At 32.6% G+C, this 72,089-nt stretch overlaps 2 protein-coding genes across 2 annotated transcripts; both read right to left on the bottom strand.

Annotated features, from left to right (window-relative positions):
• Window positions 1-22,229: 22,229 nt before the first annotated feature.
• LOC144858726 (uncharacterized) lies at window positions 22,230-67,682 on the bottom strand. Its single transcript, XM_078714824.1, has 22 exons — window positions 67,584-67,682; window positions 66,646-66,747; window positions 65,639-65,723; window positions 65,255-65,411; window positions 64,810-64,913; window positions 64,294-64,461; window positions 63,971-64,123; window positions 30,277-30,447; window positions 29,948-30,100; window positions 29,287-29,460; window positions 28,698-28,903; window positions 28,242-28,331; window positions 27,930-28,124; window positions 27,421-27,666; window positions 26,589-26,783; window positions 26,260-26,421; window positions 25,848-26,150; window positions 25,215-25,295; window positions 24,912-25,119; window positions 24,654-24,689; window positions 23,173-24,452; window positions 22,230-23,070 (listed from the first exon to the last, which is right to left on the bottom strand). The coding sequence occupies exons 1-21, from the start codon at window positions 67,656-67,658 to the stop codon at window positions 23,923-23,925; spliced, it is 3,594 nt and encodes a 1,197-aa protein (XP_078570950.1). The 5' UTR covers window positions 67,659-67,682; the 3' UTR covers window positions 22,230-23,070; window positions 23,173-23,922.
• Window positions 34,615-49,999, bottom strand: LOC144834529 (uncharacterized). Its single transcript, XM_078689365.1, has 6 exons — window positions 49,869-49,999; window positions 41,192-41,290; window positions 40,940-41,036; window positions 36,241-36,345; window positions 35,704-35,811; window positions 34,615-34,761 (listed from the first exon to the last, which is right to left on the bottom strand). Exons 2-6 carry the CDS (start codon window positions 41,197-41,199, stop codon window positions 34,615-34,617), a joined length of 465 nt encoding a protein of 154 aa, XP_078545491.1. The 5' UTR covers window positions 41,200-41,290; window positions 49,869-49,999.
• Window positions 67,683-72,089: the final 4,407 nt, after the last annotated feature.

Here is a 72,089-nt window from a genome sequence, read left to right as displayed (position 1 = left end):
GAAAACTTTCCCTTGCAATTTCATGCAGGTCCTTGACATTTTCAGTCCATCCAGAGATGAAATCAAAGCTTCTTCGCTTAGCCTGATGTAAACAGGAATCAGAAGCATCCTTAAATGAACTAATTATGTCATCATACAACTTAGAGATGGCATCCCGATGTATCTCACAGTCACATCCCTGTGTATTACAAGCAAAAGCATTTAAGTCAAAGACAACATCACTTAAAAGAGCCTCGGTACGCTTATGATATTTCTCAACTGAAACACCATTAACATTATCCCACTTGACATTTACAAAAGAACTACCGGTACTATCACCACAGGTAGCATCTTCACTGATATCGATGACGTATTCAAAACTGATTGGGAAGTGGTCTGAGCCAACATAATCCAGAATAACTAGCATGTGGCTCAACTTATTATATACACTGGATGAACAAAGAATGTGGTCCAACCATGCAGTAGATCCATATGAATCACTAACATTATGTAAACGTGTTAGAATCCATGAATAAACTTCAGCAACATGAATAACATTTTCATCACAAAAACCCAACAGCTCATGTCCGAAAGATATTTGAGGGTCCGCATTAAAGTCTCCAACAATGAAAGAATTGCTGGTACTGTATTCAGACATGAGACAATATATTTTACCCAAATAACTCAAGTAATCATCAATATTCTCACAATTATTATCACCACACGGAAGGTAGGTATTTTTTCAGCACCGGAACCAAGCTCAATTGCTCTTAGTCTCTTGTCTTCACAGTTAAAACGCCTCACTATACTTTGAAAAGCTTTTCTATACAGGATGGCGACACCACAGTATGGACGGCTAATGGGCAATTTAGTGCTATCATCAGCTGATGTAGCATAGCAATTCAAATCTGGATGTACATCCCTTAATTCAGATAGATTTTCATGAAGCAACCAGTGCTCCTGTATGCAAACAATATCGTGTGTGTCACATAGATCATGTAACTCCTTCTTCCTTGACTTGTATGATTTGCAGTTGAATGATACAATTTTTATTCTAGTTTCCTCCATTATGCTTTAATTTATTCTCAAAAAACCTTCTAACGTAAGAGCCAACAGGCTATAGGTTTCAGTAGCAAACATGATTTTACACTATTGTCATTTTTAACAATCACCTCAAACTTTACAGGTAAGTTTGTTCACACTAGAGTTATATCATGAATGTCCTTAAGGGAAGACTTAATGTCATTAGCAGAAGTATTCGCTTCAAGATTTCCAACATAAACATGAATTGGTGGGGGAGGCCTGGCCTTGATGCTAAGACCAGAATCTGTTCCCCGTTTAGTCTTGTTATTGGACATTTTCTTCTTCTTTACAGAAATCCATTCTTCTTCATCACTCTTTAGTGTGCCTGAAATTAAAGCATTAGGCACAGAAGCAGAGGCAACAACGGCATTAGTAGGCCTAATAGGAGGCCTTTGCTTATAATATATTTCTTGTTTTTTCTTAACCACTTCATTACTTCATGATTTGATTTCTTTACGAACTTACATACAATTCCTTTAGCAGATTTAATTGAATCAGCATCAAAACTCTCCATACCAAAACAGCTGATCCTTCGTCATGGCCACCAAGTTGTTGACAATGAAGTATAGCAGTTCATTAATAATGAAGACACGTGTATGCCCATCTGGTTAAGGCATGACTTAAGCAGGCTTAAATTTAACTCTTCACTGGATTAATATAACGACTACCTTACACTAATACGCTGGTAATGATTGCGGTAAACAAAATAGTTAAAGATGTATTGTCCCTTTAACTAATTCCAAAAAAAAAAGATTTCAAAAAAAGTGGGTCATTTTGAAGTATCATAATTGAATGAATGAAGTACAACGTTTCTTCTAAATTCCAGTGTTTTACATTTTATTTACTGTAGGGTTCCTACACAGTTAAAGATGTATTGTCCCTTGAAACACAAAAAATGAAGGTCAAAATATTCTAAATTTAAATTGGCCATATCAAAGTAATATTAAAGTTGTTCACTTTAAGTCGAAAGTTCGAGCCAAAAACAACAAGTTTACGTAATTAACAGGTAAATTAATTTGATTACATTTCGTCTGGAAAATCGTCGCGAGCGAAAGTAAACAGAAAGATTTCAAACCACGAGTATGCATTATGCTTGATGCTAATTAGGATTGTTTACAAGTCATCACGATTGAGAAGGTGTTTTCACACAGATCGCGAGGAAATGTTATGATTATGCATACAGAGTAGACAAACAAGCCCTTTGCATTATGAAAACTTTGACTGGAAGTTAAAGTTATTTTTTGAACAAAAAAACGTCTGTATTTCAGTTAAATGATTTTTTTTTTCGACAAATTTTTGGTAAAAAAAAACTATTATGATACTTCAAAATGACCCACTTTTTTTCGTAATCTTTTTTTTTTTTTTTTTGGGACAAGGGGCAATACATCTTTAAAGTTGACCTCTTATTTTAAAGGAATTTCACAAAAATGTTGTAACTTTAAAATAAGAAGACAACTTTTTTATATTATTTATTTAAAATGTATTTCTGTTATACGTGATTTGAACAATTTTAAATTGTGAGGATTTTCTTACGCAAATTATTTTCTTTAACAAAATTAATTAACAGAAAAATAATGTAGATGAAGTAGGCATATGAATATGGTATAATCCTTAAGCGAAGGTACATGTTATGCGTGATTTAAGATAGCGCAAAGATTTCGTTGCGTATTTGAATTTGCGCAATTTTAATAACATTTTATTCTTTTACCTGCATTTTTTATAAATGTATACGGATTTCAATGAGCTTTGGTTTTATCAAATGCTGAAAATACCATGCGCAATTTGAATATTGATTCAATTTGCATAAATTGTTCAAATCGCGCATAACAGAAATACATTAATAAAATAATATAAAATTAACTCAGTTCATTATGTTTTGTAAATTTCGTTTAAAATAAGAGGACAAGTATAAGGGACTTAAATTACAACGTTATGGAAGTTACCATCTCTAGAAAGCACCGACCGGACATTCGGATTGTGGGGTTTTTTTTTCAAAAATATTATTTCAGCCTGCATTACAATATATGTAATGCTATATCTTGAAAAATTGTTAGGAAACCCCGTGACTATTTATAATTAGATTATCATTTTTAATAAACGAATTTGGTTGAACAAAAATGATTTGCACATTTGTAGAATTTCATTTGCACATTTAACGTCAAAACTGATCGTTTTTACATTTAACGGCGGGATGTTTGCACATTAGTGGATTATACATTTTTACAGATTTGCACATCTGAAGGTGCCATGTTTGAACAAATGTGGTTGGTTGCACATTTGAAGGCAACATGTTTGCACAAATGTGGTTGTTTGCACAAATGTGACTTTTTGCACATTTCACGGCTCAACAGCCTGGCAGTGCCAGACACTAGTATTAAATACGGACGGTAGTGATATTATTATTCACGAAAAGCGTGGCACAAGCTTCGACATGACAGCAAACTTATAAGTTTGGATGTTAGAATATGTCCAATTATTTCCAATTGATCGAAACGTGTATTTATTAATACACACATGATCGGTTATTTGATACGAATGTTATATTTGTGAAGGTACTATCCCGAATTCATTAAGTGTCAAGACAAGAAATCGGTGAGCACGATGTTGCAATAAGTAGAATTCGTTTCTTCTTTGACTTAATTTAATTCAATATTTGGATTCAATTCTTTCGATATGTCATTCCCAGAGTGACATTTCTATTTGATTACATATCAACATCGTGCCTGTATCTGTCACTATACATGTGGACGATATGTATCTAGCTTACAACATTTATTTTCAAAGTTGTGAGTACATCTGTGGGCACTTATAATAATTATTTTTAATTTCGTAAACATTTCAAAATATTTAGGGCAGCCTAAAAATTGGGCGATGATGTAGGCCTAATGTAACCCAGTTTTTAATATGTTGCTAATCTATAGTAGATATGTTATGTTAACTGTTTATTGTAATTCATCATTACATTTGTCAAAACAATAATTATAAATCATAAATTTAAAATTGTCGGTAACTAAATTATATAACCAACCGTACCAATTGCTATTTTTAATGGACTACATTAATTACAATCAATTGTATGTATTTTTAGAAACAATTTAATAATTATAATTTAACTCTAAACTATAACGAACATCCTGTGGGATAATTTAAAGGTCATCTACTGTAAAATTGAATATATTGTGATTTATTTATAATTATAAAATTGTTTATAAAATATATTGATTTAGTGTTTTGAGAAATGTTTTCGTTTAACGGATCTGCTTACGAAAGGTAAGATACGAAAGCATTTCAAATTACACGGTCCGCTAGGGGACAGTTTAGGCTTACCAATCTATAAGAAACTGTAATCTTTATTTTACTGTCCGTTATCTGTTTATGATAAGTTTCACCAATTAGGCCTACTTGTACTGTAAGTAATACAATATTTTGCTCTATTTTCAATTAGTAGGCATATTAAACATTACGTCCAAAACAGGTGGAAATGCATTTAGTAATGTCCCAGTATATTTGATAAACATTTAAATTACGTTTATTCATTCTTTCAAAACGTAATATATAATGTATTGATGTGTTCGTCGTCTACGCATCCTGTCTTTCTCTGCTTACAAAGGAATGCAAAACAAAATCGCTAGCGTATTCCTAATTTAGGTCAACATTATTTACAGGACTTGTTATCGTACATTTACAATGGAGTCTGTAATCTTACAGTCTTTTCTCATGATTATGTGTTTACGGTAATGCAGATTTTCAATAAAATAAATACTTACAATTTATCTTATAAGTAAATATGATTATTCCTTATTTTAAATCTTTTATTTCTCCCGTGTTGCCGTGTATGTGTACGACTTGCACAATATCAATAACATTGTTTGTGACTATCGGTACAGAATACCGAGTATATTTGTTCGCTCAAAAACATAAAGGAGACTGGAAATGGCATGCTGAATAAATACCACAGGTAATAGATCTGAATAACAATATTAAGTACCGAACTATATTAGTTGTACTCAATGTATTGTTGATATTAAAAAGAAGTTTATCGAAGCAGAAAGAGGTAGGTCTACTATGAGACGAATAGCTAGAATTCCATTAGAACAGCCTTTGATTTTTTAATTCTTACTCAATTTCCTGATAGAGAGTACGTTATTATTAGCATTGGTAATAGAGTGCTTGGTTCATTTATTTTAATGGAGAAAATGATGCAAAGGTAACATTTAAAACAAGTTTAATAATATTATGAGTAGGCCTGATTTAAAGAACCTTTAGAATAATCATATTATATTGTTACTTTAAACAGTAAACGAACTTTGCGAATAAGAAAATTTGTATACGGAAATATGTTTGAGAATAATAATTTAACAAAAAATTAGAATGTATATAAAAATAAGAAATCAAGAATAAAGTACGACCTTAAGAGTATTTAAATGGTTAATAAAACACTTTTACAATTGAATCAATAGATTGTGATCCATGCTAACTAAGGTATATGTATCCAATCATGTACACATGTATGGAACGCCTCCTCTGCCTTCAGTTCACATTTATCATGCAGTACACACCAATCGTCATGCATTCTATTTTGTCGATAGGTGGCGGTATAAATTACGCAATATTTGACTGCATGGCGATTGGTGTGTACTGCATGACCATTGGTGTGTACTGCATGACGATTGGTGTGTGCTGCATGAAAATTGGTGTGTACTGCATGACGATTGGTGTGTACTGCATGATGTTTGGTATGTACTGCATGACGATTGGTGTGTACTGCATGATGTTTGGTGTGTACTGCATGACGATTGGTGTGTACTGCATGACCATTGGTGTGTACTGCATGACGATTGGTGTGTAATGCATGACGATTGGTGTGTACTGCATGATAAATGTGAACTGAAGGCAGAGGAGGCGTTCCATACACATGTACCTCTCATTTAAAAAGAGAAAAACATGTTTTACTAACATTTGTTCTTGATCTAAAGAACAAGTTAATAGGTCTAGTAACAAAATGTGTTCATGGCCTTTAAACTTTAACTGTTCTTTATGCCCTAAAACACTCAGGAATGTGATCAATTACATATGGGTCGTAACTGCATTGCATTAGAAAATTGAAATCTCAGTGAATCGAAACACACTATTACTGTGGAATATATTAATTTTAACTCAATGGGTTTACCAAATGACTAAGCTGATATTGTAAAGACCAAATATATACAGGAAAAGAAACACAACTGTTTTTATAGGTATATTGTTAAATAAGCACCGTTAAATTAAATGATTGATAAATTTTCTAAGAACATCTATGAAAAACAAAACAATTACTGTGTGTCGGGCGTTAACGTACTATAATCGATTATCATACGTTTTATGTGTCAAGTGGTTAAAATAAGAAATTGACATTTAGTTTAGGTTCAAGTTTAATTTTCATTTTCAAGTAAAAAGCAATTGTTCTTCAAAATGATTCTTCATTTGTGTGAAAAGCATACCATATATTTTAAATATAATATAATAATAAATAGATATGTGTATATTTATTGAACATAATTTCCAGACAAATTTTAGTTAGGCCTGCATTGTTTTAAAAATGCTAACGTTTAATGAATAGTTGGCCATAAACCTACTAAGTGTGAGTTATGGTAAAGTTAATCAATTGCAATAACTGTACACTGTAGTCACGAGTCAGAGAAAAGATGTTAGATGGAAATGGTCCGTCAAATGGTTAAAGTTATTCTGCTCTACAATGTATACATGTAGGAATTTACTAGTATTCATATGTCTCATTTTTAAACGTGTGTTGAAGTACAATTTCTTCTACAACCAGTAGACACAGATGCAGTGGAAGACGAAGAAGGATTTTTCTTTTGCATTGTTCGGGATCTTTTAGATGACCAGGAATTAAAATGGTTTCAATTATATGCACGATTAAGTAACAACAAAATCAGGTATTGGTAGATTAGAACATATATACTGTTGATTTTAATGAAGATATTGTAGTCAGGTCACTTAGCACTTTTGTTTGCACTTTGTGACAACATCCTAAGCTTTGCAGAAACTGTCTTTGGGACCTAACTAACAATTCTTAAAGGGGAGCCCAAACATTTGAACAACTAATAACGTCATTTTGACCACGCCCCTTCATGATGTGATTAAATATGTTTAGCTTTATTTTTCATCTTCATGAATCCCATTGTGAACTATTTCACTACCACCAGGAGTAGAGATGGGAAATTAATTAACCAATCAAAATTTATAAGACAAAAACAATTATGAACCACTCAAACCTAAAAGCAAAAACAAACAATTAACAGAACAAGTCTGGAAATACACCAGATTAATAGGCATACTTAATTAGTTACTCCATTTATCATAATTTAGTATTCGCATATTAAATCCCTATTTCAACCAACATTGTTATGATAAATAGTGCATAACATAATTATAACGTAATATATCAGTGTACACTGTTACTATAATAAACACACTATTTGCAGGCGTGACATAACAATAAGGCACTAATGCCTTATTACAAATAATAAGCCCACATGCAATACGTCAATCCTCTTCGTAACGATAATTTTGATTAATTCAAAACTTTAATACAATTTATCAAATTATTAATTAATAATTTGTTTTCTCTTTTTTATATTAAACAATTCCTAAACATTCGAAGCACATGATTAAAACTATATTTTAATGGTTTATAATCTTTTAATTTTACTGTTTTTACTAGTTTATATACAGTGTATTTTATAAACTGATTTGAATTAATTAAATGGGCTAATGGATTTATAAAGGTTGCTATAATTTAAATTCGAATACTAACATTTTTATCATTCTTGTAACAATCAAACTATATGTTTCAGCCTATTATTAAATATACTACGTAAACTTTTATGTACAGTATCAAGTGTAATGTCATTGGATATTGGTACCGTCAGTATACAGCATAATATTATTAACTGTGGGTACAATAATTTTAACTAAAATGTTTCATGTTAAAAATAAATCCGTTAAGTAATTGAAATTGGGTAATAAAGTCACACAATACTATTATTTTGCACACTAACTAACACTTGCATTGGTCTTCGGTTGTACCCCGTTATCGATTGTTTGTCGCCTCAAATAGTACCACGTGTTACATTTTGTGTTGCTCGTACTTACTGTTGAATTTCGTTAACATTAACATTATTAAGCCTCTTATCGAGCACCTTTTCTTAGTTTTATAGCATTGACATACGTCCGTTAAATATGATAGTAACGTAGAATATTAATACAGAGATTAACAATTGTGATATTAATTATGAATTCTTAATAATAAGTATTACGAATTCATATAACAATGACATTTCGATGCATATTAATGGAAATAATGGACATAATGATGTTTTTTTATTAAACAAATAAATAAAATAAAAACATTATTAACAAATTCACAGGTAAATTTGTATGATAGCAAAAACATTATGTATAATTGGTACTGTAGGCCTACAATCGGTAAAAATAATTGTTCTCTTCTGTGTATCACCTATTGTTTATAGAAGATGTATTTTAAAACAAATATTACACTTAAAATAATATAAAAAGATACACCTAAACGTAAAAATAATGTTGTATTTGTTATTAAAATATTTTAAAAATAATAGGCTACAATACACCGGCGTGAAGTTGGTTACTTATTCCTTATTCGATATTCAGTTTTTTTTGTGAAGTTGGATCCTTTTTCGACATTCACATTCACATGTATGGGGCGCAATATGTGTAATATTTTAATTAAATGATTTTATACTTACGGCTTAGATTAACTAGGGCTATGATTTATAGGGCTATAATTACGTTATAAACGGCATGGACCGGGATGACGATACATGGGTTGGGGCTAGTAGGGTCCAGTCATTTCAGAAAAATACCACTTGCCCCGGTCCATGCCGTCTAGCTGTCATTTTACGCCATTTTAAAACGTTACTACAATTTAACGTTTTTATAAAAAAATGCAATATAACCGGATGATATATAGGGCTATAATTACGTTATAAACGGCATTGACCGGGATGACGATACATGGGTTGGGGCGAGTAAGGGTCCAGTCATTACAGAAACATGCCACTTGTCCCGGTCCATGCCGTCTAGCTGTCATTTTACGCCATTTTAAAACGTTACTACAATTTAACGTTTTTATAAAAAAATGCAATATAACCGGATGATATATAGGGCTATAATTACGTTATAAACGGCATTGACCGGGATGACGATACATGGGTTGGGGCGAGTAAGGGTCCAGTCATTACAGAAACATGCCACTTGTCCCGGTCCATGCCGTCTAGCTGCCATTTTACGCCATTTTAAAACGTTACTACAATTTAAGTTTTTTTTTTTATAAAAAATGTAATTAACCGCATTATATATAGGGCTATAATTACGTTATAAACGGCATGGACCGGGATGACGATACATAGGTTGGGGCGAGTAGGGTCTAGTCATTTCAGAAAAATACCACTTGCCCCGGTCCATGCCGTCTAGCTGCCATTTTACGACATTTTAAAACGTTACTACAATTTAACGTTTTTATAAAAAATGCAATATAACCGGATGATATATAGGGCTATAATTACGTTATAAACGGCATGGACCGGGATGACGATACATGGGTTGGGGCGAGCAGGGTCTAGTCATTTTAGAAAAATACCACTTGCCCCGGTCCATGCCGTCTAGCTGCCATTTTACGCCATTTTAAAAGGTTACTACAATTTAACGTTTTTATAAAAAAATGCAATATAACCGCATTATTTATAGGGCTATAATTACGTTATAAACGGCATGAACCGGGGATGACGATACATGGGTTGGGGCAAGTAGGGTCCAGTCATTTCAGAAAAATACCACTTGCGCCGGTCCATGCCGTCTAGCTGTCATTTTACGCCATTTTAAAACGTTACTACAATTAAACGTTTTTTAAAATAAAAAATGCAATATAACCGGATGATATATAGGGCTATAATTACGTTATAAACGGCATGGACCGGGATGACGATACATGGGTTGGGGCGAGTAGGGTCCAGTCATTTCAGAAAAATACCACTTGCCCCGGTCCATGCCGTCTAGCTGTCATTTTACGCCATTTTAAAACGTTACTACAATTTAACGTTTTTATAAAAAATGCAATATAACCGGATGATATATAGGGCTATAATTACGTTATAAACGGCATGGACCGGGATGACGATACATGGGTTGGGGCGAGCAGGGTCTAGTCATTTTAGAAAAAATACCACTTGCCCCGGTCCATGCCGTCTAGCTGCCATTTTACAAGGTTACTACAATTTAACGTTTTTATAAAAAAATGCAATATAACCGGATGATATATAGGGCTATAATTACGTTATAAACGGCATGGACCGGGATGACGATGCATGGGTTGGGGCGAGTAGGGTCTAGTCATTACAGAAACATACCACTTGCCCCGGTCCATGCCGTCTAGCTGCTTTTTTACGCCATTTTAAAACGTTACTACAATTTAACGTTTCTATAAAAAATGCAATATAACCGGATGATATGTAGGGCTATAATTACGTTATAAACGGCATGGACCGGGATGACGATACATGGGTTGGGGCGAGCAGGGTCTAGTCATTTCAGAAAAATACCACTTGCCCCGGTCCATGCCGTTTAGCCGCCATTTTACGCCATTTTAAAACGTCACTACAATTTAAGTTTATTTTATAAGAAATGCAAAATAACCGGATGATATATAGGGCTATAATTACGTTATAAACGGCATGGACCGGGATGATGATACATGGGTTGGGGCGAGCAGGGTCTAGTCATTTCAGAAAAATACCACTTGCCCCGGTCCATGCCGTCTAGCTGCCATTTTACGACATTTTAAAACGTTACTATAATTTAACATTTTTCTAAAAAATGCAATATAACCGGATGATATATAGGGCTATAATTACGTTATAAACGGCATGGACCGGGATGAAGATACATGGGTTGGGGCGAGTAGGGTCCAGTCATTACAGAAACATACCACTTGCCCCGGTCCATGCCGTCTAGCTGCCATTTTACGCCATTTTAAAACGTTACTACAATTTAACGTTTTTATAAAAAATGCAATATAACCGGATGATATATAGGGCTATAATTACGTTATAAACGGCATGGACCGGGATGACGATACATGGGTTGGGGCGAGCAGGGTCCAGTGATTTCAGAAAAATACCACTTGCCCCGGTCCATGCCGTCTAGCTGTCATTTTACGCCATTTTAAAAGGTTACTACAATTTAACGTTTTTATAAAAAAATGCAATATAACCGGATGATATAAAGGGCTATAATTACGTTATAAACGGCATGGACCGGGATGACGATGCATGGGTTGGGGCGAGTATGGTCTAGTCATTACAGAATCATACCACTTGCCCCGGTCCATGCCGTCTAGCTGCTTTTTTACGCCATTTTAAAACGTTACTACAATTTAACGTTTTTATAAAAAATGCAATATAACCGGATGATATGTACGGCTATAATTACGTTATAAACGGCATGGACCGGGATGACGATACATGGGTTGGGGCGAGCAGGGTCTAGTCATTTCAGAAAAATACCACTTGCCCCGGTCCATGCCGTTTAGCCGTCATTTTACGCCATTTTAAAACGTCATTACAATTTAAGTTTATTTTATAAGAAATGCAAAATAACCGGATGATATTTAGGGCTATAATTACGTTATAAACGGCATGGACCGGGATGACGATACATGGGTTGGGGCGAGCAGGGTCTAGTCATTTCAGAAAAATACCACTTGCCCCGGTCCATGCCGTCTAGCTGCCATTTTACGACATTTTAAAACGTTACTATAATTTAACGTTTTTATAAAAAATGCAATATAACCGGATGATATATAGGGCTATAATTACGTTATAAACGGCATGGACCGGGATGAAGATACATGGGTTGGGGCGAGTAGGGTCCAGTCATTACAGAAACATACCACTTGCCCCGGTCCATGCCGTCTAGCTGCCATTTTACGCCATTTTAAAACGTTACTACAATTTAAGTTTTTATTTAATAAAAAATGTAATATAACCGCATTATTTATAGGGCTATAATTACGTTATAAACGGCATGGACCGGGATGACGATACATGAGTTGGGGCAAGTAGGGTCCAGTCATTTCAGAAAAATACCACTTGCCCCGGTCCATGCCGTCTAGCTGTCATTTTACGCCATTTTAAAACGTTACTACAATTAAACGTTTTTTAAAATAAAAAATGCAATATAACAGGATGATATAAAGGGCTACAATTACGTTATAAACGGCATGGACCGGGATGACGATACATGGGTTGGGGCGAGTAGGGTCTAGTCATTTCAGAAAAATACAATTTGCCCCGGTCCATGCCGTCTAGCTGCCATTTTACGCCATTTTAAAACGTTACTACAATTTAACGTTTTTATAAAAAATGCAATATAACCGGATGATATATAGGGCTATAATTACGTTATAAACGGCATGGACCGGGATAACGATACATGGGTTGGGGCGAGTAGGGTCCAGTCATTACAGAAACATACCACTTGCCCCGGTCCATGCCGTCTAGCTGTCATTTTACGCCATTTTAAAACGTTACTACAATTTAATTTTTTTTAAAATAAAAAATGTAATATAACCGCATTATTTTTATAGGGCTATAATTACGTTATAAACGGCATGGACCGGGATAACGATACATGGGTTGGGGCGAGTAGGGTCCAGTCATTTCAGGAAAATATCACTTGACCCGGTCCATGCCGTCTAGCTGTCATTTTACGCCATTTTAAAACGTTGCTACAATTTAACGTTTTTATAAAAAATGCAATATAACCGGATGATATATAGGGCTATAATTACGTTATAAACGGCATGGACCGGGATGACGATACATGGGTTGGGGCTAGTATGGTCCATTTGTTTCAGAAAAATACCACTTGCCCCGGTCCATGCCGTCTAGCTGTCATTTTACGCCATTTTAAAACGTTGCTACAATTTAAGTTTTTTTTTATAAAAAATGCAATATAACCGAATGATTTATAGGGCTATAATTACGTTATAAACGGCATGAACCGGGATGACGATACATGGGTTGGGGCTAGTATGGTCCATTTGTTTCAGAAAAATACCACTTGCCCGGCCCCGGTCCATGCCGTCTAGCTGTCATTTTACGCCATTTTAAAACGTTACTACAATTTAACGTTTTTAAAAATAAAAAATGCATAATAAACGCATGATATAATAGGGCTATAATTACGTTATAAACGGCATGGACCGGGATGACGATACATGGGTTGGGGCTATTAGGGTTCAGTCGTTTCAGAAAAATACCACTTGCCCCGGTCCATGCCGTCTAGCTGTCATTTTACGCCATTTTAAAATGTTACTACAATTTAACGTTTTTTAAAATAAAAAATGCAATATAACAGGATGATATATAGGGCTATAATTACGTTATAAACGGCATGGACCGGGATGACGATACATGGGTTGGGGCGAGTAGGGTCCAGTCATTTCAGAAAAATACCACTTGCCCCGGTCCATGCCGTCTAGCTGTCATTTTACGCCATTTTAAAACGTTACTACAATTTAACGTTTTTTTTAAATAAAAAATGCAATATAACCGAATGATTTATAGGTCTATAATTACGTTATAAACGGCATGGACCGGGATGACGATACATGGGTTGGGGCTAGTATGGTCCAGTTGTTTCAGAAAAATACCACTTGCTCCGGTCCATGCCGTCTAGCTATCATTTTACGCCATTTTAAAACGTTACTACAATTTAAGTTTTTTTTTATAAAAAATGCAATATAACCGAATGATTTATAAGGCTATAATTACGTTATAGCCTTATAACGTAATTATAGCCCTATATATCATCCGGATATATTGCATTTTTTATAAAATAAACTTAAATTGTAGTGACGTTTTAAAATGGCGTAAAATGGCGGCTAAACGGCATGGACCGGGGCAAGTGGTATTTTTCTGAAATGACTAGACCCTGCTCGCCCCAACCCATGTATCGTCATCCCGGTCCATGCCGTTTATAACGTAATTATAGCCCTACATATCATCCGGTTATATTGCATTTTTTATAAAAACGTTAAATTGTAGTAACGTTTTAAAATGGCGTAAAAAGGCAGCTAGACGGCATGGACCGGGGCAAGTGGTATGTTTCTGTAATAAATAGACCCTACTCGCCCCAACCAATGCATCCCGGTCCATGCCGTTTATAACGTAATTATAGCCCTATATATCATCCGGTTATATTGCATTTTTTATAAAAACGTTAAATTGTAGTAACCTTTTAAAATGGCGTAAAATGGCAGCTAGACGGCATTGACCGGGACAAGTGGTATTTTTCTGTAATGACTAGACCCTACTCGCCCCAACCCATGCATCGTCATCCCGGTCCATGCCGTTTATAACGTAATTATAGCCCTATATATCATCCGGTTATATTGCATTTTTTTATAAAAACGTTAAATTGTAGTAACCTTTTAAAATGGCGTAAAATGGCAGCTAGACGGCATGGACCGGGGCAAGTGGTATTTTTCTAAAATGACTAGACCCTGCTCGCCCCAACCCATGTATCGTCATCCCGGTCCATGCCGTTTATAACGTAATTATAGCCCTATATATCATCCGGTTATATTGCATTTTTTATAGAAACGTTAAATTGTAGTAACGTTTTAAAATGGCGTAAAATGACAGCTAGACGGCATGGACCGGGGCAAGTGGTATTTTTCTGAAATGACTGGACCCTACTCGCCCCAACCCATGTATCGTCATCCCGGTCCATGCCGTTTATAACGTAATTATAGCCCTATATATCATCCGGATATATTGCATTTTTTATAAAATAAACTTAAATTGTAGTGACGTTTTAAATGGCGTAAAATGGCGGCTAAACGGCATGGACCGGGGCAAGTGGTATTTTTCTGAAATGACTAGACCCTGCTCGCCCCAACCCATGTATCGTCATCCCGGTCCATGCCGTTTATAACGTAATTATAGCCCTACATATCATCCGGTTATATTGCAATTTTTATAAAAACGTTAAATTGTAGTAACGTTTTAAAATGGCGTAAAAAGGCAGCTAGACGGCAAGGACCGGGGCAAGTGGTATGTTTCTGTAATGACTAGACCCTACTTGCCCCAACCCATGCATCGTCATCCCGGTCCATGCCGTTTATAACGTAATTATAGCCCTATATATCATCCGGTTATATTGCATTTTTTATAAAAACGTTAAATTGTAGTAACCTTTTAAAATGGCGTAAAATGGCAGCTAGACGGCATTGACCGGGACAAGTGGTATTTTTCTGTAATGACTAGACCCTACTCGCCCCAACCCATGCATCGTCATCCCGGTCCATGCCGTTTATAACGTAATTATAGCCCTGTATATCATCCGGTTATATTGCATTTTTTTATAAAAACGTTAAATTGTAGTAACCTTTTAAAATGGCGTAAAATGGCAGCTAGACGGCATGGACCGGGGCAAGTGGTATTTTTCTAAAATGACTAGACCCTGCTCGCCCCAACCCATGTATCGTTATCCCGGTCCATGCCGTTTATAACGTAATTATAGCCCTATATATCATCCGGTTATATTGCATTTTTTATAAAAACGTTAAATTGTAGTAACGTTTTAAAATGGCGTAAAATGACAGCTAGACGGCATGGACCGGGGCAAGTGGTATTTTTCTGAAATGACTTGACCCTACTCGCCCCAACCCATGTATCGTCATCCCGGTCCATGCCGTTTATAACGTAATTATAGCCCTATAAATAATGCGGTTATATTACATTTTTTTTTTTTTTTTAACTTAAATTGTAGTAACGTTTTAAAATGGCGTAAAATGGCAGCTAGACGGCATGGACCGGGGCAAGTGGTATGTTTCTGTAATGACTGGACCCTACTCGCCCCAACCCATGTATCGTTATCCCGGTCCATGCCGTTTATAACGTAATTATAGCCCTATAAATAATGCGGTTATATTACATTTTTTATAAAAAAAAACTTAAATTGTAGTAACGTTTTAAAATGGCGTAAAATGGCAGCTAGACGGCATGGACCGGGGCAAGTGGTATGTTTCTGTAATGACTGGACCCTACTCGCCCCAACCCATGTATCGTCATCCCGGTCCATGCCGTTTATAACGTAATTATAGCCCTATATATCATCCGGTTATATTGCATTTTTTTATAAAAACGTTAAATTGTAGTAACGTTTTAAAATGGCGTAACATGACAGCTAGACGGCATGGACCGGGGCAAGTGGTATTTTTCTGAAATGACTAGACCCTGCTCGCCCCAACCCATGTATCGTCATCCCGGTCCATGCCGTTTATAACGTAATTATAGCCCTATCTATCATCCGGTTATATTGCATTTTTTATCAAAACGTTAAATTGTAGTAACGTTTTAAAATGGCGTAAAATGACAGCTAGACGGCATGGACCGGGGCAAGTGGTATTTTTCTGAAATGACTGGACCCTACTCGCCCCAACCCATGTATCGTCATCCCGGTCCATGCCATTTATAACGTTATTATAGCCCTATATATCATCCGGTTATATTGCATTTTTTGTTTTAAAAAACGTTTAATTGTAGTAACGTTTTAAAATGGCAGCTAGACGGCATGGACCGGGGCAAGTGGTATGTTTCTGTAATGACTGGACCCTACTCGCCCCAACCCATGTATCGTCATCCCGGTCCATGCCGTTTATAACGTAATTATAGCCCTATATATCATCCGGTTATATTGTATTTTTTATAAAAACGTTAAATTATAGTAACGTTTTAAAATGTCGTAAAATGGCAGCTAGACGGCATGGACCCGGTCCATGTCGTTTATAACGTAATTATAGCCCTATAAATCATACGTTTACATTGCATTTTTATGAAAACATTAAATTGTAGTAACGCTTTAAAATGGCGTAAAATGACAGCTAGACGGCATGGACCGAGGTAAGAGGTATTTTTCTGAAATGACTGGACCCTACTCGCCCCAACCCATGTATCGTCATCCCGGTCCATGCCGTTTATAACGTAATTATAGCCCTATATATCATCCGGTTATATTGCATTTTTTTTAAAACTTAAATTGTAGTAACGTTTTAAAATGGCGTAAAATGGCAGCTAGACGGCATGGACCGGGGCAAGTGGTATGTTTCTGTAATGACTGGACCCTACTCGCCCCAACCCATGTATCGTTATCCCGGTCCATGCCGTTTATAACGTAATTATAGCCCTATAAATAATGCGGTTATATTACATTTTTTATAAAAAAAAACTTAAATTGTAGTAACGTTTTAAAATGGCGTAAAATGGCAGCTAGACGGCATGGACCGGGGCAAGTGGTATGTTTCTGTAATGACTGGACCCTACTCGCCCCAACCCATGTATCGTCATCCCGGTCCATGCCGTTTATAACGTAATTATAGCCCTATATATCATCCGGTTATATTGCATTTTTTTATAAAAACGTTAAATTGTAGTAACGTTTTAAAATGGCGTAACATGACAGCTAGACGGCATGGACCGGGGCAAGTGGTATTTTTCTGAAATGACTAGACCCTGCTCGCCCCAACCCATGTATCGTCATCCCGGTCCATGCCGTTTATAACGTAATTATAGCCCTATCTATCATCCGGTTATATTGCATTTTTTATCAAAACGTTAAATTGTAGTAACGTTTTAAAATGGCGTAAAATGACAGCTAGACGGCATGGACCGGGGCAAGTGGTATTTTTCTGAAATGACTGGACCCTACTCGCCCCAACCCATGTATCGTCATCCCGGTCCATGCCATTTATAACGTTATTATAGCCCTATATATCATCCGGTTATATTGCATTTTTTGTTTTAAAAAACGTTTAATTGTAGTAACGTTTTAAAATGGCAGCTAGACGGCATGGACCGGGGCAAGTGGTCTGTTTCTGTAATGACTGGACCCTACTCGCCCCAACCCATGTATCGTCATCCCGGTCCATGCCGTTTATAACGTAATTATAGCCCTATATATCATCCGGTTATATTGTATTTTTTATAAAAACGTTAAATTATAGTAACGTTTTAAAATGTCGTAAAATGGCAGCTAGACGGCATGGACCCGGTCCATGTCGTTTATAACGTAATTATAGCCCTATAAATCATACGTTTACATTGCATTTTTTATGAAAACATTAAATTGTAGTAACGCTTTAAAATGGCGTAAAATGACAGCTAGACGGCATGGACCGAGGTAAGAGGTATTTTTCTGAAATGACTGGACCCTACTCGCCCCAACCCATGTATCGTCATCCCGGTCCATGCCGTTTATAACGTAATTATAGCCCTATATATCATCCGGTTATATTGCATTTTTTATAAAAACGTTAAATTGTAGTAAGGTTTTAAAATGGCGTAAAATGACAGCTAGACGGCATGGACCGGGGCAAGTGGTATTTTTCTGAAATGACTGGACCCTACTCGCCCCAACCCATGTATCGTCATCCCGGTCCATGCCATTTATAACGTTATTATAGCCCTATATATCATCCGGTTATATTGCATTTTTTATTTTAAAAAACGTTTAATTGTAGTAACGTTTTAAAATGGCGTAAAATGGCAGCTAGACGGCATGGACCGGGGCAAGTGGTATGTTTCTGTAATGACTGGACCCTACTCGCCCCAACCCATGTATCGTCATCCCGGTCCATGCCGTTTATAACGTAATTATAGCCCTATATATCATCCGGTTATATTGTATTTTTTATAAAAACGTTAAATTATAGTAACGTTTTAAAATGTCGTAAAATGGCAGCTAGACGGCATGGACCCGGTCCATGTCGTTTATAACGTAATTATAGCCCTATAAATCATACGTTTACATTGCATTTTTTATGAAAACATTAAATTGTAGTAACGCTTTAAAATGGCGTAAAATGACAGCTAGACGGCATGGACCGGGGTAAGAGGTATTTTTCTGAAATGACTGGACCCTACTCGCCCCAACCCATGTATCGTCATCCCGGTCCATGCCGTTTATAACGTAATTATAGCCCTATATATCATCCGGTTATATTGCATTTTTTATAAAAACGTTAAATTGTAGTAAGGTTTTAAAATGGCGTGAAATGCCAGCTAGACGGCATGGACCGGGTCAAGTGGTATTTTTCTGAAACTACTAGACCCTACTAGCCCCAACCCATGTATCGTAATCCCGGTCCATGCCGTTTATAACGTAATTATAGCCCTATAAATCATTCGGTTATATTGCATTTTTTATTTTTAAAAATTAAATTGTAGTACCGGTAACGTTTTAAAATGGCGTAAAATGACAGCTAGACGGCATGGACCGGGGCAAGTTCTATTTTTCTGAAATGACTGGACCCTACTCGCCCCAACCCATGTATCGTCATCCCGGTCCATGCCGTTTATAACGTAATTATAGCCCTATATATCATCCTGTTGTATTGCATTTTGTATTTTAAAAAACGTTAAATTGTAGTAACGTTTTAAAATGGCGTGAAATGGCAGCTAGACGGCATGGACCGGGTCAAGTGGTATTTTTCTGAAACTACTGGGCCATACTAGCCCCAACCCATGTATCGTCATCCCGGTCCATGCCGTTTATAACGTAATTATAGCCCTATATATCATCCGGTTATATTGTATTTTTTATAAAAACGTTAAATTATAGTAACGTTTTAAAATGTCGTAAAATGGCAGCTAGACGGCATGGACCCAGTCCATGTCGTTTATAACGTAATTATAGCCCTATAAATCATACGTTTACATTGCATTTTTTATGAAAACATTAAATTGTAGTAACGCTTTAAAATGGCGTAAAATGACAGCTAGACGGCATGGACCGGGGTAAGAGGTATTTTTCTGAAATGACTGGACCCTACTCGCCCCAACCCATGTATCGTCATCCCGGTCCATGCCGTTTATAACGTAATTATAGCCCTATATATCATCCGGTTATATTGCATTTTTTATAAAAACGTTAAATTGTAGTAAGGTTTTAAAATGGCGTAAAATGACAGCTAGACGGCATGGACCGGGGCAAGTGGTATTTTTCTGAAATGACTGGACCCTACTCGCCCCAACCCATGTATCGTCATCCCGGTCCATGCCATTTATAACGTTATTATAGCCCTATATATCATCCGGTTATATTGCATTTTTTATTTTAAAAAACGTTTAATTGTAGTAACGTTTTAAAATGGCGTAAAATGGCAGCTAGACGGCATGGACCGGGGCAAGTTCTATTTTTCTGAAATGACTGGACCCTACTCGCCCCAACCCATGTATCGTCATCCCGGTCCATGCCGTTTATAACGTAATTATAGCCCTATATATCATCCTGTTATATTGCATTTTGTAATTTAAAAAACGTTAACTTGTAGTAACGTTTTAAAATGGCGTGAAATGGCAGCTAGACGGCATGGACCGGGTCAAGTGGTATTTTTCTGAAACTACTGGACCCTACTAGCCCCAACCCATGTATCGTCATCCCGGTCCATGCCGTTTATAACGTAATTTAAACGGCATGGACCGGGGCAAGTGGTATTTTTCTGAAATGACAGGACCCTACTCGTCCCAACCCATGTATCGTCATCCCGGTCCATGCCGTTTATAACGTAAATATTGCCCTATATATCATCCTGTTATATTGCATTTTTTATTTTAAAAAACGTTAAATTGTAGTAACGTTTTAAAATGGCGTAAAATGACAGCTAGACGGCATGGACCGGGGCAAGTGGTATTTTTCTGAAACGACTGGATCCTACTAGCCCCAAACCATGTATCGTCATCCTGGTCCATGCCGTTTATAACGTAATCATAGCCCTATAAATCATTCGGTTATATTGCATTTTTTATAAAAAAAATTGTTAAATTGTAGTAACGTTTTAAAATGGCGTAAAATGATAGCTAGACGGCATGGACCGGGGCAAGTGGTATTTTTCTGAAATGACTGGACCCTACTCGCCCCAACCCATGTATCGTCATCCCGGTCCATGCCGTTTATAACGTAATTATAGCCCTATATATCATCCGGCGGGTTATATTACATTTTTCATTTAAAAAAAACTTAAATTGTAGTAACGTTTTAAAATGGCGTAAAATGGCAGCTAGACGGCATGGACCGGGGCAAGTGGTATTTTTCTGAAACGACAGGACCCTACTAGCCCCAACCCATGTATCGTCATCCCGGTCCATGCCGTTTATAACGTAATTATAGCCCTATAAATCATACGGTTATATTGCATTTTTTATTTTAAAAAACGTTAAATTGTAGTAAGGTTTTAAAATGGCGTAAAATGACAGCTAGACGGCATGGACCGGGGCAAGTGGTATTTTTTTGAAATGACTGGACCCTACTAGCCCCAACCCATGTATCGTCATCCCGGTCCATGCCGTTTATAACGAAGTTATAGCCCTATAAATCATAGCCCTAGTTAATCTAAGCCGTAAGTATAAAATCATTTTATTAAAATATTACACATATTGCGCCCCATACATGTGAATGTGAATGTCGAATAAGGATCCAACTTCACAAAAAAAATTGAATATCGAATAAGGAATAAGTAACCAACTTCACGCCGGTCTACAATACACCAAGGTGAAAAGAATGAGGACAAGAGAGCTCGATATCATCATGTGCATTTTTCTTTTTAAAATTACGGTCTGTTAACAATTTTGAATTACATTTCAAAGAAGATTCAATTACTCATACATCTTTTACCATTGATTCATTAATGTACGTACTGTCAGTAAGGCTGAGCTGTAATTAATTTCAGTCGCCATTGTTAAACCTTCCCATCATCTTTCGTCTTTTATTTCAAGCACTAGATGGCGCACTACGACTAATTTGAGTCGTTATAATAAAGTAGGCGTGGCTTACTTATTCATCCACGTCCAAATATCTTCTGAACGATTCAGCCCGCAAGAGGGCTCTATATAAATTTGATATACCATTATGTACTTCATTCAAAATGTATTTTTTTGTCGCGTAGCGTCATTTTGTCGAATTTTTAAAACCGTTTGATATTATTTAACGGATATTATTGCATCATATTCAATAAGCTGGTGATAGCGTCGACAAAGAGGTTAAGCAAACAAAGTGAATACAGTATCATATAATACAACATTCTTACATTGTATTTATTACCATAAGTTCCATTCTATATAGGATTTCAGAAATAATCGATAACTGACATATCTTACTATTATGTTATGTGATATAATAATATGTGTAATTTAATAAATAATACAATTAATTGATTACAATGATAACTAGAAGAAAACATTTTGTCTCAATCCGTATTAATAAACAATCAATAAGTGTGAAACCAAACCTGTTCAATCAGTTCATTGCTAAATAAGCAAAACCAGTTTATATCTTTACCCATTCCATGTTTGAATCAATTATTGTGACCGTTATAATTTGCAGATAGTATATTGACGCTTTTTAAATTATCAAATAAATAATTACATCACACTTTATGTGGCAGATTTATTTTCAAATCTAACATTATGCACATTTTTCGACAACATTGAATTACAATAAGAAGGTGATGCACTGTCTAAATCTTCATTTAAAAAAAAAGAAATAATTTATATATAAGCTATCCTCAGTTTCTTGTTAATGTTCATGATTTAACAAGATTTAACTATTTTATTACAATAAATCTAGTCTTATAAACATTACACTATGTTAACATGATATTAATTATATAGTGAATAATAATAGGATTATGATTAATTTACCGTACCGAATACCGTAGGCCTATTCTACAAAAATAACTGTATCAAGTTTACAGTTAGCATGTGTAAAACAAAAATGTGCATTTTAAACAACACATAGAAAAGCGCATCCAAAAACATTGCAAGAAATACCACCAACTGATAAGGAAATGTTTGTTTCAGAAATATAAAGTGAAGTGTTTAAATCATAAGAAAATGAAATGGTATCAGACTTCTTTTAACTAAGACGAAAATAAAATATTATCAGAATTCTTTTAACTAAGAACATGAATAGTATCAGACCTCATTTAATGAAGAAAGTGAAATGTTATCAGACCTCTTTTAATTAAGATTTTGTATATACATTATTAGTTAGGCCTTTACGCATTCTTAAAAATTGCTTTTCCGCTGACATACAGTATACGAATTTTAAATACCATACCGATACTACCCCGTATGCCTGTATCTCATCAAACTTTGCCACAATTGAATGAATACTAAGTTCAATATTAAAGGGAATAGTGTGTCATAATAATTTCCACCTATAAACAACAGTATTCATCTGAATCTCGCCAAACTTACCACAATTATCAATGACCTAAGGGTACTTTCAAATGGAAGGACCAAACTGCTATTAACTATGTAGTGTAATTATAAAGAAAACTCTTTTCTTTTAGTTGGATATTTTTATGTAAAAAAATAATACTGTAGGCGGAGTATACACTCTCGGAGTACCCTCTAGTTTGCTTTACAATCAGCCCCGAAATGTTAGTCGAAAGTTATCGAAAAATATTTCCTTGCCTTTTATAACTGTTTTTTTTTTGTATTTGGCGGAAATTAAAATCAATTAATTTAACATTTACTGGCTTCAAAGATTATTAAACGTTATGCGTCAACAAATGTGATGTACCCATATATGGACGTGATGATGTGATATAACTACAATATCTGGGCATATCACACCTTTTTTGGTCAAAATACTGTGATAGTGCAGACAGAGCTTTATATTGTTTACATTTAAAGATTGGAACACAAACACTTGATCGATTTACCGACATTGAGTTTGGTAATATACTCGGCATCAATGCTAAGCATTATATTCTAACTTTTCAGCAGGAACAGTCATGTTATTCTCCTTTAAAAATGCAATAAATGATTGCAATTTATCTTCCCTTAGAATCCCCCTTTGTTCAAGATCTAATATCACAGTCCATTGGTTGTTACTTTGTTTTTTTAGAACACTTTTCAAACGGATGAGATCTCTTGTATTTTCTTCCGAAAGTGCGTCACCAAACTGAATTAGGTGTTGTCGATATGTTGAGAAGGATGTGATACATTGGTTGGTTTTATCAAATGTCTCCTTTAACAGTTTGTTGACCTCCAAAACACCATTGGTACTAGTGACATTAATTGCGTCAATAAGAACTTTCACGTTGGTAGTGGTAACATTGCCAGATCGTTTCAATAGGTTGAAGAAAGCTATGCAGTCAGCATTCTGAAGATCATTGTAAGGTGTTATCAGATCTTTGCATAACACCTTCAGTTTATCAAGTGAGCCATGTTCATCATACCAGCTCGATACGTTTACCACCATTTTTTCAAACTCTTCGGATGATCCTGTAAAAAAGAAAACCGAAAACAATTACATTCAGATTTTCAAGTTAAAAATTGTAATAATCATATTGCGCAATATGATGAATACTATCAATTGAATACATGCATTATTTGGTACACAGTGTATATCGTTTGAACACCATGGACATAAACACATTCAATTCACTAGTATCATTCATTGTGGTGCGTTGGTATATTAGTTACCTTGATAAATTGGTGATGGCTCCACACTACTTCTGCCTGGAAATGAAATGATAATAAATGATGTTATATTTTAATATCTTCAAAAGTTGTGTAGATATACTTATTATCATTACATAAATATTCACGTACATTTGTCACTGAAAGATATCATTGTTATTTATTTGTAGGTTAAATATGTATATAAGTAATATAGTTAGTTGTCATAAAATACATATTTATTTTGTCATTAAACACAATATGATGAATGTGTAATCCCACCTTCCAAAAATAAGCGCTTTAAGCGATCAGTTTTCATGGACTTCTCACCACATGGAACAGTGCTGTTGTCTTCTTTTAAACACTCTTCCAGATCGTGTAAATGAATGTGCTCTGGATAACAGGCGATACACAACACACGTAGGTTATAACCGATTCCTTCATTAGTTTTCAGCACAGTCTTTAGTTGAAGCTGTAAATAGCTTAGTATCTAAAACAAAAAATACATAATAAATAAACTTGAATGAAACGTTTCTTATAACTGCATTCAGATAAGCTATTACATTACAATCTTAGAATCTTTACCTCAATGCATAAGCTCGGTTTTAGTTCAAATATTTCCTCTGTGTTATTTTCGTCAACTTTAGTTCGACGGGATATTTCAAGCTGTTAAAAAAGATGTATTGATTTGTTGAATTATTTAACATATTCTATCTCACACTGCTTACGTCTACGTATATTCATTACTGTACATTTATTTGGTGAATATAATGTATCATTTAATTTTTAGAATCTTTCAGAGAATTACAAATATCCGTTGGGCAACCTAGATACCAAAACATTAAAAACTGTAAAACAAAATAGCCTCTATATTAATTTAAATTATATTATTATAAAATTATTTGTTGTTTTATTGTCTAAGTTACATTTATTCTAAGAATCTTAAATGAATACATATTATTAGAATACATAAATTATGTGGTAATCACAGCTAGTATTATTATCCATCTGTGTAGTCATGATTAGACGTACTTAGCTTTCACCACTGCTATAACTGATTGAATGTTTAGGAGACCAAATTTCTACATGCAGAAAATGATCGGAAATAATTGATAATTTGATATTTGTTTAAAATCTTTCTAAAGACATGCTAGCTAATCAACAGAAATAATAAATATTCAAATTATGGTAAATAATGAGTTAAATAAATGTTCGTACCTTCAACGCATGCTTGTTTTTATTTTGATGGTCGATTTTCACGGGACCTAAACGAACCTCATGATCTCCAAAGTCAAAATCACTACGATTTTGAAATACAACTGGGTCCCGTCTTCTACCTTTAAGCTCCACCAGGTTCAGAAATGCAACAACCAATGTATTGTACACAGAATCAGGAAGGAAGTCCGTAGGTGTAAGATAAAGTGATACCTTCTGTTTCTTGTCCATTTCAACTTTAAGGCTTTCATCCTTAATTTTCATCCGACATGGAACCAGGAACATCCGGTTATCTTCGCTTTCATGCTAATGTAAAATAAGTATTTGTAGTGTTATGAACAATATAATATGTAACATCGAACTATATTACTAAAATTATCTCAGATTTTGTTAAGAGCAAATTTGTTCAACTTACTTCTAATTTCTCATAGAGCAAACCAAATGTTTTCATCACTTCAGTAAAAATATCAAAACGATTTGGATCTTCTTCTAATTCTCTTTTCCATAAATGCCGTAGCAATTTTTCCTCAAGTATCCCTTCCTTGTTAAGCTTTTTCCAAAGATTTCTTAATTGTTTCTGTTTCCAAATAATAAATACAAAAACTAATTTGTAAACATATTCATACAACCACAATAAATGTTGACAACAAACAACTAACTAAAAGTAATCAGTGTTGTATCCACATGTCAATATTTTAAATCCGTTTTGTGACAATTATTTTGCTGCTAACCTTATCTACTTACCACTTCAATAGTTGGTTCAACTACTGTGATCACTTTTGTCACCATTTCAATCATCATGTAAAGATTTGTTATCACTGTGTTTCTTAATTTCTTGTTAGTACTTGAATACATGATAACTCCAATGTCATTCAGGTACGTTATGGCAGTGGATAGCCCATCTTTTGAAATTCCACATTCAGTGCCAATTGTAGATGTCTAATGCAAATTAATAACAAAATAGAGTGTACTGAATTTGATGATTAAATATTGTTATTTTCCTTAAAAATAATTGTAAACAAATTGTTGAATAAAACATATTTTGATCTAGCATTCTTCACTTTGACTAGACATTTTAGAAAGCGCATTGTCGGGAAGGCCTATCTCTGGTTAAATGTAACTGTTTCTTGCATTTTTTATATTTATTTTACATTATCATTTTTATTTTAGGATAGTAAATAAGTGTATTAACATTACGAAATAACCAATTCAATGTTTGATTTATTAATAATCTTAGTTGTTCATGTTTTGCGGGAAACTAAACAAGAAAAATAGTACAATAATGATGAAGACTTTCAAAATACTAAAAAATTACAAGACATCTATATTTACTATTGCAATATTAATTCGCTGGCTCAACAAACGAACTTGTCAACCTTACATTGTAGACAGAAATGTGACCTTCAATTTATGACCTTATACATTATAATTGTTACCGTATAGTACACTATTTTTAATAAGATAATAAATTATTTTGTACTAGCGTTCATACTCTATATGTGTTTTATATATAAATCTGTGTTTACAGTCGTGACAACATAACATTCACGGTTATACATTAAAAACAAAATCTTACCTCAGTAAAAGTAATACACAGTGTTGTTTTTCCAATTTCTTGCAACTGTTCTTGCAAATCCACCCATTTTAATGGAACACTTCTCACCATGGCCTTCATGTAACGACCAACGTTTCTCCTTAGTTGTTTTATACCTTCATGCGATTTTACAGTGTTATCAACCATGTACATCTCACGATCTACATGATCGGCATATGGCATTCCTTCCATTTTTTCAAACATTTTACGAAACTTATCCTCCACTTCCTTTAATAAAAAGTGTTTTCATAATTACAAGCTATAACAACAAGAATGTAATGATTCTTACAAACTGTTATTTCATATTCTGATTTGAATAAGTCTAACCGATAATTAAACTTAATACACGATTTAATTCGAGGACCGTAGGCTACGCTATTTATATTTCATCACTGTATCGGTTTTAACTAATTCAGCCTTAATCCTGTCCGTGTATACCACATACCGTTGCAAAATTGTAAGCTTATTTAATGCTAATGTACGTCTGTTACCTTGATCCAATTTTTTGATTTTGACTTTTTACGAAATGTGTCCATATGTGTAGCAACCAAACAGATAGGAGGTGACTCGATGATCTTGCCATCAATATTAATGGGACTTCCTGGACCATGTTGTGCCACAGTATGTTCATAAATGGACCTTATCCAGAACATATTCATTTCCAAATTGGTCATTGCTAGTGTACTCTAAAATCACAAATAAAATTCAATCTTACAAAGTAAGCTAACATATTCTCAATAACAAAGATATGCATATTTAATAAAGCGTATTCGAGCAAATAAGTAGGCACTGTAGGCACTTACTGTAATTGAATCTCGCGGATTAGCTGGTTCATCCAAGTTATCACAAGCATTAAACGCTACACAGTAGGATACTCTATTTGTGAGGAAAAACTAAACAAAATACAATTGATAATAATAACTTTTTTTATACTCCAAGTCATTTATTAGGGATGTGTTATTTGATACATGCAATAATACTTTAGTGAAAATGTTATACCACAACACAATGTCGTACTGTCACTATGAGCAAATCTCTTTATTTTTTAATAATCATTTAACATATGAAACAAAAACTATGAACAAAAGAAAAAATACATAAATCAAATAAAATTTAAAATATAATTTAAAGGTCTGTATAATAGAATAGATACGTAAACAAGCAAATCAAGGCCCTTTTTTAAAACATGCGCCAATAAATTTATTTTTTAATTTTTAAGACATTTTTAAGTAATAGCAAATAACAAAATAGGAACATACCCTATGCGTTATGTAGTAGTCCAGTTGACCTGCGTAGTCCCATATAGTAGTTACGTCACTTGGAATACTTTCTAAATCATCACTTTTTACAAATTTGCTAATCATTTTCATCGCCCAACTATCTTTCTGTCTTCGCTTTTTTATTTTAGCAACAACTTTTCTTTGAATGGAGTCGGGAATTGTCGGATTTTCTTTTAAGTGACTCTCTAAATTCAAATAATGACTACAAATCAATGGGGTGTGTGTACATTAGATATGGATATGGATAGATGGACTGGTCTGATTTGTTGTGAGTAGACATAATGAATGTTTATAATGGATAAGTAAGCGTATACAATAAATAAATACATTAGTCAGGATGATTAAAGAATTGAACGAGTAGCGAATATTTTTGATTGCCCAGTTTTAATACCAAATGCAATATTTGCATTTTAATACATTTATTTGTTTGCAACAAGAAAAGAAATCTCACTCTTCCCTGGTTGGCCTAACTTTTTGAGAACAAAATTTTCCAGAATGTTTCATAATAATGGTATAATGCCATACATTATTTTATCAAATATAAAGAAAACCAAATAATGAGTCCAACCCTTTCTTGCCGAATCCACTGCCAATGACGTGTAATCAGACTCTCTGGAATCAGATGTAGAAGCCTCGCCTAAAGGAAGTTCGTTGAAAGATGTTCTTTCTTTCATCTTTGATGTGTTTTCTTCCACTACTGCCTCTTCAAATATTCGCTGGGTTTGCTTGAATCTCGAGTTTTCTGTCGGCGAAAATGTAAAACAAAAATGATTATTTGTGTCGTGTTGCACTTATAACGAATATAATGGTTATATTATTATATACTAGAGCACTGAAATATCACTTATAGGCCTGTATAAACTCCACAGTTTAACAAGTACTACTTTATATTAATAATAATGAAACAATAATATAAACAACACTCCTATGAAGTTATAGTGTGCTAAACTTTTGTTTCTTTCAGTATCAGAATGTATAATACACTTCATTAATTTATTATTTACATTAAATTGGTTTATTAAATTGGATTAAACAATAATCTAAAATATTAATTTCTTTTCTTGTCATTAAATTAATTTGTTGCTATTAATTCGCGTGATGACTTGTTATAGTAAAGTGATTAAAATGCGAAACAACCAAACTTTATTTATGCAAAATGATCGTCAGTACGTATTATATTATTGATGTTTATTTGAACACTTTAAAAATATTTAAAAAAATAATCAAACCTTCCACTGAAGACACAGAGTCAGAAGATATAGAACATTCGAAATCAGATATTGAAGGTGTTGAAACTGCACCTTGTAAATGTAATTTGGTTTCAGTTGACGTTTGTTTTTCCATCTTTGCTGTGATGTGTTCAGGCGTTTTCTGGGATGTTCCTGCAATTCATTATAATATATTTTTGATACAATATATAAAATGTCTAACATTTCACTTTTATGTATGTTTCTATACTGTATGGGTGCATCTTAACTTTATTATGATCACCAATACAGTTTGTTTAGAATAATAAAAATACCCTTGTAATATAAATTGTAGTAGATATTCATCATACCTGTTTTGTCTAGATCCAAAGAAGAGATTGCTGATGATTCCAGTTGGGAATCAGATTTAGATGTTGACATATCTGAACTTCCTTCACCATCATCCATTTCTTCCTTTATTAACTGTGTTGCAAGTTTTTCTGCAAGTGCATCTTCCCGTATTTTCTTGTTGAGCTCCATAACTGTAAAAAAAAAGCAAGGTGAAATAAGGTTATACGGTACACATCATAGAGATAAATTAAAATACTAATATTAGAGAAATGAAATCAAATCATCATAATCACCTGTAAATAAAATAAATATATGTAGGTAATTTATGTAATTATAGACCAAAATGCATTTAAGTATTTAATAAAAATATTATTTCCAATGTACCTTAAGTCCTTACCGGTATGTGTTTACCCGTATTATGATACTAATTAATCTCTATACACAAATTGGCCAAATCAGGCAATTATGCGTTTGTTGAAGGAAGAAGAAAGACAGAGTTTCTATCTTTTGTGGCGACAGCCCACTTTGAACGAACAGTTAATGTGTCATTTGGTATGGTTGAATTCTTCTTTTCAAACTTACCATCGATATCTTCCTTCTTCCACTTGTCACAGTCTTTTCCAATTGCTTGAAACAATGTCGTTGTAATAACAATACCATCAGTAGATAGTTCGTTGGAATTAAATCTATAATAATGAACAATGAACTCCAAAAGGTCGGATTTAATGAAAGTAGAATGTATACAATAGTTCATCTTAATTAAGTAAATATTAATATTAAGTATTTAAAATAAGTGAAGATCACAAGTAAATAAGCAAATGCGTCATACTTCTTGGAGATATTAAAAAAACTGCAAACTTTTAGCAGCATCATCGTTTTCACCGTCGCCGTCACCGTCATCATCATCATCATCATCATCGTCATCATTATTATGATGTAATGCTGTATATTGATGAAGATCATAGTATATTTTATTGGTGCATCTTATAAAATAACTTGGTTCTTTTGTTACCTTTGTCCAAGCATGGCCTTTACACAGCTAGTTTTTCCAGCACCTTCTTTCCCGAGAAACATACATCTTGAATTTACAACTGCTATCTCACCATTTTCAAGTTCATTTTGAAATGATCTAATGGCGCTCTCACCTCTAGCTAATATTTCATCTGGAACTAAATTTCAATTAAAATAAGTGCAAAATATATAAAAATAAATGTACAAATACAAATATTTTACACTTAAGAATTCATTCATTCATTCAATCATTTATTTCGGAAACTCTGGTCCATAGAAAGTAAAAATTACATATAAATGAAATAAAAAAACAAGACTAATTACTACTACTACTCATCTCAGGATGACATTCAACCTGGAGAGCATCTTCGACTTAACTAAGACGTTGCTTATAATCGTTGAGATTAAAACATTTTCGCTTGCATTTAGTCTACCCATCAGACCATATATTGATTTTCTTAACAATTCATACAAAGAAGAAATTCTACATTCCGTAAACATGAGGCTGGCACTGCAAGAATCAATTCAAAGCCATAGCTCTAAAAATGTCATTATGACAGCTCATCTTCTTCATATCATATCATATCACAATCATACAGTTCAAAGGTTCAGTACAATGTTAAATGTGTGTCATTAGTAATACACAGTTTAATATTCAAGATGCAAAAACTCAATCAAAGTGTATTATTACAAACTTACAGTCAAGTAACTTCAATATCTTATTTCTCTTCTCTTTGGAGATACCATCATTATCTTTCAAAACAGATGCTGGTGTTTGTCCTCGCTATACAAAAAAAATATATTAAAGTATTATCCACTGTTACTTTACTAATCTATATATAAATTTACGTAGGGTCAAATTCGTTAAATCGCGTGTTACTTCTGGAATGTTTACTCGATGGTATATAAGTTGGTTCGTACTTTTGGTACTGATTTTAACCACCTGATGTAACTCTGTTTACTAATTAAATTGAGTTAGATAATTATTTATTGACGATTAAAGCGAATTTACGATTTGCCCCGAATAGAGGTGTTTTTCACAAATTGCTTTACATTATATACAAACATATACAAATAAACTTTATTACTGCTATTGCTTCTCAACGTTTGTATTAATTAATAATGTAATTACAAAAAAAATATAAATGTCGTACTGTACTGTACTTCAATCGACTATGACGGTGACAGTTTCAACAAAGTATTAAATCGCAATGTTTTAATGTATTTAGTGGTATATTATTTGTAAAACATGAAAACAATTAATATTTCGTTACTAAATGGATACAGAATATATTAAAAAATTGTTCCTCTTTGTACCCATCCTCTTTTCCATCCCTCAACCCTAATGTTACATACAAAACACAAATTAAGTTTGTTTAAATTTGACTCAAACAATCGGTCTCATTTTGTTTCTCTTTCGGAAGTAATTCACAGGGTACTAATTTTAGTTGAGTACATAAATTACTGTTTTTATTTATTCGTTAATGTAAATGGCATTTATTGTCCTGTGGTACGTACATTTGAAATCGCCAGTTTTTTAACGCTGAAATTACTATGTATTCGAGAAGCATCTGTGGACGACCTAGATGCGAGCGAAGCGAGTAAACTAGTAATTTACATACTCCGGATTTTAATAAACACATGCATAAGCTAATAATATGACACAATCTGAGTACATTTGCACTAACAAACAACAATACTAACTGCTCTACCATTTAATGTTTATTGTGCTTGAATACACTTAGTCTTTAAAAATCTCTCAAAACCCACATTTTGAATTTTTAATTTTCTAACTGTCTATGTAAAGCGCATTAAGGCTTAAGCATAATGCGCTATATCAAGTACCAGTTATTATTATTAAAGATGTATTGTCCCTTGAAACACAAAAAAATGAAGGTCAAAATATTCTAAATTTAGTTGGCCATATCAAAGTAATATTAAAGTTATTCACTTTAAGTCGAAAATTCAAGCCAAAAGCAACAAGTTTACGTAATTAACAGGTAAATTAGTTTGATTACATATCGTCTTGAAAATCGTCGCGAGCGAAAGTAAACAAAGATTTCAAACCACGAGTACGCATTATGCATATGCTAATTAGGATTGTTTACAACTCGTCACGGTTGAGAAGGTATTTTCACACAGATCGTGATGAAGTTTTATGATTATGCTGCATACAGAGTAGCCAAACAAGCGCGTTTTAATTCATTATGGGATATGTTTTGATCAAAAACTTTGACTGGAAGTCAAAGTTATTTTTTTAACAAAAACACGTCTGTATTTCAGTTAAATGATTTTTTTTTCGACAAATTTTTGGTGATAGTTAATAACTATTATGATACTTCAAAATGACCAACCTTTTTTTGAAATCTGTTATTTTTTATTTTTTTGGAATTAGTCAAAGGGACAATACATCTTTAAAATTAAAAATGCTATTGAAAAAAATATTATAAAAGAATAGTCGATACTGATTAAATGTACATGTTAATTATCGCATCTATGAGAATTTACCACCACTAGCAGTAACCCGTGCTCCGCATGGTCTTTGTCGGTTTCAATATATGATTATATACTAATTCGCATGGGATGAGTAAGTATCATATAAGCGCACTCTTCCCTCATAAAAAGCCATGGATTTTGTTATACACCAAGTATTCCTTCACTTTTAAGTAACTATGAGCTACAAAATGAAAGCAATACTGGATATGGGACTTTACAAAAAATGGAAAAATTGTGCTGTGTGAATAAGATGATGCGCGGAATAACATAACAAAAGTATAAAATTGCGAACTTGGGTGTTTGTTGTGGTGTATTAATTATTATTTTGATACATTGAAATAAAAAGTGAACAAAAATCGAAGGGAATAGAAAGTGCATGAGATTAAAACATTTTAATGAAGTATTGGAATAAATCAACACAAAAAGTAGTCTAAATTTGACGATGCTCTCGGACACAAACTATTACTTTTTGGGTGTATTTTTTTTTTTTTGAGAGGTCAAGTTACTGCTATTGTTTGCCTTTTTTAGTGTTTATCCCTAAAATTCAGGAAAGTGACATAGCCTATCGTGTGCGGCCCATCAATAAACATCAGTGTGCCAAATGTGAGCACGTACCGTTCAGTGTTTTTGGAAGAGATACATAAAATAAACAATATTTAGTAGCATTAATATTTAGATGCTAACATAATGTCTTTAAACAATTGGCGCCCTTTCTGATATTCTTTGGCTCCATCAAGATGATGATTACTGTGTAAAAGATTTGTAATATTAGTTAAGTTAATAACATACACCTAATCAAAATAAGAGTATACCTTGGATATAGGCGTAATGGTTTGCTTAATAAGCACAATTTAAAAATGCAAATGCAATGTTGCTGAATTATTTGACGGTACCTTGTTTCTTGCTTTAGGTAATGCTCCGTGGGCTATGAGACTGTTCACTATTTCTAAATTACCACTGCCAAGCCAAACGTGTTCATGTAACGGTGTGTTTCCAATCTGGAAAGCAGAAAGTTTTATGTATTATAATATACATTTTACACTTTAGATACTAGCATTAAGGTTTAAACACATTTAATATTGTATTCGTTCTACTCCTACAATTACAACAAGCAATTAACTGCTGCATCTAGTTATTGTATAATTTGCTTCGCGTGGGCTACTCGTCTTTCAGTAGGTAACTTTGATTATCATCTCAGCCAAATCGCCAGGACTTGCGCCCGGGAATGGGTCCAACGGGTGCACACCTGGTAATGTGTCTGGCGGGTGTAGGCGATTATACATGTCTAATTATTTAAACTGGAGGCAACTGGAAATGCGTCTGGTGGGTGGACAGCCGGGAATGAGTCCAACGGATGTGAATCCGTGTTTGCAAGCATATATGTCTATCGATTAGAGAATGAAAGTGTGATGATAAATCTGAATTGGGGTAAAAAATTGACTTCAGTAATGTAAACGGGGTCACATCGTATTATTATGAGCCATGTGCACGCATAATGAGTTAAAAACATACACAAAGGCGCCATTATTCGTTCGGCATCATAGTCTGGATGGTCTATGGTCAAGAAATTGTCAAGTAAATGGAGTATGTAGTTAATTGTCTACGATAGACCACAGTATAACAGTACTGTAAATAATACAACTAGTTGATTTTAATTGGGACGTGGAGAGGTGTTAGCAATGAACATAATTTTGAAAGTATTGGTATTAGCGTCTTGTTAAATGAGACAGCTATTGTGATATTTAAAATACGTATATATGAAAACAAATTAAACAAATCCAAGGTTAGTTTATACGGGAGCTCATTTAAATTAACTTATATTGCTAACTAATACGAATAATGTAATGTATAACGGGAGATAATGTAAATTAACTTGTAGTGTTAACTAATACGAATAATTACGTTATTGATTTTTAAATCATTGTAAAAGAGTAATTTACATTGTTTGTTGCTGTGAATATTGATGCTCCGTGAGCTATGAGACTGTTCACTATCTCTACATCACCATCGCCATACCTAACGTGTGTATGTAACGGTGTGTTTCCATACTGGAAAGAAGAAAGTTAGATTAAACTTGATGCATTTTTTTTAAGAATACAGGTATTTATTGCATATTTATCCTTTTCTACATTCATTTTCTAATTCATTAAGAGTGAATGTAAATTATATAGAACGACCTAGTATTAAGCAAATAATACAACTTGTTGATTTTAATTATTATAATAAAGACGGGCTAGCAATGAACACAGTATTAATTCAGCGTCTTGTTCAATCTAAAATGCTACAGCTACACGATTTTAAATATATTTTAAATTGTATTTTTGCTTTGATAATAACTATACACTTTACCAATGAAAAACACATAAAACGAATCTAGGTTTGCTTATAACGGGAGACAATTTAAATTAACTTGTAGTGTTAACTAATACGAGTAATTACGTTATTGATTTTTAAATCATTGTAAAAGAGTAATTTACATTGTTTGTTGCTGTGATTGATGCTCCGTGAGCTTTGAGACTGTTTACTATCTCTACATTACCACTGCCATACCTAACGTGTTCATGTAGCAGTGTGTTTCCATTCTGGAAAGAAGAAAGTTAGATTAAACTTGACGCATTTTTTTCAAGAATACAGGTATTATTATATTACATTTTTTTTCTATATTTCATTTTGTAGTTCATCGAGAGTGACTGTAATTTATATAGAAATACTTGGTATTAAGAAAATAATACAACTTGCTGATTTTAATTATTATAATACAGGTTAGCAATGAACACATTTTAAAAGTATTAATTTAGGCTCTTGTTCAATCTAAAACGCTACAGCTATACGATTTTCAATATATTTTAAACTGTATTTTTGCTTTGATAATAACTATACATTTTTCCAATGAAAAAACATTAAACGAATCTAGAGTTTGCTTATAACGGGAGACAATGTAAATTAACTTGTAGTGTTAACTACTGTATATACAAATAATTACGTTAACGATTTTTAAATCATTGTAATTTACATTGTTTGTTGCTGTGATTGATGCTCCGTGAGCTATGAGACTGTTCATGTTTATGTAGCGGTGTGCAGCTGTACATGATGTTTAAATATCATAAATTATATAGTGATGGTTAATAACTATATAAATAATATAATTTATTAAATTAATAAACATATTCCTACGCCTAGACATTTCGTTTAGATTCAAGTAAACTTTCATGAATACTGAATTTGTAGATCTGTATGTATTTATCAAACCGCCTTCAAAACAGCAAATTCCAACAATACACTCTACGGTGAATTCAATAAATATTTTGTTATATTATTAATCTATTATCCATCCCACCTTTATCCTACAATGAAAAAAAAATATATTACGTAATTTTGTTTCTCCCATCTGCTATGAGACTTTTGAATGCAAGCTATGTGTATGTATCGAGTTATATGACATTTGCCTTTCTGTTATATTTGTTGCATTTGTATTTTATCATATAGGTGTCGTACTGTCTGTATTTTACCAATTTTTGTTTAACTACTACGAATAATAACGTTAATGATATTAAATAAAAGTAAATCTCTGTCAACGCTACCAAACTGTATCAATAAAGTGTCGTACTGTCTGTATTTTACCAATTTTATCATATCTTTATTCTTTGTGACAAGCAGGACAAATTGTTTTACATTTCTCAGAGCTTGTTGGTATTTCATCATTATTACATTTTTCACGAATTAAAATATTGTGGTTTAAGGCCTACATAGTTATTATCAAACATTCTCATATACAGTACTTCATTGCCTCCTTGTACAGTACAGTATTTCACCTTTCCAAGCTGTGGATGCTTGCCAACGTCGCATAATCCACCCACCACCCCCGTCACTGATCGGCTGGTTTTTACGATCCATTGTTGGGTTTACGCTTCCGAAAACTGACTTCAGGTCAAGTGCATCATTATCAGTTATTAATATTACCAATGCCTGCGTCTCTGTTCTTAATCTTTCTCTTTATTTTCTAGTTATCATGTATATGCATGTTAAACATTTTATTTGTTGCTTGTATTTCTAAAATATACTAATAAATAGATAATATAGATGAACTATTTTAGATATTATTTGTTCGATTTATGATCCATTGGGATTCGCAGCTCCCGTACTTTACATGAAAGTTTTACAGGCTATGTGCAAGCAGAATTTACACTTAGACAACCCGTTAGCATCTGAATTTACGGACCAGTTGGTTAATTTCTTTCTTTCCTTTGAATGATCCAAGAAACACTTATTTTATGGTCTTTGGCCGAAATAATATACATGTGCCGGTGCCAAACCGAGGTAAGGTCAATAAAGACACACACTATAACATTTCGGAAACTATTCTTTATTAGGCCTAATGTACTTTCTTACAATCAGGTGAAAACTAGAAAGAAATGCAACAAAACAGCATTAAATAAAACGTACAACGTTGCTAGCCCACCGCTACACATATACATAGGGCTAGGCCTAGGCCTAGGACTAATAAAGTGCTCGTTTAACTATCAAATAACAAATAAACAAGTAACAAAATCTGTCTCACCACATTTGGCCAGTGTCATAACAAAATTCTTGGAAGAGAGATGAGGATCTCAAAATCACAATAAATGCGTTAAAATTGAATCTAACAACAATAATAACAAACTACTATTTTATCAACTCTGAGAGCAAGCAAAACCGTCAACAACAACAATGTATTTCGTATCTTTCTTGCCGTTAAATAATTATAGAGAGGGTAGTTTCAATAAACTTTGGCAGACGGCAAACATACTATGTATAGAGTGCGTTTAAAAATATTTTCTGATCTTAGTAATGAGATCAGTATTTGTAGTAGACATAGGGACAATATATTTTAATTTAGATGGATTATTTGTGTAAGAGGAAAACATATACTTAGTTCTACTATCTGAATAAACTAAAGGGAATTCATCTTCAATTGATTTTAGAGAGCATAATTTGCATAGTCTATTAGGCCTAATACAATTCCATCTTCCTTTTTCTAGTTATAATATTCCTAGTCTTAGTTTAGTCACAATGTGTCTATGTTTGTAATTTTAATTAAGTATTCTTCCATTCCAACATAATTTATATTTGAATGCGTGTGAAATATTGGAGCTTATAGAGAGTGTAACCTATTATCTCATAGAATTGTGTCGTTCAATAAGCCTCGCCTTTGTTTAAATTTTGAAATAAAAAATATTGTTGACCTGTTGAGCATGCCATGTTGCCAAATCCATTTATACATAATAAGTTTTACATCATTCACCCAAATCGCTCTTTTTGTTGCGCTTTTCTATGTTGAAAATCATAACATTGTTTAATTTTTCATAATCTATTTGCCTTACTCTCAGCCACTAACGGATTAAATTAATGATACTTAGAGTTTGGATAGGAAATCCTCAACATTCTCCTCTCATTACATCACTTGGAGCAGAATTTTCTATTCCTAAAAGATATTTTTATTCTAAAATCAAAATATAATCCAAGTGGTATGAAGAAATTGTTCAACTGCTGGAAAACTACAAGTCAGGCAGTCGATGCTACAAACCACAAGGGTTCGGAGAAGTCAAGCAGGCAGAAATTCATTATAGTCAGATGCTAGTGAAGTAGTATGTGGTCAATGCACGTATTTAAGATTGATGACTCATGATAATATTCCTTCTATCTACTATTAGCTAAAGCCAAAGTTACCCCAGCTAAAAAAACAACGATGCAAACATAGAAAACATCTTCTAATCCGAGTGATATAGTCAGTAGAACCGTGCGTGCTACAGTAAGCAATTGATCAGATATCGGATGAGTGAGTAGTTCTACATTTCTTCACCAGGTAGTTCTTAACAAACAAAGGCGGTTGGCCGAAATAGATGACGAATCGCGTAAAGTTGTTGCTTCAGAACTAAAATATATTCGCTCATTCCACACTAGTTGCTTCAGAATGGTTTGATAACAGACAGATAAAATGAACTATAAATCACATTAAATGTATTGAATGTTCATTCCCCTTAAAGGAGCCAACAAGTAGTAAGGCATATTTTTTAGATATGCCTATCAATGGTAAACTTAACAGTGATATAAGACAACGCAACACAAACAATAATTTAATATGAAAAGATTGGTGTAAATATTGCAAGGAGCCATGTAACGGCAGTATGTGTAACTGAGTTAATGATTATGTAATTGTTGTTGAAGATATGCTCATCGGGAATAATTTGCATAAAATACCATGTTAGCCTACGTATATTTGAAATCTCACTAGCTAGTGTAGTTAGTTGAGACGATGCTATCGTTAGATGTATTGCGATTTCTAAATGTTATGTTATACTATTATACAAAAAACTAGAGGTTACTCCGAGAGTACAAACCTCCGTCTACTGTAAAGTTCCCCTACATAAAATGCCCCCTGAATATTTTTTTTTTACATTTTTTTTATTAGTTCTAATAAGTGTAAATATGTTAACTGCACACTACAAAGTTGTGGATGACAGTGTGGTGTAATGGTTATGTATACAGCCTCTCACAGTTGAGATCGCTGGTTCAAGTCCCACTGAGGATTTTTTTTTTATTTCTTTTTTTTTGTTTTTTGTGGACCTTGATCTTTGACCCTGACCCTTCAAGATTAACCACAATTTTATGATGTGTCATTGATCATTGTGGCTAAGTTTGGTGAGGATCGGATTAAAACTGTGGTCTCTAGGCAGTAAAATAGTTTTTTGTTAGTTGTGACCTTGACCTACGACCTTTTCCCCTCAAATTCGACTCGGCATAGATCATTGTTGCCAAATTTGGTGAGAATCGGATAAAAACTGTGGCCTCCAGGCTGTTCACAGACACACAAACACACACACAAACACACACACAAACACACACACAAACACACACACACAAACATACAGGGGTGAAAACATAACCTCCTTGGCGGAGGTAATTATCTCCATTGTGGCATGATTACACGCATTCTGTCTTTCTATTACGTTTTATCCCAACTCAAAGAAGTGGCCGCAGTTATAGTATAGAGTAGATTGTGTGTTTAATATTGGTTCTTAGTAAATGTTGTCATATAAACATTATTCAAAAGTTTTCTTTTTTTTCACCCTTGAGTTTACCGTAAACATGGTGATGATTTATATCATATTCAAATTCAAATAAATATAGTTTTTATACCGTCGTATCTACGGAGTTCACAAGATGTGGATATTTTTTACATATTTCTTCAATTTCTTCCAAATCTCCATATCTTACAGCTATTAGCAATAGGTCTCTGGAAAAAAGGGAATAAAAATGAATCATGGCAAGAAATACTCGGTCGATGATGTTAATATGTTTATTTGTCATGTTTCTAAACACTAATAAATACAATTTTCCTTGAACTATTTATAATATAAAAGTTTGTTGGATATAAAAGGAAAAGCTTACTTCTCCATTTAAAAAATTCAGTTTCCCACAGTTTGAAGATATAACTTATTCATCTATTGAAATAAATGCACTCTGTAGTTGCCAATCATTCTGTGGTGGCTGAAAAATGAAACGTAAACATAATTATTTGTATTATTTTTTATTTTCTGATCATTTTTCAATATTTCAATATTTTGCAATACTAGAAGTTCTTCTTTTAATAATATTTCATACTAAATTGAAAAATGAAGAGAAAACAGAAATACATTTGTATATATTATGCCTAATTGTCTTTACAATAAGTAAGAAATAATAAGTAAGAAATTACAAGAATTGATATTTATTCGAGTAGGCTAGGCCAACCATAAACGACTTTGTTCTAGTATTTCATTCACTATAATATTATTACTTAAACACTGCCTTGGTTCTGACAGACGCCATTAAATTTGACTAGAAACTCCCCGGGCCCCCTTCTCGAAACTGCTGTAGCTATCTTAGAATTTAGATATTATTTGTAGATTCCACCAGCAACCAATTTTATATCATTTAGCACATTGTAAGGAATGACCTATTACAGACCACTTATACACTGCCTTGGTCCTGACAGACGCTTGAATATAGACACCCCGGGCCTCCTTCCCCCAACTACTGTAGCTATCTTAAAATTCAAATATTGTGATACCACCAGCAACCAATTTCACATCATTTAGCACATTGTAAAGAAAACAAAATGACCTATTACACATCAAGTATACACTTGACTAGAGACTTTAGCGGGGTCTTTGGTATTCCAATGTGCTAGATCATATGGTTTCTGATGGTATCTACAATATATAAGAATAGCCTAGTTGGGAGAAAGGGTTTCTCTTGTCAAACTTTAGAGCGTCTGGTACTTGCGGTGCCGTGGACAATTAGTCTGTTGTTACCCATTTAGTATTGTATAACAGGGGCGGTTGCAGGACTATTTTAAGAGAGTTGCCCAAAGAGTCTATAGGGCTGTGTAGACACTGAGTATTTGAGCCACAGGCGAAGCAAATTGTTAAATGACACCCCCTAGATGGCCGCAAATGGTACTCTCGCACGTAAAATTCATGATAAATTGCACGTCTAGTTCGCCGGAAATGTCACTCACTCTAGGCCTATAGTGCGCTAGCAAACAGAGGATTGTAGCCTATAACATACGCGACTACAATAGGATAACGTCACGGGGAAGTCCCAGTAAATTAGTAAATCAGTAAATTACCAATGGTTTATTCAAATTCAACACTGTAACTAATCCCTCGCTATTCAATTTAAATTGTATTATTACTACTATATTGTTGAAAAATGGATTGCGTGATATAATAATAATAATAATAATATTTATTCGGTCATCAATGTAAAAATAACCAGGAATGAGAATAGGCTAAAGCCCAAACAGATTCTGCACTCACTCCATACAATACAATCAGTTAAAGATAAAACCATATACAAGAAAAATACAAATAAATTATACATAACATGAAATATAGTGTTTTGTTAGAGCAGCCTTAAATATTGAAATTGTTTGTGAATCTTTTATGTCATTTGGTATTTGCTCCCATAGTCTAGGAAAGGAAACAAATACAGAATTATGAAAAGTATTGCCTTTCGAATTCCAACGTAAAAGCCTACCCGGACATCTTTCACTAGTTTTAATATACTCATTGAAAGAATGGGGACAGTGACCTTTCAACACCTTAAATCCTAATGAAAGTCTATGTAATTTAAACAAGTCATCAATAGATAATAATTCAAGCACTTTCAACCTATGAAAATAAGATGTGTCCCAGGAACCTTCCTTTCTAAACATTATTATCCTTGTTGCTTTCCTTTGTATACTTTCTATTCTATTAATATATGATTTCTCAAATGGTGCCCACATTGAACAACAGTAGGTAACCACTGGAAGTAATAGAGCTTTGTATAAGTTCAACATAGCTAACCAGGACATATTTTTACTACATTTTGAAATGAAACCAAGCAATCTACTTGCTTTACAACATATATAATTAACTTGTGTATGACAAGACAACGAACTATTTACATAAACACCTAGAAATTTGAATTCTGTAACTTTAGGAATATTGTCTGATTCTATGGTATAATCCCAGTTAACTATCTCTTTACATCTTGTAACATGCATTACGGCGCATTTGACAGGATTTAAGGGAAGTTTGTTTACATTTGCCCATTTAGCAATTAAATCTAAATCCTTTTGAAGCAATTTACAATCATTATTGTTATAAATAGGACGTGATAATGTGTGATCATCAGCAAATTGAAAAAGTGAAGAAGAAATATTATTTACAATATCACTTACATAAATCAAAAATAAAAGAGGGCCCAAAACTGACCCTTGTGGTACCCCTGAAGTAACATTTACCCACTCTGACTTTTCTCCTCTGTAAATAACCCTTTGGCGTCTATTTGAAAGAAAATCTGTAATCCATGCATTAGTGTTTCCACCAATGCCACAGTTATTAAGTTTCTTAATTAATCTTTTATGAGACACCTCATCAAATGCAGACGAAAAATCAAGAAAAATAATATCAATATTTTTACAACCTTTAAGTTCTAAGCTCTGTGCCCATGAATGAAAAACCTTTGAAAGTAAAAGTTCAGTACTATACATTTGTCTAAACCCAAACTGATTTTCTGAAAGGTTATTATTATATTCTAGATATTCCCTTAAGCGATAGCAAAGCAATTTCTCAATAATCTTACAAATTATGGGAGTTAAAGACACTGGACGATAGCTTTTCATTTCGTCTTTGGGTTTTCCATTTCTTTTGAAAATAGGTACAACATTTGCATCCTTCCATTGTTTTGGTAAAATACCTTTTTGTACAGTTAAATTAAAGAATGTACATAAAACATTAGCCAATTGTGCCTTACATGACTTTAAGAATATTGGAAGCAAACAATCAGGTCCTGGTGATTTGGATACATTTAACTGTGAGAGGGCATAAAATACCTCAGGCATCACAAAGGGTTCACATTCAAAGTTGGTAAGACAATCTATTGTATCCAAATCACAATGCTGATCATTATCTATGCAAAAGTTGTTTACAAATTGTGTATTGAAAAGATTAGCCAACACCTTAGCATCAGATACCATTGTGTTATTTATCTTAAAGCTAATAACATCTGAGTCATTTTTTATAGACCTTATATACGCCCAGAATTGTTTTATATCAGTTGTAGCTTTGTTTGAAATATTTACAACATAATCCCGATGGCTACAATATATTGACTTTTTTAGTTTTGTCCTTAGCACGTTTATATGACACTTTAACAGAGATCTCAACTGCTTCATGATCACATGATTCAAAATTATAAATTGTACGACATTTTTCAATCAGTAGTGGATTAGAAACAAATGCTAAATCTAAGAAATGTCCTTTATATGAAAATGAATTGATAGTAAAACGTAACAAAGATACGTTCTTGTCTGGTTATTAAGCCTGTTTTCCTGTTGACGTTAGTCGACGCTATCGTTGACAATAATCGGCGATCTTCCACGTAAACATTGACATGTTAATGATTTACAGGAAAAGGTACTTTTTGAACTAACGACGACGACACAAAACGTCGGCGATTTACAGGAAAAGGTGTAAAAATCGACGGTAATCGACGCTACAATTCGCAATCGTTGACAATCGCAAGAGTTGAATCCAGTTCAACTCTAGCGATATCGCAACGCTAAAACGTAAGAACTGACCAATCATCTTGGCGATACAGCACATGACGTCACGTAATTGATGTAAAATTCTGCTGACTACATTTATTTTTGTTGCATCGCGGCGCGGTCAAAGCTAGGCCTAGCCTTGCCAAAGTGATTATAAAATGATGTTCCGGAAAGTAGGCGTGGGATATTAGGTAGGTCTAAGTATTCTTCCTAGTCCAAAATGCTATTTGGGCTAGGATAGGCCTACTGAAAACGAAGAACCATCAGTATAGAGATATTAGTATGCCTAGGCCCACGTCTCCTACACTGTGAGTCTACTAGTAGAGGCAGCGGAATCTTCTATTCTTTTTTTCGCGTTACGACGACGTCTAGAAAGAAGACAGCAGTTTCAACTCTAACGTTCAACGCTAGAAATCAAATGTTCGCGCTATCGTTATCATTTCAACTTGATCGTTTTCAAACGATCGTCGTTGAAATTTTAACGATTAACGATGATAGCGTCGAATAACGTCGACAGGAGGTATTCATGCAGTGATAAAGCGGAGGATTATTTGTGTAACGTTCCATTTAAAATAAATTTTGTTACAAAGAAATATTTTGGTTGTGGAGGTCGTTAAATTTGTTGGCGCCAGCATTACTTCTTTTACCAATTTTAACAATTAAGTTAACAACAAAACATTAAAAAATGATAAAATGCCCTGCAACTCTGTAACTACTTTAAGCCTATCAAGGTCCGGTTCTTGCAAAGAACTATACATTCATTTCAATATTCCAATATTCATTTCGTAGCAACAACTGCGCACCTCTCTTTGAGGTCAACTTTAATATCACGATCACATGCCGCTATTGACTTTGGCCGTGACGTTACAAAAGCTGTTCCACAGTTAGTGCAGGTCTTTCTGTAGACAATAGGATATTACTGAAGTCTATATTTATTCACTCAAAATTACACAGATACTATTTTAGAAAAACACACAGGATTCTCGATTTAAATGTATATTATCAATACCTGTTATAGACCTTTTAAAGAAATTGTAATATTTGGTGCCAATCATTGAGTTCATCAAAACGCACACACTTACACACACTATCAAAATCCAGGCACAACACCAAAACAAGAGACACTTTTTTTTTGACACAAGAATCATAAAGATGAACGCACTATAACAACAACATGTTATAGACAGGCTACTATAAAATAGTTTCAAACAATCATATGACAAACACATTAACACATCCAAGAGAGGGGGCAGTCAATACGAGTACTAACTCACTTGCCTCCTGATTTACCTAAAGGTAAGAAATTACAAAACACGGTACTACCCATAAAACATTTTTTATATACAGCAACACAATAGCGATAAGACGGAAGTTATTAATTAATTAAGCCTGTTTCCTGTCGACGTTATTCGACGCTATCGTCGTCGTTGATCGTTAACAGTTCAACGACGATCGTTTGAAAACCATCAAGTTGAAATGATAACGATAGCGAGTACCTTTTTCTGTAAATCGTTAACATTTCAATGTTTACGTAGAAGATCGCCGATTATTGTTGACGATAGCGTCGACCGGAATTACTTGTATGCAATTGACACGCAGTAATTTGAAGGCAATTCCGTTTGAATCGTGTTTGTAGTTTTTTGACGCGCGCATGTTGTCTTTAAAATGTTACTTGTAATACTAATTGCAGATTCATTTGGACCTTCCCATAATGCATTGGTGCGTGTAGTTTCATTCATCATTATATCATACTTTATTGCTATACAGTAGTCTTTTTTTGTTATCACGTGACATACAATTTCCAGAATTCATTTTCATTTATCCACTATAAACTGTACAACCACAAAAGAAAATATGATCGAAATTTGCAGAAAGAAGCAATATTATAAAACACTATTTCAAAGTTCGGAACGTTCGTAATTTTTACGGAAATTCGCCCAAATATTACGGACGTAGGGAAATGAAGACACATAGGGGCTAGGGTACTACGAATGATGGGGAATCCCCGGCAAAATGCAGTGATTATGGCTAAATCAACGACCCGTGTGACGGGGGTTTACCACGATCACAGTGTGTAGTGGCACTTCGTACCTTCTCACGCACACAAGCAATCCAAACAGTCAACAAACACAACAAAAACGCTAGTTTTTCAACCCTGAACTTCTATAATGTTAATGATTAATATAAATATGATGAAATGGTATCTAAATTTTAATTTAGTGGCAGAAAAAAATAGTTAGTATGAAATTAAAGGTGTTGCCCGGGCAACTGGGGCAACACCCCTGCGTCCGCCCCTGTGTAAACTCAACTTGTTCAATTAACATTAATTGTGAATGGTATCACACTCATCTATGTTGTCCCCATTTTTTTAGGTCCTCCTTATTAGGGGATCTGGCGGGACTATTGCAATAAAGCATATCTGTCGTTTGTGAATTTGGAGGGAGAATGTCAATGAGCAACACATAGTGATGAAATTACAGTAGGTGGTATCTCTCTCATCTAACTGGTACCGATTTGGGGTCCCCGCGTCTATACGCAGCGGGGGTACCCTGCAGACACCCATTTTTGTTAAATTTAGGTAACCCTCTACACCATCATATAGTTAGGTATTGGTACCAGTTCATCTAACCAAATGTCTCTGTGATACCGGTCCAGATATCATGGTTTTGAGCGTATGTGTATTGTATTTTCAAGGCTTAGGCCTAATTCTGAATTCATTAAATAAATTCGGTCTCCAACAGCTTCTACTGATATAACATGTAAACTTACTTTAATTCATAATTGAAAAATAATACGATAAGATGTGTGGGCGAATGTGCATTGTTTGTAGGAATATTTTTTAATAATTTATAAACATTGATAGGTAATTGTTGCAACTGAGATAAGAATTATAGAAATCAAATCAAAGTTTATACTCAAATGTATGATGCTTCATAGGGAAATACGTAATGAAAAAAAAAGACATATACAGACAAAAAAAGTTAATTTTCTACAATTTATTTGACAAATTTGAGCATAGCAAGATACGATACCTACCCAACCCTACAGCATAGCATTAGCAATAAAATAAATTTAATAATTCAATATTCAATAACAATATTAAGCAATTTTAAGCTATGGATATGAAACTGCATTACAGAATATTTAGATTATTTTTTTATACAAAAATAATAATATTTTGAAGTTTAATTTCGTATTATTTACATAATAAGTAATTGTCTTTACTTATTTACTACATAACAAAGTTGGTCGGAGATTTTTTGGGGGTTTTCCCCCTCTAAATCTCATTTCCTTGTCTCTCAAGTTATTCTGTATTTGAACCTATTTTATTGGGTTTTCATAATCTTTTTCCATCGTATTTATTTATATTTAGTTTTATTATTTACTCCTTATGTTTTATTTGACCGCACCACAGTTTTTGTAATTAGCTATCGTTCTAAACGGTAGTATCCTAAATGCATGCATAAATAAATAAATAAATCAAGAGGATTCATACACATTTATTTTTGTTATATTTTTGGATCTTTTGATCTGAATGTATAGACTGATAAGACAAAAACACGGTCAGTACCAGACACTAGTATTACGTACTTTAGCGGTATTATTATTCACGAAAAACGTGGCACAAGCTTCGACATGACAGCAAACTTAATTGTTGTATTGTATAAGTTTGGATTTTGGATGTTAGAATATGTTCCATTGTTTCCAATTGATCGAAACGTGTATTTATTAATAAACTCATGATCGGTTATTTGATACGAATGTTATATTTGTGAAGATACCATCCCGAATTCATTAAGTGTCAAGACAAGAAATCGGTGAGCACCATGTTGCAATAAACATAATTCGTTTAATCTTCGACTTAATTTAATTCAATATTTGGATTCACTTCTTTCGATATGTCATTCCCAGAGTGACAATTCTATTTGACTACATATCAACATCATGCCTGTATCTGTCACTCCATGTGGACGATTATCTAGCTTACAACATTTATTTTCAAAGTTTTGAGTACATCTGTGGGCACTCATAAGAATTATTTTTAATTTCGTAAACATTTCACAATATTTAGGGCAGCCTAAGAATTGGGCGATGATGTAGGCCTAATGTAACCCAGTTGTTAATGTGTTGCTAATCTATAGTAGATATGTTATGTTAACTGTTTATTGTAATTCATCATTACATTTGTCAAAACAATAATTATAAATCATACATTTAAAATTGTCGGTAACTAAATTATATAAGCAACCGTACCAATTGCTATTTGTAATGGACTAAATTATTTACAATCAATTGTTGTATGTATTTTTAGAAACAATTTAATAATTATAATTTAACTCTAAACTATAACGAACATCCTTTGGGATAATTTAAAGTCATCTACTGTAAAATTGAATATATTGTGATTTATTTATAATTATAAAATTGTTTATAAAATATATTGATTTAGTGTTTTGAGAAATGTTTTCGTTTAACGGATCTGCTTACGAAAGGTAAGATACGAAAGCATTTCAAATTACACGGTCCGCTAGGGGACAGTTTAGGTTTACCAATCTATAATAGAAAATGTAATTTTTATTTTACTGTCCATTATCTGTTTATGATCAGTTTCACCAATTAGGCCTACTTGTCTAAGTAATACAATATTTTGCTCTCTTTTCAATTAGTAGGCCTATTAGACATTACGTCCAAAACAGGTGGAAATGCATTTAGTAATGTCCCAGTATATTTGATAAACATTTAAATTACGTTTATTCATTCTTTCAAAACGTAATATAGGCCTATAATGTATCGATGTGTTCGTCGTCTACGCATCCTGTCTTTCTCTGCTTACAAAGGAATGCAAAACAAAATCGCTAGCGTATTCCTAATTTAGGTCAACATTAAGACTTGTTATCGTACATTTACAATGGAGTCTGTAATCTTACAGTCATCTCTCATGATTATATGTTTACGGTAATGCAGTATTTCAATAAAATAAATACTTACAATTCATCTTATAAGTAAATATGATTATTCCTTATTTCGAATCCTTTATTTCTCCAATAGTTGCCGTGTATGTGTACGACTTGCACAATATCAATAACATTGTTTGTGACTAGATCGGTACAGAATACCGAGTATATGTGTTCGCTCAAAAACACAAAGGAGACTGGAATGGCATTAACAAACACCACAGGTAGTAGATCTGAATAACAATAATTCCATAATAGGGGTCGAATAACAATATTAAGTACCAAACTATATTAATTGTACTCAATGTATTGTTGATATTAAAAAGAAGTTTATCGAAGCAGAAAGAAGTAGGTCTACTATGAGACGAATAGCTAGAATTCCATTAAAACAGCCTTTGATTTTTAATTCTTACTCAATTTCCTGATAGAGAGTACGTTATTATTAGCATTGGTAATAGAGTGCTTGGTTCATTTATTTTAATGGAGAAAATGATGCAAAGGTAACATTTAAAACAAGTTTGATAATATTATGAGTAGGCCTGATTTAAAGAACCTTTAGAATAATCATAATATATTGCTACTTTAAAGTTGAGATAACTCAGTGTAAACAATCTAAGTTTTTTTTACATAAAATATTGAATTTGAATAATTATAAAATCAAATTAATCCATGTTTTCAGTAAAAAGAACTTTGCGAATAAGAACATTTGTATAGAGAAATATGTTTGAGAAAAATGATTTAATAAATTAGAATGTATATAAAAATAAGAAATCAAGCATAAATTACGACTTTAAGAGTATTTAAATGTAGTATTTAAACACTTTACAAATGAATCAGTAATTAGTCATCCTGTTAACTAAGGTATATGTATCCAATCATGCACACATGTACCTCTCATTTAATTTACATTTAAAAAAAAACATTTGTTCTTGATCTGAAGTACAAGTTAATAGGTCTAGTAACAAAATGTGTCCGTGGCCTTTAAACACTAAGTGTTCTTTATGCCCTAAAACACTCAATTACATATGGGTCGTAACTGCATTGCATTAGCATTAGCATTTATAGAAAGAGATCACGGATCAGCAAACAGGTAGTTTGTGCCAATACAAAAGGCAGCAAAACAAATAATATAGGTGAAATCTCAGTGAATCGAAACACACTATTACTGTGGAATATAATAATTTCAACTCAATGGGTTTAACAAATGACTAAGCTGATATTGTAAAGACTAAACATAATATACAGGAAAAGAAACACAACTGTTTTTATAGGTATATTGTTAAATGAGCACCGTTAAATTAAATGTTTGAACAATTTTCTAAGAACATCTATGCAAAACAATTACTGTATGTCGGGCGTTAATGCATTATATTCGATTATCATACGTTTTATGTTTCAAGTGGTTAAAATAAGAAATTGACATTTAGTTTAGGTTCAAGTTTAATTTTAATTTTCAAGTAAAAATGAATTGTTCTTCAAAATGATTCTGTGTGTGTGAAAAACATACCATATATTTTAAATATAATATAATAATAAATAGATATGTCATCGATATGTGTATATTTATTGAACATAATTTCCTGACAAATTTTAGTTAGGCCTACATTGTTTTAAAAATGTTAACGTTTAATGAATAGTTGGCCATAAACCTAGTAGGTGTGAGTTATCATAAAGTTATTCAATTGCAACAACTGTACACTGTAGTCACGAGTCAGAGAAAAGATGTTAGATGGAAATGGTCCGTTAAATGGTTAAAGTTATTCTGCTCTACAATGTATACATGTAGGAATTTACTAGTATTCATATGTCTCATTTTTAAACGTGTGTTGCAGTACAATTTCTTCTACAACCAGTAGACACAGCAGATGCAGTGGAAGACGAAGAAGGATTTTTCTTTTGCATTGTTCGGGATCTTTTAGATGACCAGGAATTAAAATGGTTTCAATGATATGCACGATTAAGTAACAACAACATCAGGTGTTGGTAGATTAGAAAATATATACTGTTGATTTTGATGAAGATATTGTAGTCAGGTCACTTAGCACTTTTTTTTGCACTTTGTGACAACATCCCAAGCTTTGCAGAAACTTTCTTTCGGACCTAACTAACAATTCTAAAATGGGAGCCCAAACATTTAAACAACTAATAACGTCATTTTGACCACGCCCCTTCATGATGTGATTAAATATGTTTAGCTTTATTTTTCATCTTCATGAATCCCATTGTGAACTATTTATAGGTACCACCAGGAGTAGAGATGGGAAATTAATTGACCAATCAAAATCTATAAGACAAAAACAATTATGAACCACTCAAACCTAAGAAGCAAAAACAAACAATTAACAGAACAAGTCTGGAAATACACCAGATTAATAGACATACTTAATTAGTTACTCCATTTATCATAATTTAGTATTCATATATTAAATCCCTATTTCAACCAACATTGTTATGATAAATAGTGTATAGCATAAAACGTAATATATCAGTGTACACTGTTACTATAATAAACACACTATTTGCAGGCGTGACATAACAATAAGGCACTAATGCCTTATTACAAATAATAAGCCCACATGCAATACGTCAATCCTCTTCGTAACGATAATTTTGATTAATTCAAAACTTTAATACAATTTATCAAATTATTAATTAATAATTATTTGTTTTCTCTTTTTTATATTAAACAATTCCTAAACATTCGAAACACATGATTAAAACTATATTTTAATGGTTTATAATCTTTTAATTTTACTGTTTTTACTGGTTTATATACAGTGTATTTTATAAACTGATTTGAATTAATTAAATGGGCTAATGGATTTATAAAGATTGCTATAATTTAAATTCGAATACTAACATTTTTATCATTCTTGTAACAATCAAACTATATGTTTCAGCCTATTATTAAATGTACTACGTAAACTTGTATGTACAGTATCAAGTGTAATGTCATTGGATATTGGTACCGTCAGTATACAGCATAATATTATTATATGTGGGTACAATAATTTTAACTAAAATGTTTCATGTTAAAAATAAATCCGTTAAGTAATTGAAATTGGGTAATAAAGTCACACAATACTATTATTTTGCACACTAACTAACACTTGCATTGGTCTTCGGTTGTACCCCGTTATCGATTGTTTGTCGCCTCAAATAGTACCATGTGTTACATTTTGTGTTGCTCGTACTTACTGTTGAATTTCATTAACATTATTAAGCCTCTTACCACCTTTTCTTAGTTTTATAGCATTGACATACGTCCGTTAAATATGATAGTGAAGTAGAATATTAATACAGAGATTAACAATTGTGATATTAATTATGAATTCTTAATAATAAGTATTACGAATTCATATAACAATGACATTTCGATGCATACTAATGGAAATAATGGACATAATGATGTTTTTTTATTAAACAAATAAATAAAATAAAAACATTATTAACAAATTCACAGGTAAATTTGTATGATAGCAAAAACATTATGTATAATTGGTACTGTAGGCCTACAATCGGTAAAAATTTGTCTATAGAAGATGTATTTTAAAACAAATATTACACTTAAAATAATATAAAAAGATACACCTAAACGTAAAAATAATGTTGTATTTGTTATTAAAATATTTTAAAAATAATAGGCTACACTAAGGTGAAAAGAATGAGGACAAGAGAGCTCGATATCAGTATGTGCATTTTTCTTTTTAAAATTACGGTCTGTTAACAATTTTGAATTACATTTCAAAGAAGATTCAATTACTCATACATCTTTTACCATTGATTCATTAATGTACGTACTGTCAGTAATGCTGAGCTGTAATTAATTTCAGTCGCCATTGTTAAACCTTCCCATCATCTTTCGTCTTTTATTTCAAGCACTAGATGGCGCACTACGACTAATTTGAGTCGTTATAATAAGTAGGCGTGGCTTACTTATCCCTCTACGTCCAAATATCTTCTGAACGATTCAGCCCGCAAGAGGGCTCTATATAAATTTGATATACCATTATGTACTTCATTCAAAATGTATTTTTTTGTCGCGTAGCGTCATTTTGTCGAATTTTTAAAACCGTTTGATATTATTTAACGGATATTATTGCATCATATTTAATAAGCTGGTGATAGCGTCGACAAAGAGGTTAAGCAAACAAAGTGAATAAATAATACAGTATCATTATAATACAACATTCTTACATTGTATTTATTACCATAAGTTCCATTCTATATAGGATTTCAGAAATAATCGATAACTGACATATCTTACTATTATGTTATGTGATATAATAATATGTACAATTTAATAAATAATACAATTATTTGATTAGAATTATAACTAGAAGAAAACATTTTTTCTCAATCCGTATTAATAAACAATCAATAAGTGTGAAACCGAACCTGTTATAAGTTCAATCAGTTCATTGCTAAATAAGCAAAACCAGTTTATATCTTTACCCATTCCATGTTTGAATCAATTATTGTGACCGTTATAATTTGCAGATAGTATATTGACGCTTTTTAAATTATCAAATAAATAATTACATCACACTTGTGGCAGATTTATTTTCAAATCTAACATTATGCACATTTTTCGACAACATTGAATCACAATAAGAAAGTGATGCACTGTTGTCTAAATCTTCATTAAAAAAAAGAAATAATTTATATATAAGCTATCCTCAGTTGCTTGTTAATGTTCATGATTTAACAAGATTTAACTATTTTATTACAATAAATCTAGTCTTATAAACATTACACTATGCAGACATGATATTGATTATATAGAAAATAATAATAATAGGATTATGATTAATTACCGTACCGAATACTATAGGCATATTCTACAAAAAAAACATTACTGTAATAAGTTTACAGTTAGCATGAGTAAAACAAAAACGCGCACAACACATAGAAAAGCGCATCCAAAATCATTGCAAACAATACCACCAACTGACAAGGAAAAGTTTGTTTCAGAAATATAAAGTGAAGTGTTTTAATTAATAAGAAAATGAAAATGGTATCATACTTCTTTTAACTAAGAAAATGAAATGGTATCAGACCTCTTTTAACTAAGAACATGAAACAGTATAAGACCTCTTTTAATGAAGAAAGTGAAATGGTATCAGACGTCTTTAAATTAAGATTTTGTATATACATTATTAGTTAGGCCTTTACGCATTCTTAAAAATTGCTTTTCCGCTGACATACAGTATACGAATTTTAAATGCCATACCGATACTACCGCGTATGCCTGTATCTCATCAAACTTGGCTACAATTAAATGAATACTAAGTTCAATATTAAAGAGAATAGTGTTTCTTAATATTAAAGGGAATAGTTTCTTAATAATAATTTCCACCTATAAACAACAGTATTCATCTGAATCTCGCCAAACTTACCACAATTACCAATGACCTAAGGGTACTTTCAAACAGAAGGACCAAACTGCTATTAACTATGTAGTGCAATTATAGAGAAAACCCTTTTCTTTTAGTTGGATAATTTTATGTAAGAAAATAATACTGTAGGCGGGGGTATATACTCTCGGAGTACCCTCTAGTTTGCTTTACAATAAGCCCCGACATGTTAGTCGAAAGTTGCCTTTTTTTAACTGTTTTTTTTGTTGTATTTGGCGGAAAATTAAATCAATTAATATAACATTTACTGGCTTCAAAGATTCAAAGTTTATTAAACTTTATGCATCAACAAATTTGATGTACCCATATATGGACGTAATGATGTGATATAACTACAATATCTGGGCATATCACACCTTTTTTTGGTCTTCAAAATACTGTAATAGTGTAGACAGAGCTTTATATTGTTTACATTTAAAGATTGGAACCCAAAAACTTGATTGATTTACCGACATTGAGTTTGGTAATATACTCGGCATCAATGCTAAGCCTTATATTCTAACTTTTCAGCAGGAACAGTCATGTTATTCTCCTTTAAAAATGCAATAAATGATTGCAAGTTATCCTCCCTTAGAATCCCCCTTTGTTCAAGATCTAATATCACAGTCCATTGGTTGTCACTTTGTTTTTTTAGAACACTTTTCAAACGGATGAGATCTCTTGTATTTTCTTCAGAAAGTGCGTCACCGAACTGAATTAGTTGTTGTCGATATGTTGAGAAGGATGTGATACACTGGTTGGTTTTATCAAATGTCTCCTTTAACAATGTGTTGGCCTCCAGAACACCATTGGTACCAGTGACATTAATTGCGTCAACAAGAACTTTAACATTTGTAGTGGTAACATTGCCAGATCGTTTCAATAGGTTAAAGAAAGCTATGCAGTCAGCATTCTGTAGATCATTGTAAGGTGTTATCAGATCTTTGCATAACACCTTCAGTTTATCAAGAGAGCCATGTTCATCATACCAGCTCGATACGTTTACCACAATTTTTTCAAACTCCTCAGATGATTCTGCAGAAAGGCATTGTAGAAATAAAAAAATATTGAATGACATTGTAGTAATATCATTGTTATAAACAAACGAATAAAGGTATAGTCAAAGAAACAAACATTAATTTTACTTATGGCCGTCTTTTAGGGTAGGCCAGGTGCATTTACTAATACTGTATACGGTTTGAGTGAATGACTCAATGAACCAATTGAATACATCTTTGATTAGGATACATTTATTACAGTTTCTAAAGTGTTAACACATTTTCAAAGTGTGTTCAAATGTAAACGTTTTAGTAAGCTTCCGCCAGTAGGGATTACTGATACGGATTCCTTATGGTAAAAATACATTTTCAGCGCAATATGTTCAACTTTAATTCTTTTATGAAATTATATGCCACACATCATGATGAGAATCCTACACAAGTGTTTGTGTGACGCAGATTGCTGGGGCAGGATTCCATTGAACTCCCAAAAAGTGGGAATCATTAAAAAAAAAGATAACTTCCTACATCACATTTAAAGAGGGAGAATGATATTGTATATAAACGTGCAAGATAATTAAGATAATGATAGAAACTGTTTTACTGCTCTTACTTTTAACTCTTTCAAAAGTTGTGTGGGCATCACTATTAACGTTAATTTAGTTTTTACATTATAGGGTACAGTAATGGTATTTCTAGGTCTGGTATTTGTAATGCATAAAATACATTGTTCTTCATAACTTTCGAAAACAAGTTAGGTTTTAAAAACACTGATTCATTTTTAAAAGACTTATGTATGGTCAGATGATAACGTATAGTCCAATATTTCTAATACTTGTATTTAACAATAGTGGTTGGTACAGTATGTCAGATAGTACAATATACGTATAATAATGATCATAGTAAGTAATTATTATTGTTAGGTTTCATGGATAGATTGCCCGTAAAAGTTGAATAATGTTTCAAGCACTGTGAAATCAACCTACTTACTTGTTATTTCTGATGTTGAAGACATACGTGTTTCAAATGTCTTTTCTCTTTCTCCTTCGGTGGCAGCAGTAATTTGTTCAGCTTTTAAAAAACAATTCATTTGTAAAAAAGCAACATAAAAATTGGGAAAGTTATTGTTTTGAATTCCTTTCCAACCTTGTAGAATTCTTATAAATAAATTCAATAAATAAGTGTAAACAATACTATTCAGTTACTTTAGAGAACATAAAATAAAGCAATAAAATGTTCAGACAAACGTACCGGGCAAAAACAGACGCTTGATATGAGCAGTATCCATAGCGTCATTCTTTCCACATTCAACCGAATTCTCGTTTAAACACCTTTTGAGATTGTGTAAGTGATGTTCATTTGGATCACAAACAGTGCATAATACACGAAGGTTGTAACCGATACCCTCGTATATAGTGCAGACAGTTTGTAGTTGTTTCTTCAAGTAGCTTAGTACCTAAAATGAGACGGACATTTTATCTCAAGATAACATTTATTATTACATCTCATAATATTTTAATTTGTTAATTTCGTGTTCAATACCTCCATGCAGACACTTGGTTGTAGTTCTGGTTTAGCTTTCAACTCTATGTTAGTGTCATCAATATCTGTAGTAGGACTCCAGATTCTTAGGCGATATATTTCAAGCTGTTAAAAAAAACGAAGAGAAAAATGTATACATGTAAGCATGATCGGGACAATTACGAATTTTAGAATCACCTTTTGTTAAATTAAATACAAAATACAACATTAAGTTCACAACTTTAAGTAGGGCTAACATTAACGGACACATTCGATGTGGCAGGTTATTATTAAAGTAATCCAGATTTTATGATATTTCCTTTTACATAATTTATAATTGAAAAACGTAAATTTTCAAAAGAGCATGTCAATAGATATACTGAATATATATATACCTTCAATGCATATGGCTTTTCTTGTGCATTGATAATGTTGACGGCACCCAGACTGACTCTATGTTCTTTAAAGTTGAAGTCACTACGATTCCGATATACTTGTGGATCATCACTGTCGGCTTTCGTCATCAATTCAAGAAATGCAACCACTAAAGTGTGGTACACTGCATCAGGGAGAAAGTCGGTCGGAGTAAGGTAAATTGATACCATTTGCACATTATCATCTTTGGTGACTTCCAGACGCTCTTTGTCAACTTTCATCCGACACGGAACCAAGAACACTCGGTTACCATCTTTAACACCCTGTTATGAAAATAATTACATAATTTAAAAGACGAACTTAAAACGAATTTTATTTATTCCTAAAATATTAATGTACTAGTTTTATTATCTACAGGTTTCTTTCTTCTTACATCACATTTATGTTTATTTTCATACAATAATGATGTTCATAATGATACCATAATTTTTTTGCGTTTCTTTCTTAAAAGATTATTTATTTAACTATAACTGTTATGTTAAAAAATGAGTGGAAAAACAGTACAGTTAATGTTTAGCTTTGTCTTTGTGAGATTATCTGTACGTCACTTTGTACTTCCATATACAATTTTAACCTGGTATAATTTGTGTTGATAATTGTGAATCAAAAAGCTGAATTATTAATTTATCTATAACATTAACATTTGTTTTATATTTTTTTTAATAATCATTATATTAAACATGTATTGTTAAGTTGGTTTATATTGCATTTATAATTTAGACCATACATGCATACATAATATTAATAAACCTTAGTTTAGGAGTGTACTTACCGCCATTTCAAAAAGTAACCGAAACTCCTTCATTACTTCTATAAACACTTCAATGTGGCCTTCTTCCTGTTGCCATAGATAACGCAGTAACTTCTCCTCTAGAATCCCTTTCTCACTTAGCTTATTCCATAACTGCCTGAGTTGCTTCTGTGTAAAAATCGTCTTAACTGTATCACTAAACACACGGTAATAATTATGTTTGACGAATCAATGAAATTAAGTCAAGAACAACAAAGCAATTTCTGCCTACCTTTTTAATAGTCGGTTTAACTACTGTGATCACCTTTGTCAACATCTGAATCATTATGTGAATATTTGTTATCACTGTGTTTTCTAATTTCTTGTTAGTATTTGAATACATGATTGCTCCAATGTCAGTTAGGTACGTTAATGCATGTAATAGCCCATCTGTTGAAATTCCACATTTAGTGCAAATGACAGAAGCCTAATAACAAATTGAGATTTTTTAAAGAATTTGCGCTCGCTTCACTCACTCACCCTCTATTAAATCATAAATATATTATAGATCTTACTATAGTTTATTATAATATCTCTATGATTAAATGTAGACGATGATTTTTTTTAAATTAAAATAATACATTGGGTAAACTTGACTCTCACATTGTTGTAAAAATTCGTTTTAGCCAGGAAAAGAGACGTTTTGACCAAATTAAAAAGCTTTGAATTGATGTAAAATATATAAAGAAACCTAACATTTTATCAGTGTCTTTAAACTTACTCTATTCTGTCTGATGTCAACCTATTTTATTACTAACTGCATTATGGGAGTTGTTTCAATAGGTGTAAAACATGACCGGGGTAATTATATGTACAGCGCTTAGAGCGTTCAAAAAAGTTGGCTCTTTATAAATCCAGGATCATCATTATCATTGTTATTACCGTCGTCGTCGTCGTCATCGCCACCGTAATTTTTAATAACGTTCTAATCTACCATTTCTGCAACATTACAAAATTCTGCTAAAATGGGCCAGCCAGAATCATATGCATTGTCCGATATATAGAATAGACCTACAGTGTATTTTATAACCAACAATAGTCAATACATGATTATTATCTTTAAAAAATAAAAACCATACCTCAACGAAGGTAATGCACAGTCTGGTTTTTCCAATTCCGTGCAACCTTTCCTGCAAATCAAGCCACTTTAACGGAACAGTTCTCACCATGTCCTTCATGTACCGACCAACGTTTCTCCTAAGTTGTATAATACCTTCATGCGATTTTACAGTGTTATCGACCATGTACATTTCACGATCTACATGATCGGCATATGGCATTCCTTCCATTGTTCTAAACATTAACTGAAACTTCTCCTCCACTTCCTTTAATAAAAATACTGTTTTCATTACAAGCTTAAACAAAACAACACAAATTTATCTTTTATTACAAAATGTTCATCCACATTCTGATTTGAATACGTCTAGCCGATAATTACCTCCTCATCAGACCGTATACTATTAATTACCGTTTTATCATCCTACCGTCACAACATTGTAAGATTATATAATATAAATGCAGCACCAATATTACCTTGATCCAATTTTTTGATTTTGACTTTTTCAATTTGTCCATATGTGTAGCAACCAAACAGATAGGAGGTGACTCGATGATCTTGCCATCAATCTCAATGGGACTTCCTGGACCATGTCGTTTCACAGTATGTTCATAAATGGACCTTATCCAGAACATATTCATTTCCAAATTAGTCATTCCTAGTAAACTCTAAAATCATAAATAAATGCAATCTTACAAATTAAGCTAAAAGTATTCTAAATATTAAACATTATGTATATATTAAGCAAAATAAGATACATAGCAAATACAACGGTGAGCAAAACATATAATTGTCTACCAGTTTCCAGGAAGGTTCAAGAAGTCAAATATACCACTTTCATCTAAATGTGTAAATGTATACAAATACTCTAGTGTATAATGTTAAAGTATAAAAATTAATTAAAAATAATAATATTGATGTCATTGTACTAGATTTACTATGTCTAAAAAAAACATATGTTACTAAATTTGAAAATAATATATAGTAGATCACGCATTTACAAATACAATTTAGTTTATGTTTCGGCTACAATTAGATAAGTAAAATTATTTCTTAATGAAGTGCATCCCATAATCAATGAATGAACAATAATATTCGTGAACTTACTGTGGGTAAATCTCGCGGTTTAGCTGGTTCATCCAAGTTATCACACGCATTAAACGCTACACAGTACGATACTCTATTTGTGAGAAAGAACTAAACAAAACAAAGTTGATAATAATAACTGTTTTTCTATAATCCAATAAATTCATTGGGGATGTTTTAGTTGATACATGTATACCATGTTATACCAAAACGTACTGTCACTATGATCAATCCCATTATTTTCTTTAACATATGAAACAAAAATATGGACAAAAGCAATGTCTAATTTGAATATGAATCAAATTCAATTTAAAATAGCATTTAAATAGAACAGAATAAGCACATAAAAAGAATCAAAGCAATTTAAGTTTATTTAGTGGGTAATCTTTAAGTTTGTGAGCATGAGGCAATACATATATTTTCAAATGTCTAAGACAATTTTACAGAATAGTAAACAAGATAGAAACATACCCTATGCGTTATGTAGTAGTCCAGTTGACCCGCGTAGTCCCATATAGTAGTTACGTCACTTGCAATACTTTCTGAATCATCACTTTTTCTTTTTACAAATTTCAACATTTTTCTCAGCCCGCTATTTTTCTGTCTCTTCTTTTTTATTTTAGCAACAACTTTTCTTTGAATTGAGTCGGGAATTGTCTGATTATCTTTTGGTTGACTCTCTAAATTCAAATAATGACTACAAATCAATGGAGTGGATGTTGACAGATGTATCAATTAAAAAGAAATTAGATACGCATGTATTGCATGGACTGATCGGATTTGTTGTGAGGTAGACATGGTGAATATATTATGGATGTTAAGTAAGTGTAAAACAAAAAAATCAGAATGTTTTACAGAATATTTGGAGAAAAGTGGGATGAACGGGTTGCGAATATTATTGATTGCTCAGTTTTAATCTCATTGTAAAATTTGCATCGTATTAATTAATGTGTTATTTGAAACATCACGCTTCCTTGGTGTGAAAAACTCTTTTTTTTTAGGAATAACTATTTCCAAACTATTTCAAAAATAAATGTGACATTAAATATGAAGAAAATCAAAAATGGTCTAACCTTTTCCGGTGAATTCCCCTGTCAATGAACTGTAATCAGGCTCTTTGGGATCCGATGTAGAAGCCACGGCTAAAGGAACTTCTTTTGAAGATGTTCTTTCTTTCATCTTAGAAGTGATTGCTATTTGCTGGGTTTGCTTGAATCTCGAGTTTTCTGCCGACGAAAATGTATAACTAAACATATTTTATCCTATTAAATTTACCTTGCCTTACCTATCCTCTTCGGGCCGAGTGTTCTATTAAGTTTAGTCAAATTTAATTCAGTACATTACAGTGCAAACTGCAGTACGCGCAGCTTTCTCGTTCCAGTGCACTGCAGATTTCATACGCGAGTTGTTTGCAGTTGTTTACCGATTGAAGATTTGGGCGTTTTCATTAATGATAGGGTATTCACATTATAGCGGTGCTCATGAAAACGGGATCAGATAATTCAAACACAAAGGTAATAGTACAATACAACAATGATTTTAATGCATATCCTGTACAGTTGGTAAATATGTGATAACTGATGTTACATAGAACCCTATGTGCACTAATAGTGTTACGATTTCAATATGATATAATGTGAGTTACCAGGCATATGTGCGTACACCTAATCACGCAACAAAACCGTGCGGATGTGTCTCGCCAGTCAAATTTACATGGACACCCAATTGTTAGCATGTTTTGTATATTTATATAAAACAAAATTATACTTGTTAGTTTCCTCAATATTTGGATTTTAAAATGATATGTGATCTTAAATGTATATTTAGATGTGATAGTTGTATAGCCAATTTATAATGTAGTCGCTCCTATCTTTTCTACGGGCTTCTAAAATCCTGTTTATTAAATCATGTATACAAAAAAGGTTTTCCAACGTCATTTCTCAACTAATAGAAATAAGTTTTATATCATTTTCGTAAATATTCATTTAGAAATCTAATTCCAGCGAATCTTCAACCAGCGAAATACAAACAGTAGTCTTCCAATTACAATGGTTTGAACTACATGCACCCTACGAAGTATAAGTGGCTACACTATAAAAGGCAGCAAAATTGTGATTAAAAACTGGATTTTTCAGATGAGATAACACAATTTAAGTGATGTGATTTACGAAAAAAGATGAAGCTTTCATTTCTACACATTTTACCGTTTCAACCAGGTAAATCCGATAAGGGAGGTATATTAGTGGAGAAAACTTTAAAAAAAAACATGCTAAAAATGACGATGTTTGCACAATTTGGCCGCGTTTCAGGGTGCACAGCGCGCGTGTCACATCACAGAATAAAATCGTTAATTAGAATTGTGCCGTGTTGCACGTATATAAACGAATACAATTGTAAGTATTATTATATACTAGAGCACAGGACAATCATTTATTTACCTGTATAACATTCACTGTTGATACTAGTAGCACTACTATTATTAATACTATAGTACTAGTACTACTACTATTAATAATTCGCAACTTTTGCTTCATAAAACATGCAACATTCCTATGAAGTTATAGTGCGCTAATTGTGTGTTAATTTTCGTCAGTATGTTTAATATACTACATTATTATTTTCATTAAATTGGTTTATTTACCCTTCACAAAGCCTAAACAATTATCTATAATAATAACATTATAATAATCATCTTTTTTTTTCAAATTAATCTGTTGTTATTCGCGTAATGTCATAGTATAATAATGAAAACGACCGAACATTTTTTATGCAAAATTGTCAGATGCATGATCGTCAATACTTTATATACTGATTTTTATTCGAACACATTAATAAATAATAAAATAATCAAACCTTCCACTGAAGACATAGAGTCAGAGGATATAGAACCTTCGGAATCAGATATTGAATAAGTTGAAACTGCACCCTGTAAATGAAATTTGGTTTCAGTTGACGTAATTTTTTCCATCTGTGTTGTGATTTGTTCAGGCGTTTTCGGGGATGTTCCTGCAGTTCATTCAAATATATTTTGAGACAATATATATAATTAAGATGGCTAAAATGTCACTATTAAGTCTGTTTATTAACTTGATTACATTATATATCACCAATACATTTTCTTTAGTAAACATAAAATATACCCTTATAATAAAAAATGTGGTTAATATTCATCATACCTGTTTTTACTGGATCCAAAGAAGAGATTGCTGATTCCAGTTGGGAATCAGATTTAGATGTTGACATATCTGTCCATCCTTCACCATCATCCATTTCTTCCTTTATTAACTGTGTTGCAAGTTTTTCTGCAAGTGCATCTTCCCGTATTTTCTTGTTGAGCTCCATAACTGTAAAAAAAAGGCAATGTGAAATAAGGTTGAACGGTACACATCATAGAGATAAATTAAAATACTAAAATTGAAGAAATGAGATATATCAAATCATCATCACCTGTAAATAAAATAAATATATGTATGCATTTAAATAATTATTAACCAAAATGCATTTTTATGTATTAAAAAAATATTATTTCCAATGTACCTTACCGGTACGTTTTTACCTTTATTATGATACTATTTAAACTCTACACACAAATTGGCCAAAGCAGGAAATTATGCGTATGTTGAACGAAGAAAGAGTTAACAGACAGTTAATGTGATTTGGTATAATGGTTGAATTCTTCCTTCCAAACTTACCGTCAATATCTTTCTTCTTCCACTTGTCACAGTCTTTACCAATCGCTTGAAACAATGTCGTTGTAATAACAATACCATCAGTAGATGGTTCGTTGGATTTAAATCTATAATAATGAATAATGAACTCCAAAAGGTCGGATATAAAGAAAGTAGAATGTATCCAATAGTTCATCGTAATTAGGTAAATATTAATATTAAGTATTTAAAATAAGTGAAGATCACAAGTAAATAAGCAAATGCGTCATACTTCTTGGAGATATTAAAAAAACTGCAAACTTTCAGCAGCATCATCGTTCTCACCGTCGCCGTCACCGTCATCGTCATCATCATAATCATCATCATCGTCATCATTATTATTATTATTATTCGATGTAATGCTGTATATTGATGAAGATTATAGTATATTTTATTGGTGCATTTTATAAAATATCTTTGTTCTTATTACCTTTGTCCAAGCATGGCCTTTACACAGCTAGTTTTGCCGGCACCTTCTTTCCCGAGAAACATACATCTTGAATTTACAACTGCAATCTCACCATTTTCAAGTTCATTTTGAAATGATCTAATTGCGCTTTCACCTCTAGCTAATATTTCAACTGGAACTAAATTGCAATTAAAATATACAAAAATAAAATTATGTTCAAATACAAATATTTTACACTTAAGAACAATTCAAAGCCATTGTTTTAAAAATGTCATTATGACAGCTAATCTTCGTCACATTCATACAGTTCAAAGGTTCAGTACAATGTTAAATGTGTGTCATTAGTAATATACAGTTTAATATGTAAAATCCAAAACTCAAACAAAGTGCATTGAAAAAACTTACTGTCAAGTAACTTCAATATCTTATTTTTCTTCTCTTTGGAGATATATTTATTATCCTTTAAAACAGATGCTGGTGTTTGTCCTTGCTATAAAAAATGTATTGAAGTATTATCCACTGCTACTTTACTAATACTAGTATTACATGTCAAATGTGTTACTGTATCAAGTGGTATATTATTTATAGGCCTATAAAACATGAACAAAATTCGTTACTGAGTAGATAAAGAATATATTTAAAAAACGTTCTTCTTTGTACCAATATCCTCTTCCCATCTCTCAACCCTAATGTTACACACAAAACACAAATTTGGTTTGTTTAAATCCAAAAAAATAAAAATGTTGTGACAACTTTCGGAAGTAATTCCCAGGGTGCTAATTTTAGTTGACTACATCGTGTCTATTTATTCGTTTCTGTAAACGACAATAACTATTATAGTCCACTCCTGCGGTACGTACATTTGAAAAAAAAAACATTTTTCTTTACGCTGAAATTACTGTGTATTCGAGAACCATTTGTGGGCACGACCATCTAATACTAGTAATTTACATAATCCGGATTGTAATAAACACATTCATAAGCTAATAGTGTGCACACGTTAATATGACACAATCTGATTAGGCCTACCTTTGCACTAACCAATAACAACACTAACTGCTCTACCATTTAATGTTTAACGTGATTGAATACGGTACACTTTAAAAATGCTATTGAAAAATATTATAAAAGAATAGTCGATACTGATTAAATGTACATGTTAATTATCGCATCTATGAGAATTTACCACCATGCTAACATAATGGCTTTAAATAATATTGGCGCCCTTTCTGATATTCTTTGACTCCATCAAGATGATGATTACTGTGTAAGTTAACAAAAGATTTGTAATATTTGAAGTTAATAACATATTCCTAATCACAATAAGAGTATACCTTAGATATAAGCGTAATTGTTTGCTTAAGAAGCACAATTTAAAAATGCAAATTCAATTTTGTATTAATTGACGGTACCTTGTTTCTTGCTTTAAGTGATGCTCCAAGAGTTATGAGACTGTTCACTATTTCTAAATTACCACCAAACCAAACGTGTTCATGTAACGGTGTGTTTCCCTCCTGGAAAGCAGACAGTTTTATGTATTATAATATACTTTTTACACTTTAGATACTAGCATTAAGGTTTAAAAACATTTAATATTGTATTCGTTCTACTTCTACAATTATAACAAGCAATTAACTACTATATCGAATTATTGTATATTTTGCTTCGCGTGGGCTATTCGTCTTTCAGTAGGTACAGTAACTTCCAAGAAACAATTCTTAATTTTATTGATTTTTTTTAACTGGAGAAATGCGTCTAGCAGATGGACAGCAGGGAATGAGTCCAACGGATGTAAATCTGTGATTGCAAGCATATATGTCTATCGATTATAGAATGAAAGTTATATGATAAATCTAAATAGGGGTAAAAAATTGATCTCAGTAATGTAAATGGGGTTCCATCGTTTTATTATAAGCCATGGGCACGCATAATGATTTAAAAATCATACACATAAGCGCCATTATTCATTCGGCATCATAGTCCGGATGGTCTATGGTCAAGAAATTGTCAAGTAAATGGAGTATTTTGTTAATTGTCTACGACATTAAACCACAGTATAACAGTACTGTAAATAATACAACTAGTTGATTTTAATTGGGACGTGAAGAGGCGTTAGCAATGAACATACCTTTGAAAGTATTGGTATTAGCGTCTTGTTAAATGACACAGCTATATGATGTTTAAAATACTTATATTTACTTTGATAAATAATATAACTTTTTACACAATGAAAATAAATTAAACAAATCCAAGGTTTGTTTATACGGAAGCTCATTTAGATTAACTTATATTGCTAACTAATACGAATAATTACGTAAATAATAATAATAAACGTAAAAGAGTAATTTACATTGTTTGTTGCTGTGATTAATGCTCCATGGGCTATGAGACTGTTCACTATCTCTACATTACCATAGCCAACCATAACGTGTATATGTAGCGGTGTGTTTCCATCCTGGAAAGAAGAAAGTTAGAATAAACTTGACGCATTTTTTTCAAGAATACAGGTATTATTATATTACATATTTATCATCTCTATATTTCAGTTTGTAGTTCATTGAGAGTGACACTAAATTATATAGAAAGACCTGGTATTAAGAAAATAAAACAACTTGCTGATTTTAATTAGATATTATAATACAGAAGGGTTATTAATGAACACATTTTAAAAGTAATGAATTAGTATGGCAAGCCTCAGCTGTCTGAAGTATTCAAAATATTATATTATTATATCATTTTTTTATTATATTATATATTGTATTGTAATGAAATATACGTTTTGCATTTTATTACTTAGTTTTAGCATTATATTATATCTATTTCTAATATATTATGTGAAAAATGTAACAAATTATTGACTATTTGTATTATATTATTCGGTTTTGGCATTATATTATGAACATTTACTATTATATTATTAATAAAATACATTATATTATAATATAATTGTATTATATTAAACGCATTTACCTTACTTTATAACATACAACATTATTATATTATACGGATTCGTGAGTTATATTATTATTTTGTATGATGTTTATTATACGTCACGACTTATTTCAGTTCTTCTAACTCTTTCTCTCCCTCCCCCTGTAGCCTAGACGTAGCTAGTTAGACAAGTGACCAAGGACCACCGGACAGCTACAAATAATACTACAATACAATAATACTACTACAATAACTACTACTGCTACTACCTAGGCCTAGCTAGTAGAGTACTAGGTAGCTACTACTAGGCTCTAGGGCGTATGTATGATGTTAACTACTAGGTAGGCCTAGGCCTACTAGTACTAGGCCTAGGCTAGGCCTAGACTTAAGTTGTAGTAGGCTAGGGCCGGGCCTGCTGCCTTAGGCTAGGCTACTACTACTACTACTAGGCAGTCAGCCCATGATGGGTACGAGTAAGCCAAAATTTTGGATAAGTAAACCAAAATTTGGGTACGAGCGAGTTGGCATGGGTACGGGTTGACCTGTATCCTTCTAGCTAATCGTACTAGGCCTAGGCCTCAAGTAAGTCTACGCTACCCAGTCCGGCTACAATATGGTTTATTTTGTTTTATAGCTTTATTGATAGCTGGGTTCAAATCTGGGTTGGGATGGCTTTTTCTCATTCTAAAACAGATTTCCTTATCATAATAAAATAATATATGAATTTATTTGTAATATTGTAATGTATACATAATATAAGTAATTGCCATTGCATTTATTATTATTAATTATATATTATACGGTTACCCCTTAATTATACTATAGTATAATTTCCTTGTTATATTTTACAATATTTTCTTCATAATTCTACAATTTTGTCTTTCACAGCACAAATTTATCATACTGAATCATCACACACCAAGTCTCATAAATTTCTACTGTATTTGTCCAAGCTACTCCAGCTACATGGTATTGCCTTGAGGCTAAACTACACGGTATACTGGCACTACCATCATTCCTGGCTCGTCAACCTGGACCACATAAGCACAGTTTCAGTTTCAGTTTATTTACCATTTCAATTTCTGAACATAAGAGATGAACAACTTATATGGATGGATAACCGTAAGAGCGAAGCTCGTTTACCGGTCACCCGTTAGTGCAGTGACATTACAGACAACATAAAGACAGGACAAAGGTGCAATACATAACAAGACATGTGAACACTTGTGTTTGCAACCCTTCGGATAAAATAATATATTTATATAAAGGAGAAAGTTAGATATTATAATATTTCTTTTCGATCATACAATGATAATTTTAAAATTATTTCCTAAGAAGTCATACTACTGATTCAAAATAGTGACTTACACCCTGTGGTCAAGGCTTTATTTTCTCTTATGCTTATTTCCTCCAACATACAGAGTACATAGGACTTTTTTATTCATAACTGTTGAATTGCATCCCAATACATAGTACCTATTGGTATTATATCTAAAAATACAAAGGCGGCTAACACAGATAGTTCCATATACAGTACTCTCTTATAAATAGATGTATCTCTCCAATCTACTCCCAACTACCTAATCTAATAATAGTACTATTAGCATACTACTATACACTTTGTAGACAAGAAGTAAGTTGTATACACCTAGAGGACTTATGGTAGTACAGTCGAACGCCCTCTCACTGGCCCGGTCAACATAATCTATACCTAGATTATTACAGTAATTAAAGTACATTATTACAGAGATTTTTTTATTTTTTTTTGCAGAAATAAAAGTTATGTGTATAGAAAGCAGTACTCGTATTAAAAACTAAGCAGGTTGTACTCTTGAACGCAAACTGGCAGGATATTTTGAATATTTTTTATTGTTGAAATGAATGGAATCCTAACTTCATTTTCTACGAACTGGAGACGAAGACATATTATGACCCTTTTATTTAAATTTATTTGAATAGACCTCCATGTAAATTCATTAAAGGCTACATGATTGTTTTATATTTTAATATGTGATACTAATAGTAGAAAATTATTGTGTATAATGAGGACTAAGAATCTGATATTTACTTGCATTCTCATCTTTTTAAAATTTTATTTATAATGCTGGTGGTAACGAGTTTAAAATTTAATTATATTGACTAGTTTTGATAATCATTATGTCCATATAAATTCATGTATATGTCTTTTGTGGAATATAGTTCATATATTATGTATTAAATAAATTGGTAAGGCCCTATACTGTTATTATTTAAGAAAAGTTTATATACACTTATTTTATGCCTACCAATATTAGTATAATTGTTTATATAAATATTTTGTCTAATTGCCTTGATTTTTTGTATAGGCCAATGGCATCAATGTTTTTCTCAAAGCAAATTAGCCTAATAATGCCACATTTAGAAACATGATTCATTGATTTCTGATATTCTGTACTTGTGTATGCATTACTAAAATAACCTAGTAGTTAATATATTTCATTTGTAATGTATGTATAAACATTTAGTTTTTTTTTCACATTTTTAAATTTAAACATTATTACAATACCTACCTTTCTGATATTTTTACTATTGTATAATATTTTTTGAGGCAGATTGTTTTCAATAAAAAGAAATTTTAAACAATTATTTTGACTTATACTGTACTATGTTAGTTCAGGAGATGAAGTGTGTGTGGGCAGAATCTGGTGCGAGGTGTATATTTGTCACTTTAAGACCTAAATTAGATGTTTCTGAAGAAAAGAAGTAAAAGGATACGCTTTCAAACAACTTCAAGAAGATTCACACAAAAATAATTACTTTCCAATAAAATAGTATAACAGTGTATATTACAGTACATTGAATAAACTCGAGCGGAATAATAACGCACATAAAAAAATATTCATTTTCTTTTCGAAAAGTGCCCTCTCTAGTTTTCTATTAATTTATTAATAATTATTATTAATTAATGAGTAATATGAACATATTTTTTTAATTTAAGGCTGGAAGCTGTATGTACTCCTAACAAAGTTTCATACCTCCAAATTTCATCAACGTATTCAAAGCACTTAAATAAATATCAGATTTAACATTACAAATTCAGGTTTTGATAGAATTTTGCTTAAAAACATATACAAAAAACATCGATAAAAAATACTTTTCGTATTCAAAAACATTTGATACTTGGTATAAATGTTCAATATAGGTTGCTCCATCCATATTGCAAAAAAAAATAACTATCAAGCCATATCACTGATTTTTTTAATTTACGTTTTTACAAAATGTACACTTATGAAAGACCATACAATTCCAACTCATTTTTTTCAAGCTAATAACGATTTTGAAAAAACAACCAACAAAAAACGTTCATGGATGCAATTTTGTTTCTGTGAATAGAGCAACCTATATTGAACATTTATACCAAGTATCAAATGTTTTTGAATACGAAAAGTATTTTTTATCGATGTTTTTTGTATATGTTTTTAAGCAAAATTCTATCCAAAACCCGATTTTTTATGTTAAATGTGATATTTAAAATTGAAGTGCTTTGAATACGTTGATGAAATTTGGAGGTATGAAACTTTGTTAGGAGTAGAACCAGCTTCCAGCATTGAATGTTAAAAATATATTCATATTACTCATTAATTAATAATAATTATTAATAAATTAATAGAAAACTAGAGAGGGCACTTTTCGACAAGAAAATGAATGTTTTTTTATGTGCGTTATTTTTCCGCTCGAGTTTATTCAATGTAGGCCTACTGTAATATACACTGTTATACTATTTTATTGGAAAGTAATTATTTTTGTGTGAATCTTCTTGGAGTTGTTTGAAAGCGTATCCGCTTACTTCTTTTCTTCAGAAAACATCTAATTTAGGTCTTAAAGTGACAACTATACACCTCACACCACCAACTTCCAACACACTAGTTTCTGCCCAAACACACTT

This window comes from Antedon bifida, chromosome 2 (assembly GCF_963402885.1).
Source record: "Antedon bifida chromosome 2, ecAntBifi1.1, whole genome shotgun sequence".
Classification (NCBI taxonomy): Eukaryota; Metazoa; Echinodermata; class Crinoidea; order Comatulida; family Antedonidae; genus Antedon; species Antedon bifida.
Note: the sequence above shows the minus strand (reverse complement) of the source record. Positions and strands in the feature narration are given on the sequence as shown.

What these genes read in the sequence shown, in the direction of transcription:
- LOC144834529 (XM_078689365.1), bottom strand. An exon ending in TGAACTCCGTAGATACGACG is followed by an intron (nt 36,346 to 40,939) that starts GTATAAAAACTA and finishes TCTTCTTTCCAG; the next exon opens with AATGGAAACACACTGCTACA. An exon ending in CAATCACAGCAACAAACAAT is followed by an intron (nt 35,812 to 36,240) that starts GTAAATTACTCT and finishes TCTTCTTTCCAG; the next exon opens with TATGGAAACACACCGTTACA.
- LOC144858726 (XM_078714824.1), bottom strand. Translation starts at nt 67,658, where the DNA reads ATGGTTGGCTATGGTAATGTAGAGATAGTGAACAGTCTCATAGCCCAT. An exon ending in CACTTAAAGCAAGAAACAAG is followed by an intron (nt 65,724 to 66,645) that starts GTACCGTCAATT and finishes CATTTTTTATAG; the next exon opens with CAAGGACAAACACCAGCATC. An exon ending in GATATTGAAGTTACTTGACA is followed by an intron (nt 65,412 to 65,638) that starts GTAAGTTTTTTC and finishes ATTGCAATTTAG; the next exon opens with TTCCAGTTGAAATATTAGCT.